General features: G+C 39.4%; 3 protein-coding genes across 5 annotated transcripts; 2 read left to right on the top strand and 1 right to left on the bottom strand.

Moving 5' to 3' along the window:
• Nucleotides 1-34,430: 34,430 nt before the first annotated feature.
• LOC111916025 (ATP-dependent zinc metalloprotease FTSH 6, chloroplastic) lies at nucleotides 34,431-37,039 on the bottom strand. The gene is made up of 5 exons (XM_023911669.3): nucleotides 36,380-37,039; nucleotides 35,769-36,309; nucleotides 35,345-35,658; nucleotides 35,025-35,265; nucleotides 34,431-34,933 (listed from the first exon to the last, which is right to left on the bottom strand). The coding sequence occupies exons 1-5, from the start codon at nucleotides 36,955-36,957 to the stop codon at nucleotides 34,595-34,597; spliced, it is 2,013 nt and encodes a 670-aa protein (XP_023767437.1). The 5' UTR covers nucleotides 36,958-37,039; the 3' UTR covers nucleotides 34,431-34,594.
• Nucleotides 37,040-52,690: 15,651 nt separating this feature from the next.
• LOC111916026 (uncharacterized) lies at nucleotides 52,691-54,566 on the top strand. The gene is made up of 6 exons (XM_023911670.3): nucleotides 52,691-53,118; nucleotides 53,456-53,573; nucleotides 53,680-53,891; nucleotides 54,018-54,045; nucleotides 54,123-54,231; nucleotides 54,314-54,566. The coding sequence occupies exons 1-6, from the start codon at nucleotides 52,834-52,836 to the stop codon at nucleotides 54,393-54,395; spliced, it is 834 nt and encodes a 277-aa protein (XP_023767438.1). The 5' UTR covers nucleotides 52,691-52,833; the 3' UTR covers nucleotides 54,396-54,566.
• A 1,532-nt stretch (nucleotides 54,567-56,098) lies between these two features.
• On the top strand, nucleotides 56,099-61,315 carry LOC111916027 (uncharacterized ATP-dependent helicase C29A10.10c). Of its 3 annotated transcripts, XR_006188239.1 has the most exons (9): nucleotides 56,099-56,424; nucleotides 56,548-57,063; nucleotides 57,390-58,556; nucleotides 59,056-59,380; nucleotides 59,454-59,528; nucleotides 59,613-59,721; nucleotides 59,858-60,001; nucleotides 60,435-60,562; nucleotides 60,651-61,315. XR_006188239.1 is itself a non-coding variant. In XM_042899235.2 (7 exons), exons 1-7 carry the CDS (start codon nucleotides 56,311-56,313, stop codon nucleotides 60,472-60,474), a joined length of 2,574 nt encoding a protein of 857 aa, XP_042755169.1. In that variant the 5' UTR covers nucleotides 56,102-56,310; the 3' UTR covers nucleotides 60,475-60,638. The 3 variants fall into 3 exon arrangements, 1 of the variants encoding a protein (XP_042755169.1); XR_006188238.1 differs by having other exon boundaries at nucleotides 56,102-56,424; nucleotides 59,454-59,721; nucleotides 60,651-61,313; XM_042899235.2 differs by lacking the exon at nucleotides 60,651-61,315 and having other exon boundaries at nucleotides 56,102-56,424; nucleotides 59,454-59,721; nucleotides 60,435-60,638.
• The last annotated feature ends 10,774 nt before the right edge of the window (nucleotides 61,316-72,089 follow it).

The raw sequence follows: 72,089 nt of genomic DNA, 5'->3' as shown, positions 1-72,089 counted from the left end.
TTTTATCTTCGCAACTGGTGAGAAGGTCTCATCATAGTCAACTCCGGGAGTTTGAGTAAAGCCCTTTGCGACCAATCGTGCTTTATATGTGTGTACGTTTCCATCCACGTTGGTCTTCTTCTTGAAGATCCATTTGCACCCAACGGTCTTATGTCCGGGCACATTATCAACTAAATTCCAAACTTGGTTATCATACATGGATTGGATCTCGCTATCCATTGTCTCTTTCCATTTCGCAGACTACGGGCCTGCCATGGCTTCCTTATAGCTATTAGGTTCATCAAGGTTTATTAGTGTACCATCACTAATATACGTGTACCCTTCAATAGTAATATGAAAACCATAAAACTGGGGTTGAACTCTAACTCTTTCGGAACGTCTAAGAGGTAAGGACTCGTCAATCTGTTCAACCGGAGTTTCCTCCTCGGGTTGAGTGCCAGCGGTAGAGGTTCCTTCATTTATCGACTCTTGAATCTCTTCAAGCTCGATTTGCCTCCCACTGTCTCCTTGGCCTATGAGTTCTCGCTCTCGGAAAACTCCTCTCCTCGCAACGAAGACAACATTGTCCTTCGGTCTATATAAGAGATATCCAAAGGATTTCTGCGGGTAGCCGATGAAAATACATCGCTCACTACGAGGTTCGAGCTTGTCGTGAGTATCTCGTCTTACGAAAGCCTCGCAACCCCAAACCTTGATATGTGCTAACGAGGGAGCTTTCCCTGTCCACATCTCGTGAGGTGTTTTGGCGACCTTCTTAGTAGGGACTCGGTTAAGGATATGGGCGGCAGTCTCTAAGGCATACCCCCAAAAAGAGATTGATAGTGAAGCACGACTCATCATAGAGCGAACCATATCCAATAAGGTTCGATTACGCCTTTCTGCCACACCATTCAACTGCGGTGTCCTAGGAGGCGTCAATTGTGAAACTATTCCACATTCCTTGAGATAATCGTGGAATTCAAGACTTAGGTACTCTCCTCCTCGATCGGATCGAAGCATCTTGATTTTCCTGCCCAATTGATTCTCCACTTCATTCTTGAACTCTTTGAACTTTTCAAAAGTTTATGACTTTTGCTTGATTAAATAGATATACCCATATCTACTATAGTCATCGGTAAAAGTCATGTAGAAGCGGTTCCCATCCTTCGTGGTTGATCTAAACGGTCCACATACATCGGTATGTATTAGGTCCAATAGACCCTCACCCCTTTCGCAAGAACCAGCGAAGGGTGACTTAGTCATCTTTCCAATCAAACAAGACTCGCATGTGTCATCTTCCCTAAGGTCGAATGACTCCAACACTCCATCCTTTTGGAGTTGGGCTATGCGTTTCTTGTTGACATGTCCAAGACGACAATGCCACAAGGATTCTTTATCCATACTATTGGAATAATCTATGTTCAAAACATCATTTCCTCAGTTATCAACAATCATAACAGTTTCATTAATTCCATTACACGGTATTGCTTCAAAATAAAAGACACCATTTAAATAAGCCAAAATAGAACCATTCTCATTATTAAAAGAAAATCTAAAACCTTGTCTAAACAAACCATGAAATGAAATGATGTTTCTAGCCATTTCTGGCGAATATCAACAATTGTTCAAATCCAAACTTAAACCATTCCTAAGCACTAAAGAATACACTCCAATCTTGGTCACAGGCGACGATCTTCTGTTCCCCATGATTAGATTAATCCTTCCATGCTCCACATCCCTATTTCTTCTTAGTCCCTGCACATTAGAACAAATGTGGTAACCACAACCGGTATCAAGAACCCAAGAAATAGCATGAGATGAATCGTTAGGTTTAATTGTGTATATACCTGCGAAAGACGGCTTGATCTTTCCTTCCTTGATGGCTTGCAGGTACTCTGGGCAGCTTCTCTTCCAATGTCCTATCTTGTGGCAGTGGTGGCACTCTGCCTCCTTTGGGTTAGGGCAGGGCTTAGCAGGATCAACTTTGGTCCCACTAGAAGAGGCACCATCTCGGGCTTTAACCTTGCGATAGTTCTTAGACGAAGCCTTCCTCTTCTTTCCCTTTCCTTGTCCAATAGCCAAAACAGGAGCAGCGGGTGGATTGGGAGTTGGTGCAACAGACTTGTCCTTGAAGTTGCTCTCAGCGACCCTCAAGAGACCTTGGAGTTTGCTTAGGGTGACCTCCTCTTTGTTCATGTGGTACGTCATCCTAAACCGATTGTAGCTTGGAGGCAAAGAGTGAAGCACCATGTCGATCGCCAAGTCTTCCCCAAAGTCAACGGTCAACTTGCGAAGGCGGTCGACATACCTTTGCATCTTTTGCAGGTGCACGGTAAGAGACTCTCCATGACCCATCTTAGCGGAAATCATGTTAGTGAAAATCTCATAATGCTCTTGTCTCGCGTTCTGGTGGTATCTCTCCAATAAGTCTTGGTGCATCTCGTACGGGTACATGTCCTCATAGGACTTTTGGAATTCGGAGTTCATAGTGTCTATCATGATGCAATGTACCTTCGTTGCATCTTGCTCGTGAGTTTCAAAAGCGGTCATTTCAGCCGGAGTAGCGATTTCAGGGTTGATTTTCTCGAGCTTCTCATCGAGGACATACTCTTTATCCTCATAGCGAGCAATAGTGCGAATGTATCTTATCCATTCGCTAAAGTTCATCCCATCGAAGGTGACCTTTTGAAAAAGGCTCATCAATGTGAATGAACTAGCAGCAGCGTTGTTTGCGTTCGACATCTACAAATAGAAAGGACAAAGATAGATTAGAATATGAATCCCTAATTATCACCCAAGAAGAAAAAATTAGGGCTAGGATCCAACAACAATATTTACATATTAGAAAAGGGATGTCGTAATCCAACATGCAAATAATATGAAGGTAAGTGAATGACGATTCACTAATTCTCCACCATGAAAACCTAACTTTAAGTTGTAAATGAATTTGAGAATTCCTAGGTTTAGATGAGATTCATTGAAACATTTCAATGGCATGTTTAAATCTCGATATGCCCCTCTTGTTTGTGACTGGGATACCGAGGATCACAAAGAGGGTGTGAATTACCATGCAAATTCACATGGCGCCTTCATTGTAACGATCACCTATTCGATGTGCCGGTAAACCACACACGCTCCATCAAACTATGATAAACAATGAATCACCCTTTGTCACCTTTGCTTAGAACCAATTAGTGTGCCGGTAAACCACACACGCTCTACTAACTTCTTAGCAAGGGTGTAAAGTGTAATTTCATGGGATTGCATCAATTCACTTTTCCTAAAGTAACTAAGATTGGGAAACATGTAGTTACTTTGTATTTCATATTATACTTTTAATGAGAGGATGAGGTTGCCCTATCCTACCCGTTCGGCTAACGACCCTCCACCGATCAAGCAAGCGGTGGGTGTGAGTGTACACCCATTAAGCGCCATTTTATAGGCCGCAACCTTATACCCACCTTATAGATCGGCTTCATGAATGAGGCCTACTAACGGTAAGACTAGCATTTTAGTTATATATATATATATATATATATATATATATATATATATATATATATATATATATATATATTAATCTTGTAATATTATATTAGTATAAGGTTGTATTTTAAACTTGTAAAATTCTAGGGTTTGAAATTTAAATTTTTCTAAATTAAAACTTTTAATCACAAAACATAGATTTCAAAACTAGAGGACAAGTTTTAAACATTTAAAACATGGAGGATCAAATAACAAATAATCTTAATTAACAATTAATTCCATAATTATCCATATTTGATTTATTTAAAGATTACTTGCAAAATAGTTTACCAATTTAATCAAAATAATTAATTAATTATCACATAAGGAAATTAAATATTTTATTAATTGATAAATATCTTTAATTAGATCAAGATTATAGTCATATATATCAAAAAATCGGATTAGGGTTGATCTAATATGATAAAGGCAAGTTTCCATAAGATAAATATCAAAAAATCCTGAATCTGGCCCTTCCTGACGCTCGGACTCGCCGAGTGCACCATGGGACTCGCCGAGTCAGGCCAACTCGCCGGGTCCATGACTCAGAAACACAAATTTCGAATTTTGCAAGTAAGATTCAAAAAAACAAGCAACAATTTAATAGAAACCAATCTAGGCTCTGATACCACTGATGGGTTTTGGCCATATGAACATTCCTATGTGCACATGCAAACCCTAATGCTTGGATCTAGGTTTCTCTAATTAAACATGCTTTGAATCCAAGACTTCTAATGACTAATTAGGTATAAGAACAATACAAAATCAGATCTAGAAGTTTACCTTTGAATCTCTTGTTTGATATTGTTGTCTTGGAGCTCTAGAGTCACAATTGTCACTCCTCTAATGGCTTACAAACACCAACTTGCAAGGAGGATGATTTGAGAGAGAGGAGAGGGAAGATTCGGCCAGGGTTTCTTTTCTTTAGAAGAGATACCGATTTCCCTTGCCCTGGGGGTCTATTTATACTTGTAAGGCTCCTAGGGTTTCACCCTTAAACCCTAGTTGGATAATCTTTCCTTAAAGCAATCCAAATCCTTTCCAAGATAATGCCTTGGACGATTTGTGGCTTATCCCAAGCCCTAGAAATCGTCCAACCCTTATCCCTTAAGGATTTACAGCCCAAAGTCCAACTATCAAACAATTGATAGTTTATACCCTCTTATTTAATTAATCTCTTTAAGTCACCAAATTAATACTAATTAATCTTTGACTTATATTAATCAAATAACAATATTGTTATTCCTTATATTATTCTCATAATATATTAATAATATCTATTCTCTCATAATAAATCATCTTATCAAGTTGCTATGGTGAAGGCAACCCAAAAGGACCATGCACAATCGGGTCAAATACTTACCTAATATAGTTGCATCCTTAGACACTATTCCAACAAGAATATCTATCACATTTACCATAATCACATAATGGGCCGGCCTTGGTGCCTTAGACCCATAGGTATGGTGAGAAGACTCACCTGATACGAATGCTAAACTGACACTTTTCAACTGAATGTACCCCACGAGCTGCTCCAACTCAACTGCCTAAAAAGTGACATATAATAACCAATCATTACCCTCAAAGTCTGTCCTGGTCCACTTTAGTTAAGATCAAGTCAACAGTCCATGTTGACCCTAGCTCGCTGAGTGCAACTAGCGACTCGCCGAGTTTCGAGGAAAATAGTCAACACGTCGAGTCACCTAGGTGACTTGTCAAGGTCACGAGGTTCGATTGGTAATCTAGGGCTACACGTCGAGTTGTTCTTTCAACTCGTCGAGTCTACGGCAATCTTTATCTGAATCGTCGGGTTGTTCATCCAACTCGTCGATTTTATGGCAGAATTCATCGGGCTCGCCGAGTTGTTCATCCCACTCGTTGAGTCCATGCCTATCTTCATATGACTCGCTGAGTCTCCCTATCCGACTCGCCGAATCCCTACAGATCTGAGACCATATAGACTCATTTGAGCCATGCAAAGCTTCCAAATTACAGATCCAAGCTTCTAAGGTATGCTTCTCACTTAAAGTTGCAAACTTTACGTGCATGCAAGGCTTTTAGGCTCTCAAATAGCAATCTAAACTTAGAATGGAGTCCTACACTTGAGGGGGAGGCTCATGCTAGGCACAACTGATAACTTTATGCATCTAAAGTCCAAAGGGAATCTAGATTTGAAGTTACAACTTCAGATCTTGGCTCAAACATAAAAGCCCTTTCTTAGACTCCATGCAAAGGAGGGTTTTAGGTTGAAATGATCCAAGGAATAGCCTAATACCTTCAGGGAGTGCTTTACAGCTGAAGATCTTGAATTCCCACGAGTTCTTTGCTTCCTTTAGCTTGCTTTCCTCAAGGGGTCCCTTCACTAAGTCCTTCCTTCAAGCTTAAGTTCACCAAAGATCACACACACACAAATCAGGGTTTTGGGAGATAAAGAGTTGTAAAAGGGGAGGCTGGGGGAGGCTAATGGCCCCCTTAAATAGGGTGCATGGCCCTGAACTTAGGGTTTCAGCTGCCAGCATCTACTCGTCGAGTACCTTCCTGGACTCGGCGAGTAGGTCATTAAACTTCGCGGGCTAACCCGCTACTACTCGACGAGTAGGGAAAGCCAACTCGTCGAGTAGGGCCTTCACAACTTGAACAAAGCAATACAATTATTAGTACCTGAGGATCAGGGTGTTACAACTAGGGGTGTTCGTTTGGATGGATCGGTTTGATCCGATCCAATCAAGTGAATCCAAATTGATTTTGGTTTGCAAAACATAGATCCGAATAGTCCAAACTAAATTTAAATCCAATCCGATCCGATCCAATTACAATTCGGTTGGATCGGTTTTTATAATTCGGTTTTAAAAAACCGAAACATTTTAAAACGACAAATAGTTATAATATTATTAGACTTTACACAAAAAGCAAAAACAAATTACTTAGTTGTGATTTGAAATTTATAAACAACTAATAAGAATATATATTATAGTTAAATATTTTATAGATAGAAAACATTTAAGTGAAAATACATATTAATGTTTTTTTTTATCGGGTGAAACATTCTTATTTGAAAAAATAAATTACAAAATTAATAAAAAACTATAGGTATATATTATAAATAGATAAATAATAAATGTTTATTCGTTTTTTTTGGACTATTCGGTTCTTATTTTATAAACCAAAACCAATTCAAAATAATAATTCGGTTTTGTTGAAAACCAATCCAAAAATCCGAACCGAATTGTCCAATCCAAATTGTCCAATTGGATAATTCGGTTTTATCCGAATAGTGAACAGTCCTAGTTACAACTCCCCCCCTTGAATTAGGCTTCGTCCTCGAAGCCCGCTGGTCCAAATAACTCCGGGTAGAAACCTCGCATTTCATCTTCCGATTCCCAAGTCCATTCGGAACCCCTTCGGTGCTGCCATTGCACCTTAACCAACTTCACTTCTTTATTCTGGAGCTTCTTCGTCTTCCTGTCCAAAATCACAACTGGTCTTTCGACATAATTCAGGCTCCCATCCAACTGAATGTCGTCCAAGGGTATGACTGAGGACTCACCGGCAACACACTTCCGTAACTGGGATACATGGAAGGTGTTGTGAATCCGGCTAAGCTCCTCTGGAAGCTCTAATCGATATGCAACCTTGCCCACCCGGGCTATGATCCTGAACGGACCTATGAACTGGGGCCCCAATTTGCCCCTCTTGTGGAACCGAATAATCCCTTTCCAGGGCAACACCTTTAGTAAGACAAACTCCCCTTCCTGAAATTCGAGGTATGATCGCCGTCGATCTGCATAACTCTTATGACGGCTCTGCGCGACCCGCAATCGGTCGTGTACCTGCTAAATCAATCTGGTGGTCTCGAGTACCACCTCTGTGCTCCCCAAAACCCGATACCCAACCTCGTCCCAACATACTGGGGTCCTGCACCTCCGCCCATATAACATCTCAAATGGTGCTCGGTCAATACTGGCATGATAGCTATTATTATACAAAAACTCTGCCAGTGGGAGATACACATCCCAACTTCCTCCGAAATCCAGCATGCATGCCCGCAGCATGTCCTCCAGTGTCTGGACTGTTCTCTCACTCTGGCCGTCGGTCTGGGGGTGATACACCGTACTAAAATGTAGTTGGGTACCCAGTTCCTCATGGAACTTCTTCCAAAACCTGGATGTAAACCGAACATCCCTGTCTGAAACCACTAATACCGACACTTCGTGCCTAGCCACCAACTCTCGAACATAAATGTCCGCCAACTTTTCTACAGATATACTCTCGGAGATCGGGATGAAGTGGGCACTCTTCGTCAGTCTATCCACGATTACCCATATGACATCTACTCCCCTTGCCGTCCGTGGTAGCTTCGTGACGAAATCCATAGTGATCTCTTCCCACTTCCACATGGGAATGGGTAATGGCTGAACCTTGCCATGAGGTCACTGGTGCTCGGCCTTGACCTTCCTGCAGGTCAAACACCGCTCCACATACCCGGCGATCTCTCGCTTCATGCAGGGCCACCAATAGCCCAGCCTCAAATCCCTATACATTTTTGTTGCACCTGGGTGTATAGAAAATCTGGACTTATGCGCCTCCTCCAACAGTCTTTGCCTCACTCCCCCTGACATCGGCACCCACACTCGGCCACATTGTGTCAACAAGTTGCGACTATCCTTAACAAACTAAGGATACTGCCCCCTAATTCTTTCCATTTTCCAGTTCTCTTTCCTCACCCCCTCAACATGAGCCCCTCGAATCATGTCAATCAAGGGGGGGATTACCGTCACCCTCATACAAATACCTCTGATTGGCGACCCCATCGCCTTGCGACTCAACGCATCGGCCACCACATTGGCCTTCCCTGGATGATATAGTATCTCGCAGTCATAGTCCTTGAGCACGTCCAACCATCTCCTATGACGCATATTCAGGTTCTGTTGGTCCATCAAATACTTTAAACTCTTGTGATCGGTATACACAATGAATTTCACCCCATACAAGTAATGCCTCCAAAAATCTTGAGGGCAAACACCACTGCCCCCAATTCCAGATCATGCGTGGGGTAATTAGCCTCGTGAGGCTTCAACTGTCTCAAGGCATAAGCGATCGCGTGCCCCCTCTGCATCAGTACTGCACCTAACCCTGAAATAGATGCATCACAATACACTACCAAATCATCCCATCCCTCGGGTAGAACTAGAATCGGAGCCTCACATAACCTCCACCTCAGGGTCTTGAAATCCCTCTGCTGGTCCTCACCCCATCGAAAAGTCACATTCTTCTTGGTCAAACGGGTCAATGGCACAGCAGTCTTGGAGAAATCCTGGATGAATCTTCGATAATAACCCGCTAAGCCCAAGAAGCTACGAATCTCAAAGGCATTCCTCGGTACCTACCATCGCATCACCACCTCCACCTTTGCTGGATCAACCGAGATACCCTCTTGATTGATGACATGAACCAGAAACTGCACTTCCCGCAACCAAAATTCACATTTAGAGAACTTCGCATACAGCTTCTCCATCCTCAAGGTCTCCAGTACCTCTCTCAAATGTAGCTCATGCTATTCCCTGGTCTTAGAGTAGACCAGGATGTTGTCAATAAAAACAATCACCGACTGATCTAGCATCGGCCTGCACACTCAGTTCATGAGATCCATGAATGCGGCCGGAGCATTAGTGAGCCCAAATGGCATCACCACGAACTCGTAATGCCCATAACGAGTCTTGAAGGCTGTCTTCGGTACATCCTCATCCTGAATCCTAATAATCGATGCACATCCTGTGTAACCCGTCCTTCTTCTTCACAAAAAGGATCGGAGCTCCCCACGGAGAACTACTCGGACGGATGAACCCTCGGTCTAGTAGCTCTTGGAGCTGTGCAGACAATTCCTGCATCTCGGGTGGCACCAACCGATATGGTGCCTTTGCTATCGGGGTGGCACCTGGTACCAAATCGATACGAAACTCCACCTGTCTTTCCGGAGGAACTCCGGGTAACTCTTCGGGGAAAACGTCCCGAAAGTCCCTCACCACTGGCACGCTATCGATATCTGACACTGCCTCCACCCGCGTATCTGAAACATAGGCTAAAAATCCCATGCAGCCCTGCTGCAAAGACCTCCTTGCCCTCGCTGCTGAACAGAGGGTCGGACCCTGTGAGGCCCTATCGTCGTGGATAACCAGTTCTCCCCCCTTGGGTTCGAACTCGGACTATCTGACACTCGCAATCAATCATGGCCCCATTGGTCCCCAGCCAGTCCATCCCAATAATCACGTTCAGTCCCCGCAATGGTATGGGGACCAAATCAACACGGAACCTCTCGCCATGTACATTCAGAACACAGTCCTGATACACATTCGCAACACTCACAGTGTGGTCATCTGCAATCTCCACCTCGAGCGGGGTATCCAGGGTCCCCAGTGCATCTCGGAACTTCTTGCTAAGCACAAGAGACACAAAAGATCGGGTAGCCCCCGAATCGAACAAAACATGGGCCGACATACCATTAACCAAGAAGGTCCCTATCCAAGCATAAAAACATACATGTAAACATTTAACATAAATTTAATAGAGAATAATGGACACATACCAGCCATGACGTCTGGTGCTACCCGAGCCTCCTCGGTAGTCAGCTGGAAAGCATGGCTCTTCACTGCTGGAGCTTCCGCCTTGGGGTGGCCATCCGTCATCCTTATAGTGGCGGGCGTGGGCGCCGCCGCAGATCCTCCTCCTTCACCCTGCAACCTCAACCAATCGGCCTTTTTGTGACCTGTCTGGTTGTAGTGAAAACATATCAAGCCCTTCTTGGGACAATCCTTACTCAAGTGGCCCTGTTGGCCACAAGAGTAGCATCCTGACATCCCGGCTGTCCGACAAGCCCCACTATGAAATCTTCCACACTTGGCACACCGGCCCCGGTCCTGTTGGCCCTTACTTGAAGAATGTGAGGTCTTAGGCTTCTTAGCTTGAGTCCCCGCTGCCTGTACCTGCTCAGTCTTCCGCTTCGTGCGGGACTCAAACTCCATCTCCCTTTCACGGGCCTTCTCAACCATCTCATTCAGGTTTTTGCACCCTGTAAAACTCACAAACTCTCAAATGTCCTCCCTCAGCATAGAGTGATATCGGGTCCTCCTCATGTCCTCATCTGTCGAATACTAAGGGATCAGCAAAGCTCGTTCTCGAAATTTGGCGGTGATCTCCGCCACAGTCTCAGTAGTTTGCTGTAGATCATGAAACTCTCTCACCATCCGTTGCACCTCGATAGGTGGTGCAAACTCCTGATCGAAACGTCGAACAAACTCAGCCCACGTCATGTCAGCCACATCGGCTGCTCCCATCTGACAAGTAACCTCGCCGCACCAATCTCGGGCCCTGTCCCTTAGCATACAGGAAGCAAATCCGACCTTTGCCTCCTCCGAGCAAGAACTCGTACACTGAGCATTCTCAATGTCTGCCACCGAGCGTCTACTCACAATGGGATCCCTGACCCCCGAAAACTCCGGAGCTCCATACGCCTTGAACTCCCTAAACGAAGGAGTTCGAGCTCCACCCTGGCCCGCAGAAATATCGGTCCTGAATGCTCTAAGTCTCTCCTCCATGATCTCCATCATGGCCTCCTTGATTGTCCCAAAGACGACTGGGGTAGCATCAAGGATGCCCCTCGTAACCTCGGCCGCAATCAACTCACGCAGCCTCTCATCAATACCATCAGTAGGGCCGCCTAACCCAACCCCGGATCCCGATCCCGATCCTGATCCCCCAGCTCCAAATCGCGTAACCACCATGCTGAACTGTCATAACACAAACATAAAGATCAGGATACCCATATTGAGATTACATCCATACTGCGCTCCTTGGAATTCCCAGGTAGAACATGGGTTTGGGTACGGGTCCTTTGCTTCCAATAGTATGGGCCCAGTACTACCTTCCACACCTACCCGTACCTTTCCCCCCTGCTTTACCCAGTACTTCCAAATCTATCATATCCGTAAAACTATGACTCACAGCTCTCGCATGAATCAATCCCTAGACACCCTATGATTGTCCTACTCACAACAATCATACCAATCACTGCAGGTTGCTATAAGGCATGCAAATTATACACAGAAAGGATCAAATAGAATTTTGAATAAGAGATTCTACCCTAAGACCACATCCAAACAAGGAAAAGGAAATAAGGCTAAATCACCCATTCTGAGGCTGTCAACTCCTAACCGTATATAATTTTTTGAACATACACTTAGCAATTTCACATATTCAAAAAATCTCATTATCAGTATAACATGGTTATCCAAATTGGGAAACTACTTACTTGGCTCGGTTGATCACGCGCGTTGTACTCTCCTCTTTTGGGCTTAAAATCCCTTTTAAGTTACTTTTGAAAACATTTTACCACTTCCTCAAATTGAGTCCTGACACATCCGAGGATGTGTTCGAATCTCTCAAACCAAGGCACTGATACCAACTTGTAACAACCCAAATTTTACAAAGGAAATTTTTTTTGTCTTAATTAATCAAACCGATTACACATTCCATAGGTTTTCAAAACATTTGTTTCCAATTCACATTTATTACATCATTGTTGTCTTTTCTGAAAACATCAGAGAGTCCCAAAACATCCAAAAGGGAGGTATAGTACACTCCACGTCATCATGCCTTGCCTTTGCTCATAGGCTCCGAAGTACCTGCAACAATCAACAACCTGTAAGCGAAATGCTTAGTGAGTTTCCTAGAGCATACCACACACAATCCACACATCACATATCCTGATAGCCATAAAAGCTACACACATAACACATAAGCCATGCATACGTAAAATCTATAATAGTGCCATGGGCTACCCCACATGGTCTTTACCTAGGACTGCCATGGGCTACCCCACATGGTCTTACATCCAATGCCATGGGCTACCCCACATGGTCTTCACCTAGGACTGCCATGGGCTACCCCACATGGTCTTACATCCAATACCGTGGGCTCCCCCCGGGGTCTTTATACAACATGCAATCACACATCATAGCAAAAACAGAATATCTATCACATTTACCATAATCGCATAATGGGCCAGCCTTGGTGCCTTAGACCCATAGGTATGGTGAGAAGACTCACCTGATACGAATGTTGAACTGACACTTTTCGACTGAATGTACCCCACGAGCTGCTCCAACTCAACTGCCTAAAAAGTGACATATAATAACCAATCATTACCCTCAAAGTCTGCCCTGCTCCACTTTAGTTAAGATCAAGTCAACAGTCCATGTTGACCCTAACTCGCCGAGTGCAACTAGCGACTCGCCGAGTTTCAGGGAAAATAGTCAGCACGTCGAGTCACCTAGGTGACTCGTCGAGTTCACGGGGTTCGATTGGTAATCTAGGGCTACACGTCGAGTTTCCCCTCTTGCAACTCGACACGCCCACAAACATTCCACGGATGGGGGAAAAATCTCAATCGACTTGTCAAGTTGTTCCTTCAACTCGTCGAGTTTATGGCAGAATTCATCGGGCTCACCGAGTTGTTCATCCAACTCGTAGAGTCCATGCCTATCTTCATATGACTCGCCGAGTCTCCCTATCCGACTCGCCGAGTCCCTACAGATCTGAGACCATACAGACTCATTTGAGCCATGCAAAGCTTCCAAATTACAGATCCAAGCTTCTAAGGTATGCTTGTCATGTAAAGTTGCAAACTTTACGTGCATGCAAGGCTTTTAGGTTCTCAAATAGCAATCTAAACTTAGAATGGAGTCCTACACTTGAGGGGGAGGCTCATGCTATGCACAACTGATAACTTTATGCATCTAAAGTCCAAAGGGAGTCCAGATCTAACGTTACAGCTTCAGATGTTGGCTCAAACATAAAAGCCCTTTCTTAGATTCCATGCAAAGGAGGGTTTTAGGTGGAAATGAGCCAAGGAATAGCCTAATACCTTCAGGGATTGCTTTACAGCTGAAGATCTTGAATTCCCGTGAGTTCTTTGCTTCCTTTAGCTTCTTTCCTCAAGGGCTCCCTTCACCAAGTCCTTCCTTCAAGCTTAAGTTCACCAAAGATCACACACACACACAAATTAGGGTTTTGGGAGATAAAGAGTTGTAAAAAAGGAGGCTGGGGGAGGCTAATGGCCCCCTTAAATAGGGTGCATGGCCTCGAACTTAGGGTTTCAGCTGCCAGCATCTACTCGTCGAGTACCTTCCTGGACTCGACGAGTAGATCATTAAACTTCGCGGGCTAACCCGCTACTACTCGACGAGTAGGGAAAGCCAACTCGTCGAATAGGTCCTTCACAACTTGAACAAAGCACTACAATTATTAGTACCTGAGGATCAGGGTGTTACAACTCTCCCCCACTTGAAAGACTCCCCTTCGTGCTATGAAGACCACGTTTTCACTAGGTCTGTAGAACAAGTATCCAAAGGACTTTTGTGGATAACTGATGAAAATACAACGCTCACTTCTAGGTTCAAGCTTGTCGTGAGTCTCCTGTCTAACGAAAGCTTCACAAACCCAAACCTTGATATGTGCCAACGAGGGAATCTTCCTTGTCCACATCTCGTGAGGTGTTTTGGCAACCTTCTTTGTCGGGACTAGATTAAGAATATGGGCAGCGGTCTCCAAGGCATACCCCCAGAATGATATTAGTAGAGAAGCTCGACTCATCATGGAACGAACCATGTCCAACAAGTTTTGATTACGCCTCTCAGCCACACCATTAAGTTGTGGTGTCGTAAGAGGTGTCAATTGAGAAACAATTCCACATTCCTTAAGGTAGTCGTGGAACTCGATACTAAGATACTCACCACCCCTATCGGATATGAGCATCTTGATCTTCCTGCCCAATTGATTTTCAACTACATGTTAAAACACTTTGAACTTTCCAAAAGTTTCTGAATTATGCTTGATTAAGTAGATATATCCATATCTGCTATAATCATCAGTAAAAGTCACATACAAATGATTTGTATCACTAGTGGTGGATCTGAAGGGCCCACACACATCGGTGTGTATGAGATCCAACAATCCCTCACCTCTTTCACACGAACCTGTAAAAGCTGATTTAGTCATCTTTCCAAGCAAACAAGACTCACATGTATCATCTGACCTTAGGTCAAATGATTCCAATACTCTATCCTTTTGGATTTGGGAAATCCGATTCTTGTTGACATGTCCAAGACGACAATTCCACAAACATGCCTCGTCTAAACCATTAGACGCATCAATTTGTAACACACTATTTTAAAAATTATCTACTACCATCATAGTTTCATATACACCATCACAAGGTAATGCTTCAAAATAAAATACATGATTATAATAAGCATTAATAGAACCATAATCATTATTAAAAGAATATTTAAAACCTTGTCTGTACAAACCATGAAAATAAATAATACTCCTTGTAATTTCTGACGAGTAGCAACAGTTATTCAAATCTAAACTTAACCCACTACTAAGCACTAAAGAGTAAATCCCAATCTTGGTAACAGGCGACGATCTCCAATTTCCCATAATTAAGTTTATCTTCCCATGCTCCACATCCTCACTTCTTCTTATTCCCTGCAAGTTAGAGCAAATGTGAAAACCACACCCTGTGTCAAGGACCCAATAATTAGAATGCAATGAGTTTTTACATTGAATGTAAATACCTACCGAGGTTGGATTGATCTTTCCATCCTTTATATCTTATAGGCACTTGGGGCAACTTCTCTTCTAATGCCCCTTGTCATGACAGTAGAAGTAGGTAGCTTCTTTGGGATTAGTGGCAAGGGGAGCTTCAGAACTAGACTTGCCTTTAAGGCCATTGTTGGACAACCTGACATGGGACTTTCCCTTCCAGTTCTGTTTTGAGGAGGCTTTTTCTCTTTTTCCCATCCCTTGCCCAATGTCTAAGACGGGAGCAACAATAGGAGGAGTGGATGTAATACTATTTCCCTTTTTTTCCATGCTCAGCGGTTCTTAGCAAGCTCTGAAGTTGACTTAGTGTGACTTCCTCCTTGTTCAAATGATAAGTCATGATGAACTGATCATCACAAGAAGGTAATGAGTGCAAGACTATATCAATAGCCAACTCTTCATCAAAGTTCACATTAAGCTTTAGGAGATGATCCACATAGCGCTGCATGCGTTGCAAGTGGGTCGTGACGGACTCTTCGTCCTTTATCTTGGTGGTTATGAATTACTTGACTATCTCATACTTTTCTTGACGTGCTCTTTGATGGTATTTTTCCATCAAGTCCTTACACATCTCATAAGGCCAATAGTCTTCATAAAAACGCTATAGCTCAGGAGTCAAAGTGGCCACCATGATAAAGGACACCTTGATTGTGTCTTTGTAGTGGACCCTATACTCAGCTATTTCTTCAGGAGTAGCTTTTGATTCATCTATCTCGTTTAGCTCTTTTTCGAGGACACATTCCTTGTCTTCGAATCGCAAGGCCATCCTGATGTTGTGCATCCAATCATTAAAGTTGGAGCCATCGAATGTGACCTTGGCACAAATGCTCAAGAGCGAGAAGGTGTTCGCATAGTTATTGTTGGAGGAATCGGAAGCGTTGACGGAAGTTAACATCTACAAAAGAAAAAGGAAAAGTTTTTGATTAGATAGGGAAATCCTTAATATAACACCCAAATGAAATATTAAGGCTAGGACCCAACACAATAATTCACAATTCAGAAAAGGGATGTCGTAATCCAATTGTAAATTATTTGAAGGTAGGAAAATGACGATTTACCAATTCCACCATGGAAAACGAAATTTTAAACGAATTAGGTTTTAAGTGAAATTCCTAGATCTTTTAAGATTCATTGAACTATTCAATGGCATGTTCAATCTCGATTATGCCCTTTCCATTTGTGACTAGGATACTGAGAATCACAAACAAGGTGTGAATAACCATGCAAATTAGCTTGGTAATCTCAATGTCATTTACCACCTAATCAATGTGTTGGTTAACCACACACGCTTCATTGATCTATGATAATTTATGAGCTACCCATTGATGCTCTTTATTAGTCCATATTAGTGTGCTGGTTAACCACACACGCTCCATTAACGACTTTTATAAATTGCAACGTGCAATTTCATGGATTAGCATCAAATTCACTTTTTCCTAAAGTAACTAAGATTGGGAATTTTATGAAAATATTTAGTTACTTTATTTACTTCATTATACTTATTAATGAGAGTTTAATATCCTATCAAACCCGTTCAGCTAACGACCCTTCACTAGTCAAGGGTGCGGTGGGTAAGAAATGATACCCAAAGGCAGTCATTTTATAAGCCGCTTCTTTAAACACCCCTTATAGACCAGCTTCGAGAATGAGGCCTACTAACGGTAAGATTGAATTTTCTTATATATATATATATATATATATATATATATATATATATATATATATATATATATATATATATATATATAAGACTTTTAATTTTATATATAGTATAAGGGTGTATTTTAAACTTTTATAATACTCGGGTTCTAGTATATAATTCACTTGTTGAACATGTTAACTTGAATACCAAAGCAAAACCCTAGAAACTAGTATATAATTTGAAATTTACACCAAAATAAGGTTTAGATGTTTACCTTACTTGTTATGTAGTAACAAGAAGAACATCTTGAAGATCTTTGACTCTTGAAAGCAAGTGCCTTAAATGTGACACCTCTAATGGCTTACAAACACTCTATGCAAGAGGATGAGTGGAGAAAAGAGGGAACCCACCAGAATTTCGGCCAGGGTTCTTGTGTATGTGTGTAGGCCGAAAATCATAAGGGTTTGATTGCTTATATAGTAGTTGGTTGCTTAGTCCCAAAGCCAGGGTTTGCTGGAAGAAACCCTAATCCCCAGCTTAAGGCCTAAGCAGCCCATGGAGCCTCATTAAGGAGTCTTGGATGAAAATTTATAGGGCCACCCTATAATTTTCGTCTACTCCTTTCCATGGAGTCCCTTAGCCCAGTTTCACAACTATCAATGATTTACAAAACAACCCCTACATTATTAATCAGTTCCTTTAATACCAAAATCAATTCCAAATTAATTTCTGATTAAATACTAATTAATAATATGATTTCCAATTAACATATTATTCTTATAATATATTAATAAATCATTTTAAGCATCAATTTATTATTCCAAATAATAAATTCAACTCTCTCTCCAATAGTCATCTTGTTAAGTTGCATGAGTGAAGGCAACCCAAAAGGACTTGTGCTACTATCAATTCAAGTATATACCAATTATAGTTATGGGCTTAGACACCTAATCCAACACCTTTGACTTTCCTCAACTGCACAAAGTTGTGGAGGAAAAGATACCTCAGCTATTCAAACTTGGAGAAACTTCCCGGACGTAGTGCCTTGAATCATTTGCTAGCATTTCCTGATAGCGTGAACGGGAAGTAGATATAGGTAAATCTCTTATCCATCCGAAGGGATGTCATTGTCTACTCGTAGGTGTCTATGTGTTCGTCAGAATTTGTCGTGTCGTCATACTTTAGGATGTTTGGGATCATGGCGGAATGTGGTATTTCATACTGTAATAGCTCTTGGCAGAATGGCGATCTAATACTTGTTATAGGGTTGTTCATGTGTGGGTAGTTGGGTGCTTCGCTGACCATCGCATGCTATACCTGGTATGGGTTGTTGTACGCTTGGCCATACTCTTAATGGTACCCATGGTTGTACATGGTCATTTGAGGCATATACGGTGCTTGTGTGGAGTATGCGTGCATTAACTGATCTGATTGCGAACTTGACTCCGTTGGCCCCGTAGTGTGTGAGTTCATCCCCTGCATTGGTGTGCTTTGGATTTTGTGGTTTTGTGGTTGTGTTGGAGGGTAAATTCCTTGTTAGTGGTATGAATATAGGTTGAATGGTCGTGGTTGTGAATATAGCGGGATATGCAACATGGCGACCATCAGGGAAGACTGATGTCCTGCAGGAATTGGTGTTGCAGTTGATAGAATGATGCCATGGAACCAGGCTTTGGTTCCCATCTGTCATGTCAATGGTTATGGTCGATTTTCTGTTTACTGTGATTGGGTGGTCGACACTCTTTGAGGCGTTGTGGTGGTAGTCGTGGAAGGATGTTCTGTTGCAACGGGCGACGAGCGTCATAGACTAGCGATGTACTTCGCCGCAAGGCCGACCGGCAGCGTCGTCGATGTCCGTGTGAGTAGTTGCCCTTCCAGTGTCGACAGACTACTTTCATCAAGGGACTGCATCGGTCTAACCGGGCTAGTCTTGTCACCTTCCTGCCGTATCTGTCCTTTGTCCGTCATTTCCGACGTTTGATGTTGTGAAGTGGGTTGTGTTGTACTGGGTGCATGTACGGATGACGTCAACTGTTCTGATATGTCTCCGGCTTAGCTCCATATCTTTGAGGGACAGAAATGAAGCGTCTGAGAATCACAACAAAGAAAACAAGATCGCCAGTCGTCGTCCGGGAGGCAATCCCGGAACGAAGCTCTGACGATCAAGTCAGTTCATTTTTATAGAGAAGGTGAAAAGTGTTAGGTAAGTGTGTAAGGTTTTTTTTCTCTTGATCCCTTCTCTTGGAGGAGAATGGACCTTTTTATATATGTGGTCACGGGAACAGATCCCCGACAGTACCTTCTACATTTTCAGGTTTGGCAGGGATAGATGCCCTTCGATTGGTAGATCGTGCTCCGCGAGTGGTTATTTGCTATTGGTGCAGGTTTGCCAGGAGCAGCATCCTAAACGCTACACATGTCGCTCTGAGAGGTGATTGGTACTATCTTGTCTTGATGTTGGCCTTGGCACTTGAGCGCCAAGGACGAATATGAGATTACGAGGGCGAGGATAAGGATGCGACGTTAGGCATACGCCGTCCTTTGTTCAAATCGTCTATTAGACCGACGATTCCATTATGTTTGACGTATTCCTGGTGTGATACGTTAACAGTTTTAAACCATAAAAACTTGAGATTATTAATAATTTGGAGGCTCGGGAGCATGAGTTCGAGCTTGGCTCGTTAATGCTCATTTGTCTGTGAAACTGGTTAAAGATAAGGAACAATTGGTTAATTTTCATATTTTATTAACATATAAGTAACTAGTTGTGAGACTCATGTATTACATGGGTTAATTTAAAAATAAAGCTAAATATAAATGTCAAAAAATTTAAGAACTTTAAATTTATAAGAAAATAGGAAAAATAATGAATTATTATAATGAAAATGTTTTTTATCTTTTAAATTTAAACAAATAATTTAAATAATAAAAGAAACTAATGAACTTTAATTTTGAGAATTTTTAAATTAAAAGGTAAGTTCATTAATGAAATTGATATCTATTTATTACATTTATTGCAATTATTATATTAGAATATTATGTGGAATTTAATAAAATAGAAAAAACTCATAAAATGATATGTGAAAAAAAAAATCAAAATAACCACAAAATGACATTTGACAAACTGAATGAGAGTTTGACAAGTAGCAAAAAAAAATCATTTAATAGAGAGGATAAATAATAATTAATAAATAAAATAAAAAGTATATTATACAAAAGATCGTTTAAGCTTGCGAGCATAAACGAACTCTCGCCTACAGGCTCGAGATTATGCTCGTTTATTAAATGAGTTTTATTCTAGGCTCGTGCTCGTTAAAGCTCGACTCATTTTGAGTTTTTAACGAAAGGAGCTCAAGTAGCTCAGTAGGTTTACATCCCTATTTCTACGATATAGAATATTATAACTTCTTTTCATACATTCATTTTAGATATGTTAGACGGAGTTATCTCATATGTTGCTATGGGTAGTTTCGATAAGGATTGAAAAGACTCGCATAAATAAAATAGTTTAATTATTTGAATAAAACAAACACAAAATAGAGATGGAAAGCTACGAGTTAGAGGGAAAGTTATCCATACAAATTATTACTGTTAAAGGTTAATAGCATGTGTGGGCTATTAAAATTCTCTCTTAATGATATTTTTGGACCGTTTAAGATGGGTTTAGTGGTCACAATTTAAAAGTTAAAACATCCTTTTTCTCAAATTTATATCCATTTCACATTTTGTGAAAAATATATCGCTTTCCACATTCTGTCTAATTACAGTATGGGGTTTGGATTGACTGCATAATAATAAATTGATGTAGCATGTGGGCTTATACTTTGAACAGTGCCCCTTTCTCCTTTTCACTATATTTTTCTTCATTCCACGGTTAGAATGCACCTTACAACTCCTCATCAAATTGAGCAAACTCGTAATTTATTCGAAATTGACTAAAAAAATACTTGAAATCGACTTAGTTTGATAACATAGCAATGAAAAGCCACCCTCTCCCATATCTAAACAGCTCATGCCTTTAACATTTCACGAAAAATCCCATTATTTATGGAATATGGTCTTTTGTTATGGCTTCTAAATGCAACTGTTTGAAAGGCACACCAACAAACTGTATAAATAGTATCCATCAATCTTAATATATTATTCTTACGTTCTTCATCTGTAAATTTCTTAAACACGTGTCGTATATCTTGTGTGTCTTTTGTGCAACTTTGTGAAAAGATGTTCAATCAGTCTCCATATGATGCAAAAAATCACATTTTTGCCTCCAACTTTCTTCAATTTTTTAAATATGTCTGTAGTAAATGTTCATTGTTCCTAGTATCCCATTCTAGAAGATTTGTAAAGGAATAGATTTTAAAGTGGATAAAACCGAGGGTGACCGCGAACATAGTAAAACGCTAAAAACACACTCTAGGGGTTTGTTTGAGGTCATACAATGACTTTTGCAAGCGACAACCCTGCCAGGGCCAAGTCGTATCGATGAATCCTAGAGATTGATACAATTACATTGTTTCGTTAAGCTGGCAGTGTAAAATGCCTTTTTCGCATCAAGTTGGTAGATTTGGCACTAACAAGATACCGCAAGACTGAGAATGGTATGAATTATGTTAGTTTTAACAATTAGGCTAAGCACATCATTGCAAACAATTTCTGGTTGTTAACTATGACTATTCGCTACAAAGGTGGGTTTGTATCAGCTTAGAGAACCATCGATGTTATGTTTATGTTTAAATCGTTAAATGCAATAAAAATATTCACACTTGTAGGTGTAAGAATAAGTAGCTAATTAAGTATATTGTACTCATTACCTTAAAGCTTGTTGTCGATTGGGATCTTGTAGGGATTTAAGTTGAGATCGTGGCATGGGAGAGGTAGAGGTGGTATGTAGGCTTAACTTGTAGATAGGCTTGGTAATCCCAAGTTTAGATTTAGTGCTCATTGGATGTAATTGATATGTTGGTTGTGATGGGTTTTGAGCATCCTAACATCCTTAAGGTGCACATACAACCCTAGAAGCTTTGGAACTATGTTTTCTCTATTATACATGCAAAATGATTTCCAAAGCTTTAACATATCTAGCATGCAATCCTAGGTACATGAATAACAAAATTTTGGATAGAATTACATACCTTTTCTTTGTAGTGAGTAGCTTGGAGTTTATGAGCTTAGCACCAATAGTGTGGATGCCTCAAGTGGTGTCACAAATCACCAAAACAAGTTGGAATCTCTTGAGAGAATAAGAACACTATAGAAATCAGGTCACCCTAATGCTCACACACACAAGACCCAATTCTTGAACCAAAGACTCCTTTATATAGTATGGAGGATTAGGGTTAAACCCTAATACCCATGACTCTTCATTTACCTAGGATTTATGGGTTAAAAGCTCCATGGACTATCCATGGAGCTCATATACTCTTAGCCCATCCTAAATAAATCTTAGTCCAATCCATATATATAAATAAGAGTCCATATTTAATTAGCTCCATTTTGATCACTAAATTAATTCTTGATCAATACTATTAAATAATTATGATTTCATATTAATATATTATAACTAATAATATATTAATATATCATAAACATCTTATTCTCAAAAGTATATCCATACAAGTTTTTAGGTGAAGTTCAACCCAAATGGACCACGTCGGGTCGGGTCAAGTTGATACCAAATATAGTTACAGAATTATACACCTTATCCAACAGTCTCCCACTTGGATAAGTCTGATAACTATAGTTGCAAGTATAACTTCAGGAACCAAACAACAATCGTAGCTCTTTAAAACTCTGTTGAACTATGAAGCGCCATTTTAGATAAGTGATCATATACTCCTCTGTTCTCAAGATATCAGTCGGACAAACACATGGAACATGGTCTTACTTATTGTCTAGCATTTGTTTCTCGATCTCTGATTTGTTTGACATACAACTAAATTGAACATATCAATTAGGTTCTGACCGGGCCCGACACATAAGTCAAAACCAAATCATCGAGGGGCCTAGATATCGCTTCTATTGCTAGAAGTACAGATAAACTTCAACTCATATGCTTGTACTAACTACTTGTTGAATTATGCATAAAAGCACATTTTATGACATCAAGTTACTGATGCGTTTTCGTACAATCAATGGATAACCAAATCATAGTCAACAACTCATATCTCTAGGTTTGAAGATATATATGATATTACCGCCTCGCGATCACTCGAGATAAATTCCATGAAGTGACACAAGCGAGCGTGGGTTTAATCCAATACTCAGACCTTATGAGCACTCATGAATGTTGTAGCAACCATTGCTATGTCTAATGTACCTTAGACAAATCTTACAAGCCAAATTCATGACAGTCTTGATTCATATATACTTCTGACATATGACCGACTGTGGAGAGTTTGAATAAAATAATTATTCTGGAAGTCAAAACATGCAAAATTGAAACAATAGTAAACGATCAACATAGGATAGTAACACTTTACTCATAAATAAATAACAACTTTTATTTAATCATCAAATGTCAATTACATTTTACAAGTTTTAGAAATCTAATTATTAAAACTAATATCGTCCCTCAGCCCGATGCTTCTTGCATGCTGCAAATGCCTAACCCTAGTCAGTCCCTTCGTGAGGGGATCTGCAGGGTTCTCTTCTGATGATACCCTATTTGCCACGAGGAATCCTTCTTCTATCTTGTGTCTTATGAAGTGGTATTTTCTGTCAATGTGTCTGGATCTACCGTGATCTCTTGGCTCCTTGGCTAAGGCAACCGCACTATTGTTGTCATAGAAAATCTCCATAGACTCTTGTATAGCTGGCACAACTTCAAGATCTCCAATGAAGTTCTTCAGCCATATCACCTCTTTCGCCGCTTCACTCACTGCTATGTACTCTGATTCACAAGTAGAATCAGCTACTGTCTCCTGCTTGGAACTTTTCCAAGTATTTGCTCCTCCATTTAGGGTAAAGACCCAGCCTGACTGAGAGCGGAAATTGTCCATGTCAGTCTGAATGCTAGCATCACTATACCCAATCACTCTCAAGTCATCACTCCCACCAAGGGTAAGGACCTAGTCCTTAGTCCTCCGTAGGTACTTGAGAATATTCTTTACCACAGTCCAGTGTGCCATGCCAGGATTTCCCTGAAATCTGCTAACCATGCTCAAAGCAAAGGCCACATTAGGGCGAGTACAAGTCATAGCATACATGATCGAGCCAACAGCGGAAGCATATGGAAATCGACTCATCTCAGCTATCTCAGCCTCTGTACTTGGACTCTGAGTCTTACTCAGTTTGGTATTGTGCTGGATCGGTAAGTCCCCTTTTTGGAATTCTACATGTTGAATCTTTTCAACACCTTATCCAAGTAGATACTCTGACTAAGTCCAATTAGTCTCTTACTCCTGTCTCTCAATATCCTTATCACTAGGATATAGGCAGCTTCACCAAGGTCCTTCATAGCGAAACACTTCCCAAGCAACCTCCTGCAAAGTTGGGATGTCATTTCCTATGAGTAGTATGTCATCCAAATACAACACCAGAAAGCTAACTATACTCCCACTAGCCCTAACATACACACATGACTCATCTTCGCTCCTCGAAAAGCCAAACTCTTAGACTTTCTCGTGGAAGCAAAGATTCCATCTGCGAGATGCTTGTTTCAATCCATAAATGGATTTCTCAAGCTTACACACCCTATTAGGGTACTTTGCATCGACAAAACCCTCTGGCTGAGCCATGTAAACATCCTCAGCAAACTTCCTATTAAGGAAAGTGGTTTTGGCATCCATTTACCATATTTCATAATCATGAAATGCAGCTATGGCCAACAAAACTCTAATAGACTTAATCTTTGCTACTGGTGAGATGGTCTCATCATAGTCAACTCCCGGAGTTTGAGTAAAGCCCTTTGCCACCAGTCTTGCTTTGTAGGTATGTACCTTCCCATACATGTCGATCTTATTTTTGAAGATCCATTTGCACCCAACTGTCTTACGACCTGGTACATTGGCAACCAAGTTCCAAACTTGATTGTTATACATGGACTGAATCTCGTTGTCCATAGCCTTCTTCCATTTAGTAGACTCAGGGCCTGCCATGGCTTCCCTATAATTATTAGGTTCATACAAATCTATTAGTGTACTATCACTAATAAATGTATCACCTTCAATGGTGATGTTATAACCATAATAAAAATCAGGTGTGTTCCTAAATCTAGTGGAACGCCTCGGAGGTACGGACTCATCCATCGGCTCAACAGGGGTTTCCTCCTCAGGTTGGTTGATAGTGTTTGAGGTTCCTTCACCACTTGACTCTTGAAGATCTTCAAGGTCAATTTGCCTCCCACTGTTTCCTTGGCTTATGAATTCTCTCTCACGAAAGACTCCCCTTCTTGCTACAAAGACCACATTTTTACTAGGCCTGTAGAAGAGGTAACCAAAGGATCTTTGTGGATAGCCGATGAAAATACACCTCTCACTTTGAGGTTCAAGCTTGTCATGAGACTCGCGCCTCACGAAAGCCTCGCAACCCCAAATCTTGATGTGGTCCAGATTGGGAACTTTCCCAGTCCACATTTCGTGAGGTGTTTTGGCAACCCTCTTAGTAAGGACTAGATTAAGTATATGGGCGGCAGTCTCTAAGGCATACCCCCAGAATGAGATTGGTAACGAAGCTCGACTCATCATGAAACAAACCATGTCCAACAAGGTCTAATTGCGCCTCTCGGCAACACCATTCAACTGTGGTGTCTAGGAGGTGTCAATTGAGAGACTATCCCACATTACTTAAGATAGTCAAGGAACTCAATACTAAGATACTCTCCTCCCCGATCGGATCAGAGCATCTTGATATTCCTGCCCAACTGATTCTCGACTTCCTGCTTAAACTCTTTGAAATTTACAAAGGTTTCTGACTTATGCTTGATTAAGTAGATATATCCATATCTGCTATAATCATCAGTAAAAGTCACATAATACCGATTAACATCCCTTGTGGCTGATTTGAAGGGTCCACACACATCTGTGTGTATGAGATCCAACAAACCCTCACCCCTCTCACAAGTACCAGTGAAGGGTGACTTTGTCATTTTTCCAAGTAAACACGACTTGCAACTATCATCCGACTTTAGGTCAAATGATTCCAAAACTCCAGCCTTCTGGAGTTGGCCTATGCGCTTCTTGTTAACATGTCCAAGACGACAATGCCACAAGGATGCTTTATTTAAGCTCATCGAAGAATCGATATGACATACATTATTTCCTAAGTTGTCTACAATCGACACAGTTTCATATACACCATCACAAGGTAATGCTTTAAAATAAAACAAATCATTATAAAAAGCATCAATAGCACCAATTTTATTATCAAATGAAAATGTGAAACATTGTTTATACAAACTATGAAGGGAAATAACATTTCTCGCCATTTCTGAAGAGTAACAACATTTATTCAAATCTAAAGTTAACCCATTATTAAGCAATAAAGAATAAACTCCAATCTTGGTCACAGGTGATGCTTTCCTATTGCCCATGATTAGGTTTATCTTCCCGTGCTCCACTTCTTCAATACTTCTTAGGCTCTAAAAATAAGTACAAATGTGAATACCACAACCTGTATCATGCACCCAAGAGTTAGTATGCAATGAGTTACCAGAGAATATAGTATAAATAATTGCATGGGTGGGTTTAACTTTCCCATCCTTTACATCCTGCAAGTATTTGGGGGCATGCAACTTCGCTTCCAGTGCCCCTTTTTGTGGCAGTAGAAGAACTGTGCTTCCTTTGAGTTTGAAGAAGGAGGAATGAGACCTTTCTTGGTCCCACTTGAAAAGGAGACATCAAGGGACTGTCTATTGGTACCCTTCGAAGAGGTCTTCCTCTTCTTCCATTTTCCCTACCCAATTTCCAGAACAGGGGCTGTAGTAGGAGTAGTAGTAGAGGTAACAACTGACTTGCCTTTAAGGCCATTTTCAGCAGTCCTTAAAAGCCCTTGAAGTTTACTAAGTGTGATTTCCTCCTTGTTCATATGATAAGTCATACGAAACTGATCATAAATTAGAGGTAAGGAATGGAGAATGATATCAATCGCCATGTCCTCAGGAAAGTCCACATTTAGCTTTAGCAACCGGTCCACGAACCTTTGCATCTTCTGCAAGTGACCGGTGATGGGTTCACCATCCTTCATCCTGGTTGTTATCATAGAGGAGATGATTTCATACATCTCCTGACGCGCACTCTGATGGTACCTATCCATCAGATCCAAATACATCTCATAGGGGTAGAAATCTTCATAGGATTTTTGGAGTTCGGGAGTCATGGTAGCCAACATGATGCAGGACACTTTGGTAGCATCGCTCTCATGTATAGTGTACTTCGCAACCTCCTCAGGAGTAGCAGTGGACTCATTGATGACCTTAAGCTCCTTATCAAGGACATATTCCTTGTCCTCATAGTGTGTAATCATCCTGATGTTTCTAATCCATTCATTGAAGTTAGACCCATCAAAAGTGACTTTCCCACAAAAGTTCATGAGGGAAAAAGGAGCCTGTAGGGTTTGAGCCAATAGCAGTGTTGTTTGTGTAACACCCGAGATCAAAAAGGTCAAGAAAAGAAAGGAAAACCCCTAAGTTGAAGAGGGTTGACTCGTTGAGTCCAGGGAGGAACTCGGCGAGTCGAAGCGGGATCCGGGTGTAAAGCAATTGACCGACTCGGCGAGTCGGCAAGTGGACTCGGCTAGTCAGGTCTGGGTTTGGAAACCCTAATTTCGGGACTTGGTACCCTATTTAAGCATCTTATTCTCTTTCCTAGGTCTCAGTTGCGGCCCTATAGTCCAGAACACCAAACCCTAGCCACCATATCCGTTTTTGAGCTAGATCTTGCCTTGAAGAGTGCACTAAAGCTTGGAGAAGGAAGAAAGGCCTTGGAGGTGCAAGAAGGGACTGTAGATTCAGGATTGAGAAGACATTTCAGACCAATTGGAGGTAATAAGCTGTTGCTTGGACTCCCTTTGCGCCTAGATCTATTCTTATGTGTGAGTTTTGGACATTTTTGGCATGATAAGTAACCATTTCGAGTTAGAGGTCCAGATCTGAGGTTGCTACCTCAGATCCATGCTTGTTTTGGTCTAGAATCCCCTAAAGTATCAGCCCTTGGTATGTTGAAGAAGTATGTTGCCATAAACCCTAGTTTGAATGTGTTTTGAGCCTAGATCTCTTGATCTACACGTAAAGTTTGCCACTTTACGTGGGGGATAGGCCTTAGAAGTATGGATCTATGAGTTGGAAGCCCTTTTTGGCTCGAAAAGCCACTGCATGGGTTAAGGACTGGATAGACTCGGCGAGTCCTTCCAGTGGACTCGGCGAGTAGCTTGAAGATGAGGAGGAACTCGACGAGTGGGATGAACAGCTCGTCGAGTCGGATGAAGTTAGGCATGAACTCGGCGAGTTGGATGAAAAACTCGACGAGTTGGTTGAAGATTGTCTTGGACTCGGTGAGTCTATTAGTGGACTCGGCGAGTCAGGTCGCGAAACCCCAAACCCTTCGAGTTGAGACTCGAATCAGTGAGTCGGGTGGTGACTCAGCGAGTTGGTCAGAACAGGACTTGGAACTGGTTGGACTCGGCGAGTCATAGACTGACTCGGCGAGTCGAGTCGCGAATAGAAAGACCCTGAGCATATGAACTCGGCGAGTCATTATGAGGACTCGGCGAGTAGGGTTGACCTGGAAGGTTGACTTTGACCAGGATTTTGACCTTGACCAGAGTTGACCTAGTTGACCTTTGGAGGTCAGTTGGACTAAGTGTTATATGGATATTGACAGCTCGGAGAGCTAGAGGAACAGCGGTTCAGGAGATTGTCGAGTAGCAGCCAGAGGTTTATCAGCAGAGCTCAGCAGTTCAGGTGAGTTTCCTTCCAGTAGGAATGGGTCTAAGGCCACAATGCCGGCCCGTTCAGTTAGCAGTAGTTTCTGGACCTCGGTCCGATGCAGTAGTTAGCATGTTTGATGCCTTCGTGGTTCAGACAGGATTTATGTGTTATGTGAGCCGGGCTACGGCCCGATGTAGTATATATGTGTTCATGCTAGTGGATATGTTATGCTATATCTAGTCAGCTTCGGACTTCGGTCCGATGTAGGGGACAAGGTCCCAGTCAGCTTCGGACTCGGTCCGATGTAGGGGACAAGGTCCCAGTCAGCTTCGGACTTCGGTCTGATGTAGAGGACAAGGTCCCAGTCAGCTTCGGACTTCGGTCCGATGTAGGGGGCAAGGCCCCAGTTAGTCCGGACTTCGGTCCGATGCAGTGGGCAAGGCCCAATATGTGCTTTATACGTTATTGTGTGGTGTGTGGTAGATTGGGGGAGCTCACTAAACAATTAACATAATCATATTAACACTAATCTTGAAAGTATGACAACTACCTTGTAACTGGATTAGGATATCCATTACCATATCATAAAAAAACAGTTTAAATGACTCGAAATAGTTATAGGTAATGATCCTAGCCCAATTTCTGGCCAAAAACTCGAACAACATGCATTCTGCTCATCAAAATTGTCGAGTTCCTTGAAGAACTCGTCGAGTTCATGCCAAAAGTCATGAACTCGTCAAGTTTTGCAGTTTGGACAGATTTCAGCTTTGCAAAATCACATAAACAACAATATAATAGAAAACAAGCCTAGGCTCTGATACCACTGATGGGTTTTGAGCATCCTAACATCCTTAAGGTGTACATACAACCCTAGAAGCTTTGGAACTATGTTTTCTCTATTATACATGCAAAATGACTTCCAAATCTTTAACATATCAAGCACGCAATCCTAGGTACATGAATAACAAAATTCTAGATAAAATTACATACCTTTTCTTTGTAGTGAGTAGCTTGGAGTTTATGAGCCTAGCACCAATAGTGTGGATGCCTCAAGTGGTGTCACAAATCACCAAAACAAGTTGGAAGCTCTTGAGAGAATAAGAACACTATAGAAATCAGCTCACCCTTATGCTCACACACACTAGTCCTAATTCTTGAACCAAAGACTCCTTTATATAGTATGGAGGATTAAGGTTAAGCCCTAATACCCATGACTCTTCATTTACCTAGGATCCATCGGTTAAAAGCTCCATGGACTATCCATGGACCTCATATACTCTTAGCCCATCCTAAATAAATCTTAGCCCAATCCATATATATAAATAAGAGTCCATATTTAATTAGCTCCATTTTGATCACTAAATTAATTCGTAATTAATTCTGGATCAATACTAATTAAATAATTATGATTTAATATTAATATATTATAACTAATAATATATTAATATATCATAAACATCTTATTCTCAAAAGTATATCCATACAAGTTGTTAGGTGAAGTGCAACCCAAATGGACCATGTCGGGTCGGGTCAAGTTGATACCAAATATAGTTACGGACTTAGACACTTTATCCAACAGGTTGGTGGGTTTTCAAAAAGCTGGAAACAGGGTAATGAGGTGGTGAAGGGGCTGTTGAAAGGATATTCAATGATGAGGAGATGTGGCATAGTGGTGGCCAAAGCTAGGGTGAGAGTTGGCATAGACTTAGTGATAAGTGGGGTGAATGTGTGGATATGGTGGATTGAGAGTGACCTAAAATATGAGTGAGGGTCAGCTGGTGGGAGGTGTTGGATGATAAGAGAAGTCATTTAGATATGGAAATTAGGTTTAGTATTAGACTCAAGGAAAGTGTAAGAGGTTATATAGTAGGTGCTACTAAGGCGAATGGAAATATGGATTCTTCAAATATTAAATGGTGAGATATAATGATTCTATTGGAAGAAAGATCTAGGTGTCTCAGGTGATGGGACAGATAGCCGAGGAAAATGGACAGGGTGAATCTGGGTTCGAGGTTATGGTTGTTGTATTTCTGTGGGTAGTATAGGTAACAAAAAATGTAGAAATGGGAGTACAAAAGTTGCTTGTTGCATAATTTTGCGAAAGGTATGTCATTGTTTATGGATTTGGATTGAAGAAGGTTCAGTAGGTGTTGATTGTTGCATAACTTAGTGATCGTACCTAATAGGTTCGGGGAAGATGTTCTTGAAAAGATGAGAGTTCGGATAAAGTTGTTAGTTATAGATCATCCATTCGAATTTTCCATTTTATTGGGATTTTTTCAGCATGAGAAATGAATGTGCAATATGTGTGAGTCAAGAAGAGTATGGATAACTAAGTTGTCAAACTTGCCACCATTCTCACATTTGAAAATTTTTGATTTCTTTCTGAAATTGTATGTTGACAAAGGTTCAAAAGTGTATAAATTTGAAAAATGCATCACCTTTGCAATGTAAAGAGTATACCTACAAATAATTAGAATAATGATCTAAAATGATAATGTAATATTTCAAGCCACTATTACTTGAAATTGCAGAAGTCCACAAGTAAGTCATACCCAAGGTGGGAGTTGGCTTAGACCATAGGGTATATCCATCTTTTACCTTTCCATTTGTAAATGTTATGTCAGTTTTTCCTTCACCAAAAGGCAAGATATGATCATATTTCACCACCTTTCACTTTTATTACTTTTTAAATAAAAATAATTGATTTTTAAGATTTATAATTCAAATATATATATATATATATATATATATATATATATATATATATATATATATATATAGTTTTTTAAAATGATTAATAAACACTAAAATTAATTAAAATAAAAATACTTCATTACTTAAAATAAAAATTACATAAAAACAAACCAAGATTAAAAATAAAATAAAATAAATAAATAAATAAAAACTAGAAAATAACCAAGATTTAAGAAAACACAATCTAGATGAAAAACGAAACAATCTACGGGAAATATTTTTTCACGATCATGTTTTTCTTCTTCAAAACTAGCTTGAGGCCAAGTCCCGAAAGATGATCGGAGTTTTCCATCAAGAACTTCATATCCTTCATTTCTTGCCTTTCCACGCACTCCTTTTTTCTGGCTTCTTTTTCTTTGTCGAATGTCAAACGTTCAATGAAATTCAGATTGTATTAATCAAACGTTGCCCTCATTTTCCACATTTTCATCTGCGTCCATGCTGAAATCCAATGCACTAGAAGAAGTCCCCTTCTCCTTCCCCTTCCGTTTTGCTTTGTCCCTACCCATCGGCCGAACAATTTCTTCTAGCTCGAGTTCGTCCTCCTCATGTAAATCATGCCCGACACGAGCATCGGAAGAAGTTGTGTATCTACTATCTAGTGGAGCCCGTTTTTGTTCTTTTTGATTGTCCTAGTATAACGTCTTGTTCGTATTTTCTACACCTTAGACTAAGAATTAACAATTTCCATGGATCGTTATTCTTGAATGTCTTTATTGTATCCTCGCGAAAAAATTGTAAAGCCTCTTGAAGAATTTCTTCATCGCCTTGCCCGCTTTTCCTTCGGGTTTTAGGTTTTATACAACCCGTTCATTTTTCAAACGGATTTCAATATTTCTCGAAACTTTGAATTAAATTGTTGTTTGGTACAGTACTCTTCATCTTTATCGAACTCCTTGTGAAACCTTTCAAGAATGTGAATCCAAAAATGATCTCATGGTTATGCATTTGTGTGCGTGGTATCCTCTAAAATGCCAACCCAAGCTTTTGTCAACACTGGCTCTTCTGTCAGCCTCTACTTTGTAATCTCTTGCACCAGTTGTTTTCCTTTACGACATTGTGAGAATGGGGTGGGTTGAGTTTCCCGTACAATTTCGTCCTCTGACTCATCAAGGCTTTCGTATTGTGGTTAAGAATGAAAGGGTGGTATTTGGCTTTTGGGTTGAGATTGATAGATTGGGGTTTAGCTTTGGGGTTGATTTGGTGAAAGTCGATCGGGAAAAACGACAAAGTTGGTGAACATATTTGAAGTAACATTTGGCGCTTGCACATAGTAGTATTGCCTAACATTTTGCTATTGAAATTGTGGAGGAGATTGAATGGGGGATCAAGTTAGGGATGATAAACCCCGTGGGGTGAATCGATGGCGAAAATGTTTTGAGTTGGGGTACTTGAATTCGAAACATTGACTTTTTTTCTTGTATCGGAGTTTGGGGTTGGATTGTCAAGAATCTTTTTTTTTAAGAAAATAGAGAGAAATTGATAGAATTTATGAATTTAAAGGTGAAAGTAGTGAGGCATTTATAAATGTGTAGAGTGATGAATATATATATATATATATATATATATATATATATATATATATATTCAAAATCTAGCTGTTATTAAGGAAAAAAAATAAATTTTTTGAAAAATAACCGTTGGAATTTGTATTAGAAAAAACACGGACGAATCAAATGAAGAGAGGGGAGGAGGGGAAGCCTCCCCTCACTTGAAAATCGCATGACACAAATCACACCTTTGGTATTGTGTTCCGGGGTGGGGTTCCACTACTCGCACCCTCTTCCCGCTCCATTCTGTCGAGCCTTAGTGCTCATTAAGGCATCAACCACACTGAAGAGAAGATGACGGGTCATGAAAGGACATAATATTAAATACATGGGGTAGTAAATGTTAATATCTTATATATTTGTGTTATTACTACCATAAGTTCAATCGGGGGCTTCACTAATAAAATCCTAACTTAAAAAATTAGTACGAAGTGAAACAACTACAATAAATTTATTTTTTTTAATATCATATCTAAATTTTACGAAAATTTGAAACTACTTAGAAAATCCAACCATATAACAATAACATATATTGAGTACAATAACATATATGAAGATAAAAGAGGAAGCAAGTAAAATTAAATGCTAATAATAAAGATTGCACAATCAAAATGATTAAACTTTATCCAAAAGTTAGAACCATAGATCTATCCTAATAAATGAAGGTTTTTTTGCCACTTGTCAAACTCTCAAATTGCCACATGTAATTTTATGGTAATTTTAAATTAATTTTTATTCAACTTGTTATTTTATGGTTTTTCTATTTTATTAAATGTCAAATATTATTTAAATCTAATAATAAATGCATATCAATTTCATTAATGGACTTTCATTCTAATTTCAAAATTACTAAATTAAAGTTTCATTAATTTCCTTTATTTATTTATTTAAATTATTTGTTTAAATTTAAAAGAGAAAAAAAAACACTTTAATTTTTATAATTCAATATTTTTCTCACTTTTCTTATAAATTCAAACTTCTCAAATATTTTAAATTTTATATTAATTTTTTTAAATAAACTCATGTGATACATGGGTCTCACACCTAATAATCTTTTAATTGAAAATGGAGACTAAAATACTAAAATAAAGAGCCATAGAATTTTTTAGGGAATCCTTCATAGAAAACCATTGATTTATATTTGTTGGGTCATAGCATTTGACAACATTCCACTATCGCTTATGGTTACATGGACGATTTGATTTCCATTTGCATTTTGATTTCCGCATTTTGGTGTTGTTTCCATTTTTTTTTTGATTTTAGACTTCCGATGATTTTTTTTTCGTTCATAACATAGTTGAACATGTAGTTGGTGAATTTGGGGATTGGAAAATTAAAAAAAAAAAATGTTTTCTATATTGTTGCTACTACATTAGGCCGAAAATTTTGGGGAAGATGGGCTTTGGACAGTTGACCTCGCTTTGTATGTGGATTGGCTACCGTTTTTACACTTTCACTACCATTTTTTACATAAACTTTTTATTCAAGTATTGCAACAATAAACCATTATTCATTACATAGACAATGAACAGGTTCTGGAGCTACCTAAACTCAGGATCCATCTACTGTGCTATTATAAATCCAAGATTTACAAACTCTGTAAACAATGGAGACTATCTACACCTTGATTAATTCATTAGCGCTCTCCTCTTTCTTCGCAGAAAACATATCAGAAAACTCAGCTAAAATTGCTCTGAACTCATCTCCACTAAGTGTTTCCTTCTCCAGTAACACATCTACTAATATATCCATCGCACCTCTGTTCTTCCTCACATGTGATTTTGCTATCTCATACGCTTTCTCAATTATACATTTCACTTCCATATCTATCTCTTCCGCAAGTTTCTCTGACATCGAGTTTCTTGCTAACATCCTTAATACCACATCACTACTTTGAACTGATGGATCAATCAACAACCATGGCCCAATTTCCGACATTCCAAATCTAGTAACCATCTATATCCACAAATAAACACAAACAACTCATTACTTTCTCTTCCATTTTCTTCTACAATCCAAAACTTACATGATTTTAATTCTTACATACCTGTCTTGCTATTTGATTAATCTGTTGCAAATCACCAGCTGCACCTGTAGTGATTTCTTGTTCACCAAAAACGACTTCTTCTGCTGCTCTACCTCCTAAACCACTTACTATTCTAGCAAAAAGTTGTTTCTTAGAAGTTAAAGAAGGATCTTCATTAGGTGTAAACCATGTTAATCCACGAGCTTGTCCTCTTGGAATCAATGTCACTTTTTGAACTGGATCATGCCCTTCAGTCAAAGTCCTACAAACACCAAAAGATCCCAAAACTCAGGCCAAATTTTGAAATTCAAGTTTATATGGTTGAGTGGTTGATTACTTACGCACAAATTGCATGACCAATTTCGTGATAGGCGACTAAAATCTTGTTCTTTCCATCTGTCATTTGAGTTCCTTCCATTCCTGCAACGATTCTATCAATGGAGTCGTCAATCTCTTTCATGGTAATCTTATTGTTCCCTCTTCTTCCAGCAAGAATCGCTGATTCATTCAAAAGATTCGCCAGATCAGCACCACTGAACCCAGGAGTTCGCATGGCAATTACAGAAAGTGACACGTCTTTGTCTACTTTCTTGTTCTTGCTATGAACTTTAAGTATTTCTTCCCTTCCTCTCACATCAGGTAGTCCGACACTTACCTGTATAAAATCAATCCAAGATCGATCCTTTTTAGGTTAAGGTTTCTGGGTATTAAATCTTTTTTCATGGGTATGTTTTTTTTTTCTTTGTTGTTTACTAAGTTACTAACCTGTCTGTCGAACCTTCCTGGCCTAAGTAAAGCAGAATCAAGAATCTCAGGTCGATTAGTAGCAGCAATAACGATGACTCCATTGTCACCACTGAATCCATCCATTTCTGTAAGAAGCTGATTCAATGTTTGCTCTCTCTCATCATTCCCTCCACCAATTCCAGTTCCTCTCTGTCTTCCAACAGCATCTATTTCATCGATAAAAACCAAACAAGGCGAATTCATCTTTGCCTTATTGAACAAATCCCTCACACGAGAAGCCCCAACACCCACAAACACTTCAATGAATTCCGATCCTGAAAGTGAAAAGAAAGGTACTTGTGCTTCTCCTGCTATGGCTTTTGCTAGTAGCGTCTTTCCAGTTCCCGGTGGGCCCACCAGAAGAACGCCTTTCGGAATCTTAGCACCAACTGCAGAAAACTTTTGTGGGGTTTTGAGAAACTCAACGATCTCTTCGAAATCTTGTTTTGCTTCATCAATTCCTGCCACATCATCGAATGTTATCCCTGTATTGGGTTCCATTTGGAACTTGGCTTTGCTCCTGTGAATCAAAAAACTTTTATAATCATCGATAATCTCAGTGTAAGTTACTTGATCGATTAATATAATACCTTCCGAGTCCAAATGGCAAATTAGGCCCTCCAGGTGTGTTTGGAGACGAAGATCTGAACAATAAAGCACCAAGAAGTATCAATGGAAAAGCAAAGTTCGATATTAAGTCAAGAACAGCATCCGCCATGTTCGTTTCCATTGGATGAGCTGCAAAATCGACATCTTTTTCTCTCAGTTTCCTGATCAACTCTCTCTGTAGTCCAGGCAACTGAACCTTAACCCTCTGGATCTTATTAAGAACAGGATTTGATATCTCAGCAATTGCTAATGTCCCGTTTTCGAAAAAGTCCACCTTCCTGATAGCACCTTCGTTAAGGTACTCCAAGAATCTTGAATAAGATAAAGTATTTGAAGTGGCTTCAACTGGACTCTCGGGTACTGCTTTTGCTGCAGGGTGTACAAGTATACCAGTGCCTGATGTTTCTCCTATGAGGGTCAGGCCAAGGGTTGTTAAGAGGTTTCTTCTATTGAATTTGGTGTCTAAAGTTGATTTTGGAGATGGGTTCGTGTTTCTTGAAAGATGTTGTGATTTGCATAGCGGAAGGGAAGGGGCAAAAAGGGAAATTGCAGTTGACATGTTCGTTTGCTATGAATATTGCGAGTTAGTTTGGTTTTTTTGGAGGGAATATTGTGGGCAATTTAAATAGGGAAAATAGGAATAGAAGGAGGGATGTTTCTAGCAGAGTGCCACCTTTCGATTGTTGTTGTCACTTGGTAGTTTATAGAAGTAACCCATGTGTTCAAGAATGATCTAGGCGTAACCTATGTGGTTATAATCTGTAATCTAGAAACGAATCTGATAAGCACTTTTTACTGATAATTAACGATATATATTTTTTGAAAATAATGAAAAAACTGATAAATCAAAATTAATATATAAGTATAGTTTTAAATCTTTTATAAATAATATTTTCATTTTAGTTTACAGATTATTTTAATAATTTTAGCAAGTTTGTTAAAATCCCGATTTTGATCTTAAGATATAAATAAAAAATGATCTCGATCACACAACGATCACAATCTCGCTTTATTAGTTTTATTATCTAGTTGAGTCTCACAAATTCGTTTATTCAAGTTAAAATCGAACATTGCAAGTCGCAAAAAGTGTTGTAAAGCATCATTATTTCATCAATACATATCTAATGAGACAAAACGCACTCATAATAATCTCTTTGTGATCTTATGTCAATTATCAAATTGATTTTTTTTTTTAATTAAGATGTTTTCTTCATAATTTTTAAGGTTTATAGAAAAAAAAAATTATGATTCATGCTTAAAAAGTAATAGTTAATTCCCTTTTCAACCTCATGGGATGCAAATTTAAATATTAGTTCATTTACGATGAGTCAATCACGATATTTTAAAATGCAAAATGATCTTAAGTAAAATCTCAATCTTGACAATCTTGAGTTTTACTTACTGATAATATTTTGATTTTACATAGTTTTTGTTCCAATAAAACGAATCTTAATTTTCAAATAAAATTTCAATCATTTTTTTTTTTGAAAAACAAGTATAATTTGGTAACTTTTTTTTTTATTGTACTAGCTTATTGTTTTGGTTTATTTGTGTTTCTCTTGTCTTCTTTCTAATTTATAAATATTAAAAGAAATGATAATTGTTCTATTGATGTTGATTAAAATTTAGATAAAAAGGAGACAAAACTGTAAAAATGGTTTCCGTGATATGTATTTTATCTGAGTTTTCGTCCAAATCCCGATTTTTTTGGATTGGTGGTCCTTTTGACCATGTTTGTTTGTGAATTTGGTCCCTCGAAAAATTGAAAATACTAAAATGTCCTTCTGATCATGGTCGTCAAAATCGCGATCCTGATCGTAGCTAGGATCGTACGATCCTACGATTCTAGGTATGAAAAACGATCTGGATCATAAACGGATCGTATTTAGGGTAGGATCGCAGGTAGGATCGTAGGATCGAGATCCGATCCGATCATACATTCCCTAGATTTTTTTTTTTAAAATGAATTTTTTTACTACTTTATATCTTTTACTCTTTACCAATTTACCATTTATCATTTTGTGTTGTGACTTATGACTAATATTTTGAAGTTTTTATAACTTTTGAACAAAAAATTGAATGTTTGAAATATTTTTCATGATTAAAAATTATAAATTAAAATTATAATTTATTTTGTGGGATCTTAGGATCTCGATCTCGATCTTGCAAACCCAAAAACGATACTACGTAGGATCCCAATCTTGACAATCTTGCTTCTGATACACTTTTTATATTTTTTTCTATTTAATTTAAAGTTTCATTAATTAGAAAAATTAAGGGTCCACTTCTTTCTCTCTCTCTCTCTCTCTCTCTCTATCTCTCTCTCCGGGTTTGTGTTTGATAAACAACCAAGAACATATTCATAGATGTGACATCCTCATTTACACGGCCAGAAAAGTTTAATTAATTCTGCTTATTTCATTTCAGAGTATCATTTTTAAAGAACTATAATGCGAAATTTGTTCTCAATAATGTGATAATATTATTACCAAACATTTTCGAAGAAATGTGTTTCATTAATAACTTCGGTATGTCCTCGTCGATGCAGAAACATAAGCATAATGAAAATATTACAGGCCTTACAATAGTTTATTACACTATGGCCTATAATTTATCCATAAATCACTCAACATATCCTTGAACCTTCATGCCGCTACCTGTGATACAAAGAAACTGAGTGGGTTAGGCTTGGAAATTTGGTGAACACATAAGGTTTTCAACCCACAATAATCAAGTTCTTTAATTATATAGTTCACATCAAATAATTTTCCCGATTACCCATTCTCGTTATCCTTACATATTGATCCTAATATACTGATCTCAATGGACATATCATAAGAATCATCATCAACAACGAGTAGACAATACCACTTGGGGGATTCCCTTAGCAATATATGTCCATAAGGCAACCTTAGGACCATATAGTTCACTAACACCTACAAGTTCGAGCCTGCCAGCGTTCCACTGGACTGTCTAGAATATGTGGTCGTCATCTATATACTTTGCAAGATGACTGGTTCATCAAAAAGTCAAGACCTCTCATCATCATCTTATAATTTTCATCACCCATCACTACCCAATATATTTATGTAAATATATGAAAATACGTATATGATTAAATCACGTAAGATCATATAATTCATTTAACATAGATATCAAGTAATACAGATAATAGGCACACGTAGCATTTAATCATCTAGATACTTTATATCTATATGTATGTTGAAAGTAACCATGCACTCACTTGATAAAGTGGGTGACTGGAAATGTAACATCCCAAAATTCATGACCAAAAATTTCATTTTCAATATAACTAAAACACATTTGTAACTTGGTTCACACATTGAAAATCATTTCAAATAAAACATTTATCAAAGATCATTCCCAGAAATCACATATTGAGGAAAACATAGGTGTATGCGTTGTGATCGTCCCGAGCTCCTTTATTTGAAAACGGGAGGTACCTGAAACCAAAACTGAAAACCATAAGCATGAAGCTTAGTGAGTTCCCCAAATACCACATACCATACATATCAACATACTGCCTAGCATATCTGGGTGCTGGCCTACTCCTTTGGTCTCTTACAACCGGATATTGTCTAGCATATAAGCACATAAATCACATACTATCATACATAACCATGAGCCATACATATCATTCATATATCATAATTAATAAGGATGCTATGTGCCGATACATAGTCTTGCTATTATGTCACGGGCCGCCACGTGGTCTTTCTTGCCAAGTCGGGGGTCACCCCCTGGGTCTTACAGACAAGTGCCAAGAGCCACCTCCTGGTCTTTCATGCAAGCATCACAAAGACAACTAACATACATACTATTCTACTTAGCTAATTAACATACAATGTGCTAGGAGCCACCTCCTGGTCTTTCACACATAATGTCTACGGCTAACCCTCGGGTCTTCCTACCATACATAATAGCATATAGTGTGCCAGGAGCCGCCTCCTGGTCTTTCAAACATAATGCCTACGACTAACCCCCAGGTCTTCCTATATTACATAAACTAAAATGGGTCGACATTGGTGTGACGCCCATGTTTCTTGGCTAGACATTAATGATGATGTAATATTCTTAGTTAACCTTTGTAAACCGTTTTGAAATAATAAAAATGTATTATTTGAGTATTATGTGTTTTATGCTTAATTGTGTGACTTAAATGAATTAAGAATAAATATGAGCGTTAAAATAAAATACTAGATAAACCCAATATCTTTACATAAAGAGGTAGTGGTCGTGACAAGGGTTCCGGATATACAAAGAATGTCGAAATCCAAGTTATAATGAAGAAGTTATGACCTGTCGAAGTTTCGCGACAGAACTGGTACGACACTGCGTGACGTAAAAAGTGAATTTACGATAGAGCGATTTTTAGCCTTAGCGATCTAAATGAAAGTCATAGAATACGTTAAACCGAGAGCGTGAATGAAAAGAACGTCGAAATCTGACTTCGTATGAGGAAGTTATGATTTTTCTAAGTTTCGACTTAGCAGTATGCAACCCAAAGTTCGAATATGAGATCGAGTGATTTTTAGCCGAAATAATCTAAACGAGAATCGACGATCCCGCTAATAATAGTTCAATGGTAAAAAGACAGATGAAGACGGACGTCGGATGAAGAAGTTATGAATTTTTAACAAACTTTTCCTGTCCCGGCCTGTTAAAAATATAATAATAAAAATAAAGTAAAAATTAGCCGATGAAGTTTAAACGAGAGTTGTAGAGCATAATCTCACCTACGCGTGGATATACAGAACATCGAAAGCGTAGCTCGTATGCGAAAATTATGAATTTTTGAAGTATGAGGCACGCATACCGAAGCTTATCCAAAGGGAACGCCCCGCGTTCAGAAGGGGAACGCCGCACATTCGTTTTGCTCGGCCTCGGATGAGCCACGTTGTAGCTGACACGAGCTATCATTGGGCAGAGGACCTCGCCCCACCGGAACGCACTGCGTTCCTCCAAGGAACGTGTTGCGTTCGGCCGGGCCAGACTCCTCCTATAATTAGAAAGCGAGACCTCCGGGTTTTGTTGCTAATTTTCATTTCCTTCACCCCTTATACTTTCTCATTGTAACAACGTAAATTTTCAAAACAATTTTTCATTTCTTTAAAACATAATTTCATTCGAAACAAACCATAAAATCCAATGTAACATGGTCAAAATACAAAACATATCAATCCCAAGATCAATCATATCCAAATCCACCTGTGTGTGTACGAGTCATGTCGGCGCCTTCCCACGGTTCTCACTAGTACCTGAAACACATTACACATAAACACTGTAAGCAAGAAGCTTAGTGAGTTCCCCAATATACCACTTACACACATACGCCTTTCCAGGCCATACTCCACACGACCTTCCGGTCCATGTGTCTCAGGGGACTTCCGTCCCAACCCGGTAAACCTTCCGGTCCTACCCGTGTCGACCTTCCGGTCCATAACTCCCTGACCTTCCGGTCCACATCATAATGCCTTCCGGCCCATATCATAATGCCTTCCGGCCCATATCAAGCATAGCATACATATCACATACATAGCGTATACGAAATAGGCAACTCATAGCATACAATGCATATATCTCATAGCATACCAGACCTTCCGGTCACACATAGATACCCTTCCAGGTACAGTGTAGTGAGAAGACTCACCTTGTATGATGTCTAGTATCTCACGTGCTCGATATCTCTGAATCTCGAAACAACGACCTAGCCTCGCCTAATCACAACAAATAATCATTCCAAATCATTAACGGCTCTCAAGGCTATACTACACCCCTTTCTACAATCCCACAGAAGGGTAAAAGACCATTTTACCCCTCCCTGACTCAAAAGTCCACATGTTGACCAAAACCCTAAAAGTCAACAAAAGTCAACAGCAAGCAGTACGCGGGGCGTACCCTTGCACTCTAGAATCGGGGCGCGTACTGGGATTACGCCCAACGTAAATCCCAGTTTCTTACTTTCTTCATTTTAGTGTCTTAAACAGTTAAGACATAATCTCACATTCCAGATCTGGCCATTCTAATACCTCTTAATCCATAAAGTCGAAACCTTTAAGCCTTTGCGTGGCTATAAAGGTTCCCACACCTTCTAACACCTTTCCTTTCTCCTCCAAAAGTCTAGATCTCATGCATGGCTCAACATTCACGTCCAAAATTGCATTTTTATGAACATAGAACTCATATAGACCTAAAATATGATTGATCTAGGCCAATGGAGACTATTTGCTCATAAAGTCTCCATCTTGGGACCAAAAACCCTAGAATTTGGTCCATGAAGCACACAACACAAATAGCAAGGCAAGTTCTGAACTTTATACCTCAGGAAGAAGCTCCAACCTTTATAGACCTCAGATCTACTCTTTTCCACCAACTTCTAGCTCCTACAATGGCCTCCTCTTCTCTTTCACCACTTTGAAATGGCACTTTGAAGCTTAGAACACTCACACACAAGCTAAGGACGAAGGGAATACTCTCTTAGGGTTTCTTTCTGTGAGATGGTGGCTGAGAGACAAGACCATCTCATTCCTTTTATAGCCCTCAAGTCATATTAAAGTTTTGCATCTGGGCCGGTTACGCCCGGCGTAACCTTAGGTACGCCCAGCGTACCCGGATGAATCCACGTACAAAATAAGCGCGCGAGTAGGCGCAGCGTACTCCTTAGTACGCCCAGCGTACTCACAAGCTTAGCATTTACACAAAGGGACCTAACATGACAACTTGGAAAAGAAGAAGGGTTAAATGGTTGAACCTGAATTTTGGGATGTTACAATTCTCCCCCACTAGAACCAGACTTCGCCCTCGAAGTCTTATACCGAAAACAACTCCGAATGCTGCTCCCGCATCTCTAACTGTAACTCCCACGTCAGCTCGGACCCCTTCCGATGCTGCCACTAAACCTGCACCAACGGTACCTCCTTGTTCCTCAGAACCTTGATCTTCCAATCCTGAATCGCAATTGGTCTCTCGGCATAATTCAGGCCCGCATCCACCTGAATATCCTCCAGTGACACTACCGCCGAGTCGTCGGCTATACACTTCCTCAACCGAGACACGTGGAAGGTATCATGAATCTGGCTCAACTCCGCAGGTAGCTCTAATCGATATGCTACTCTGCCTACCCTCGAAATCACTCTAAACAACCCAATATACCGGGGCCCCAGCTTGCCCCTCCTCCTGAATCGAATCACTCCTTTCCAAGGAGACACCTTCAAGAGTACAAAATCCCCAATCTGAAACTCGAACTCGGATCGTCGCCTAGCTGCATAACTTTTCTAGCGACTCTGAGCGATCAACAACCTCTGTCTGACCTGATGTATCTGCTCTGTCGTCCGAAGCACTATCTCCGTACTACCCATCACACGTTGCCCAACTTCACCCCAACAAATGGGGGTCTGACACTTCCTCCCATACAACAACTCAAAGGGTGGCATACCAATGCACGAGTGATGGCTGTTGTTATAGGAAAACTCAGCCAAGGGCAAATATGTGTCCCAACTCCCTCCGAAATCCAATACGCATGCCGAAGCATGTCCTCGAGTGTCTGAATCGTCCGCTCACTCTGTCCGTCCGTCCTGTGGGTGGTATGCGGTACTAAAATGCAGCCTCGTACCCAACTCCTCGTGAAACTTCTTCCAAAATCTGGAAGTAAAACACACATCTCGGTCTGAAACAATCGAGATCGGAACTCCATGCCGCGATACCACCTCCCTCACGTACAACTCTGCCAGCCTCTCAGCAGAAGAGCTCTTACTGATAGCAAGAAAGTGAGCGCTCTTTGTCAACCTGTCCACAGTCACCCAAATCGCATCGACACCTCTTGCAGTCCTTGGCAATTTGGTGATAAAATCCATGGTAATATGTTCCCACTTCCACTCAGTAATCTCCAATGGCTGCAACTTACCATGTGGACGCTGGTGCTCGGCCTTAACCTTGCGACAGGTCAAGCACCTCTCCACGAACCATGCGACATCTCTCTTCATACAGGGCCACCAATATTCCCTTTTCAGGTCCAAAAACATCTTAGCGGCCCCAGGATGGATCGAGAACCTCGATCTATGGGCCTCCTCCATCAAGATGGTACGCGTTCCGCCCACAAACGGTACCCAAATCCGACCCTGAAAAGTCATAAGTCCTCGACTATCGGTAACGAACTCCGATACCTGCCCGACCACCTGCTCCCTTTTGCGGTTCTCCGGTCTCACAGCCTCCGCCTGGGCCCCTCGAATGGTATCCAACACCGGAGTCATCACTATCAACCTCATACAAACATCTCGTCTCAGGGCGCTCTCTGCCCTACGGCTCAAGGCATCGGCTACAACATTAGCCTTGCCCGGGTGGTACAGGATCTCACAATCATAATCCTTTACCACATCCAACCATCTCCTCTGGCGCATATTCAGGTTGGGCTGATCCATCAAGTACTTCAAACTCTTGTGGTCCATGTATATGGTACATCAAACCCCATACAGATAGTGATGCCAGATCTTGAGGGTTCCGGATATATAAAGAATGCCGAAATCCGAGTTATAACGAAGAAGTTATGACCTGTCGAAGTTTCGCGACAGAACCGGTACAACACTGTGTGACGTAAATAGTGAATTTATGATAAAGCGATTTTTAGCCTTAGCGATCTAAAAGAAAGTCGTATAATACGTTAAACCGAGAGTGTGCATGAAAAAAATGTACAAATCTAACTTTATATGAGGAAATTATGATTTTTCTAAGTTTCGACTTAGCAGTATGTAGCCCAAAGTTCGAATATGAGATCGAGTGATTTTTAGCCGAAACAATCTAAATGAGAATCGAAGATCTCGTTAATAGTAGTTCAACGGTAAAAAGACAGACGAAAACGGATGTCGGATGAAGAGCTTATGAATTTTTAACACACTTTTCCTGTCCCAGCCTGTTAAAAATATAATAATAAAAATAAAGTCAAAATTAGTCGACGGAGTCTAAACGAGAGTTGTAGAGCATAATCTCACCTACGCGTGGATATAAAGAACGTCGAAAGCGGAGCTCGTATGCAAAAGTTATGTATTTTTGAAGTATGAGGCATGCATATCGAAGCTTGTCCGAAGGGAACGCCCCGCGTTCGTTTTGCTCGGCCTCAGATGAGCCATGTCGTAGCTGACACGAGCTGTCATTGGGCAGAGGACCTCGCCCCGCCGGAACGCGCTGCGTTCGGCCTGGCTAGGCTTCTCCTATAAATAGAAAGGGAGACCTCCGGGTTTTGTTGCTAATTTTCATTTCCTTCACCCCTTATACTTTCTCCTATATTGCAAGAAATATCTTCGAAGTCCCGGTATCATCCCGACACCTGAAGCAAGTCCCGAAGCCCCGAAGATCCCGAGAAAAAGAGTTTTCAAGCCGAAACTCTGGTCACGTGAAGCCCGATTTTTTAGAAAACATCTCGGTTTCATCGAAGAATATTACTTTAAAGAGTCGTAGTGTTGTCCGATCACCGTCTTATAAAGTGAGTGTATATTCATTTTCTTCTAACACATAGATTCGAAGTATTCTCTATAAAATATGTGTTATGTGTTTATATATCATTTGCTTATTTGAGATAAGTGTTGAATGAATGTTTTATACACGTTTTACGTTGTATATGTATTTTTATCTACAATTATTTTGGGTGAAACATGGGTAGATAGTTAATGTGTGATTAAATAAAATGATGAGAGGCCTCGATGTTGTTGCTGATTCAGTCATCTAACGGAGTTTAGATGACGACCACAGACTCTTCTAGACAATCCAGTGGAACGCTGCCAGGCTCGCCACCTGTAAGTGATATTGAACTTGGGTGTTCAATTGTTGTACTCCATCCCCCACATGGTTGCCTTATTTGACATAAATTGATAGGAAACCCCCAAAGCAGTGTTGTCGCCCCGATGAAAATCCTTAGGCTAGGTCCCTTGTGATAGTTGTTTTAGGGACGTAAAGTGAGGATAACAGGAATGGGTAATTGGGTTATTGTTGGTTGATGAAATTAATATAATTATTTATTGTGGGTTGAAAAACCTATATGCTCACCAGGCTCCCAAGCCCGACCGACTCAGTTTTCTTTGTATTACAGGTAATGGCACTAGAGCATAAGTTGGATGACTTATCAAGATATTTTGGATTATAGACCAGTAGTTGTAAATAACTTTTGTAAGGTCTATTTTGTACTGTTTATGCTTTTGGTCTGTATCGGAGTATGACATCCTGAGATTTTGTTAAATGAAAATACATTTCTTTAAGAAATGATTTGATAAGTTTTTATCATATTTTGTTTTGGGAACAAATTTCGCAACTCTTTTAATCAAAGGATTACTCTGAATTATTTTAAAAGCATAAATTACATCGGTATTTTTTGGCCGTGAATTTGGGGATGTCACAATTGGTGCCTTCGACCCATACAAACAGTGAGGAGACTCACCTCGAATGCAAAAGCTCCCCAAAAAAAATCGTTAGCTGCTTCCCCGCCGACTTTCTGAGCTATCTATACCAGAACCAGATAAAATCTTAGTTAATAGAACAAAACCCTCAAGTTTGCCCCAAGGTCAAACTTGGTCAAAAGTCAACGTTTAACAAAAGTCAAAGTCAACAAATCAAACTTCAGGTTGAGTACACCCAGCGTACTCAGCTCATACGCATGGCGTACTTACCAACCAAAATCAGGACCCCATACGAGTACGTGCAGCGTACTCGAAGGTACGCCCGACGTACCCGGCCAAATGGCACTTTTCTACTAAGTGCTTAATCTCTTAATTCCTTTCATCCAACACTCAGATCTAGTCCCACAACATCATTCTAAGTCACAAAGTTTCCACCTTTATGACTTTCTATGTCTAGAAAAGGTCTAAAAGCTACAACCTTAACTTATTAATCCATTAAGACATCATGATACTCTCATGGAAGGTATAGAAGGATCAAGATTACATTTTTATGGATCCTAAAAGCAGTATAATGGATAAAGTTTCCAACTTTATTCATTATAATGGTCCAAACCACCAAGATCTAGCCTTTAAGCATCAAACGGGATCAAAAGTGCATCTTTTTCAACTTAATCCATTAAGTCCAAGTCTCCAACCTTCAGATCTGAGTCACATCGATGTTTAGATGGATAAAGTTTCCAAATTTATCCATAACAAGGTCACAAACTTTCAAGATCTAAACTTTATGCACTAAAATGATCAAAAGCTCATAACATCCAAAAACTAGCTAGATCTAACAAATGCATCATCAAGATTCAAATTTTATACCTCTAGAAGAGAGATCAAGGTGAATAAACTCCAGATCTACAAGCTCCAATGCAACCAACACTTCTACAAGAAGTTCCTTCTTCTCCAAGGTGCACCATGCATACTCCAAAGCACTCAAAATCACCTTCTTTTAGCTCACAAGGCTCATCTAAGGTTAGGGTTTCATGAAAGGGATGTTAGAGGGGTGGAGGCTGAGAATGGAGTGGGTTTGGGGGAGTTAAGAAGCTTAAATAGGGATTAAACCATGAAAATAGGGTTTAGGCATTGATTACGTACGCCCAACGTACACCTTTTTGTACGCCCATCGTACTCAGCTTGGCCCAAAACCACCCAAACTTCAAACGGTCATAACTTCTTCGTTCTAACTCCATTTTCGACGTTCTTTATATCCACATAAAGGTATTTAGGAGCTTTAAAACTATATCTAATTACTTTTTACTTAAAACACATCGAACTAAAATCTATAATTCATAAAATAAGTCTGAAACACTACATTCCCATTTTACCATTTGACTCCAAAGTGCAAACCGAACTATTGGATCACATATCTACATTACCCACATCCAAATAGGCCTAAATCTTAACTTTTCAAAGGCCCTAATCCTTATGATGACCGCTCTTCGGGCCACAACCTTGAATTAGGAATTGATTCAGAACAGGTGTTACAACTCTCCCCCACTTAAATTAGATTTCGTTCTCGAAATCATTCACTGCCATCCCCGGCATACCAGGAAACCTGAGCAACAAAACCACAATCCTGTGAATACCATAGACTTCCCAAGGCAACCGAAACCAACCCTAACAGAACTCTCCAAACCCAAATAAAACGAATCCTTAACCCCTTACATAGGAACACATCTACCCTTCAGAGTCTTGAAATTTGCATTGGTCTGACTCCACTACAGACCGCCCCTGCTGAACCATTACCGTGCTAATTCCTTATTGAATAACTGGTCGAACAACCACTTCCGGTCCTGATTATCTCGGTGCTACCAACCGAATGAATTCACTTACCATATCCAGATGTTGAACGCTCATCTTAACAGATAGTCCAATTAGTCCTTCGAGTAGAGTATCCATCTCTGTAACGGTTAGAATCAGACGAGAGTTGCGCAACAGAGTCAAATCGATTACTATGAGATTATTTAATCCCACTGCAAGTGGATTAGCATCTCCCGATCAACGACTACTCCACATAAGGATCCCAAATCACTACCGCTACTCGGGAATACCATACCGTCGTCTAGCTGTTTTCCATATCAACCATGACTTCCCTGGATCCCAATCTTTCCTGCTACTATCCAAAATATCGGATTCCTGCTTGGTTGCTGAGCCAGTAATTAACCTTGAATTCACCCCACGCAACCTCCGAAGGATTCCTTGTCTAACAATAACTGCCCTATCTATACCGCCACTCATGGCTCCTTTAATCCTATTGATCTATCTGATCATGATAGGCTGACAACCTGTCGCCACTGAATCTGACGTAAAAAGGTGAATGCTACCAGAATAATTGTAGTCTTACATAATGTCCGGTCTCCTTCGACCTACTGTTTCCTGAATCCGATCATACTGTAGCCTACTCACATTCGTGCGGCTGACCCGCCTTGGCCTAAATCATCTGAAAGAATCCGTGAGTGAATCACAAATCTGTCACAACATTCTCACTGTCTAATATGGACCAGTGAATGCTACGGGCCACCATGCAGTCTTACAACACTCCCATACTAATTGACTACGAGCCACCCCCGCAGCCTTACTATACCACTATACTAGCAGCTAACTAACGAATGCTACGGGCTACCCCTGCAGTCTTACAACATTTCTACTCTATCTGCCAACTAGTGAATGCTACGGACCACCCTGCAGTCTTACAACACCTCTATTCTATCTGCCAACTAGTGAATGCTACGGGCCACACTACAGTCTTACAACACTTTTACACTACCTGCTAACTAGTGAATGCTACGGGCCACCCCACAGTCTTACAACACTCCTACACTGTCTGCTGACTAATACTACATGCTACCCCGTAGTCTTACCAAATTCCCCATGCTAGTTGGCCGCTGGTGAATGCTATTGCTATCCCGCAGTCTTACAACACCTTCCATGCTATCTGGCTGCTGATGAATGCTACGGCTATCCCGCAGTCTTACAACACTTCCCATGCTAACTCAACTGCTGACCATGGTCTTACCGTTGATTACCAATCCGAACACATCCAAAGTCGAGCACACACACAATATAACTGTTGGATTACTGTCTAAGTCCATAACTACTTTTGGTATGTACTTGAACCGGTTGTAGCATGGTCATTAAGAATAATTATTCGGGGTATAAATATGATTTTTTAATATATTATATGGATTATATATTAATTTGGAATCATATTATTAATTATTATTTAATTAGAAATTAATTAGGAATTAATTTTGGGATTAAAAGAATTAAATAAAAGTGTAGGGGTTGTTTTGTAATTATTTGATAGTTGAGAATTTGGGCCATTGGATCACCTTTATCAAGGCTTGGCTGAAAATCCTAGAAGGATCTAGGAGTTTTCGTCCAAGAGTTTAAGGAAAGGAGTTCATGGGTTTGCTTAGACCCTAAGCTAAAGGATTAGGGTTTCCACCTTGAAACCCTAATTGACTTCAACTATAAATAGCACCCTAAGGCACTCCAAATCGGAACCCCTTGGAGAAACCCTAGTAGAGCCGATTTTGTGAGCTTGTTACCCTCCATCCTCTCTCTCTCTCATATTCATCCTCTCACTCAAGTGTGTTTGTGAGCCATTAGAGGTACTACACTTGTGGTACTTGCTTTCAAAAGCTAAGGAGATTCAAGAAACAAGTTGTTAACTACATAACAACCAAAGGTATGTATTCTATTCTTTTATGTGAATTTAGAAAATTATAGAAGCATGCTAGGTTTCCTTTTGTGTTCATAAAGTTGTATGTCTAATAGTGAAAACATAGATCCAATTAGGGTTACATGCATACATATGATTGTTTGTATAAAACCCATCAATAACATCCCTCACTGAATTCATTTCCTGACTGGGATCCTCAACCTGGTTCCCCCATAGTCTGCTACAGATGAATCAGGTGTGGTCCCAAAGTCGGGAAGTTTCCCGAACTTCCAATTCACATTATCGTCCATTTAGGCAACCACTTGGTCTACCTTTCCTTTCCTAATGGGGATACGAGCTTATCCCAATTTCACGCTTGCTTCTGTCCTGGGTACCTAAACGGTTCTCCCCCACTTCGATCCGACTAAGTCTCCACATCAGATGAGAAATGGAAGGATTCCCGATCCTTCCTACCTTTTAATGATCGATCTGCTGACAAGCAACGCTTGCTAATGCTAGCGATTCATTACTAGCCGAACTTACAAGACCATACTACCTCTGAAGACTAGATGAACACTTTCTGAATCCCAGCAATACTGATAACTCCAGATGCCTTGAAATGATACCGTACTCAGATCTTGAAGTCTAATTAACTGATGCTCAGAGAAAAACTTCGGTAGTAGACCACTTCCCTTGGCGACCCCATGAGTCAATTTGAGCACAATGACCGAACCCTTCGAATCCTGACGAGGGTAATAACCATCCTACCGAACCCTGACTGCAGACCTTCCACATAATGCCCTTGAATAAATCTCGATTACAAGTCGAGATAACGTTGAACACCCCAAACCAGCAAAAGGGAAACGACCTTACACTAACCACTAATGATTCATGGTATGCAATTAGCATATGCATTTCTTGAAAATATAATCCAAACACAAGCAAATAAATAAACCGAATATATGCTTACCTAAACTGATGCAATATTCTAACAACCATAAACACGAATATAAATAACCTGAAAGAAGGCAAAAGATACATACCTGCAAAACTCAACTCCTCTCTGCTAGGGCTCCTATGCTACCTTCTTGTCCATCAGTGATCCTCAAAGATGCCGGAGCAGGCGTGCTCATTGCTCATCCCCTCAATGTCGGACAGTCGGCCTTCTTGTGGTCCACCCGGTGGCAGTGAAAGCATAACAGACTTACTCCTTGAGGACAATCCTTGCTGACGTGGCCAACCCGGCCACACTTGTAGCAGCCTAATCCCCTAGAACGCCAAGCCCCATCAATCAATTATTATCTTTATTGATGATATCTTGGTGTATTCTAAGACTAAAGAGCAACACGAGGAGCACCTTCGAGAGCTTTTGGGAGTGTTGAGGCGAGAATGGTTGTATGCCAAGTTCTCGAAGTGTGAGTTTTGGTTACGAAAGGTCCAGTTCCTGGGACATCTCATTAACCAAAACAATATTTTGTTCGATGCAACCAAGATTGATTTCGTAATGCAGTGGGAGGTTCCAAAATCTCCCTTAGAGATCAAAAGTTTCTTGGGTTTGGCGGGATATTATCGGAGATTCATCCAGGATTTCTCCAAGATTGTTGTACCCCTCACTCGTCTTACGAGGAAGGGAGTGGATTTCTGATGAAGCCCTGAGCAGCAGACGACATTTGAGACACTGCGACAGAGGTTATGTGAGACCCCGGTGTTGACTCTTCTGGAGGGTGTCGAGGATTTCATTGTATTTTGTGATGTATCCATCATTGGTTTGGGGGCGGTTCTTATGTAGAGAGCGCGATTGATCGCATATGTTTCATGGCGGTTGAAGCCTCATGAGTCATGATATCCTACTCATGACCTGGAGTTGAGGGCAGTGGTATTTGCCTTCAAGATTTGGAGACATTATCTATATGAGGTCCGTTGTACCGTTTACACGAATCACAAAAGTTTGCGATATCTTATGGATTAGCCGAACCTGAACATGAGGTAGCATAGTTGGCTGAACGTGATCAAGGATTATGACTGCGAGATCCTTTACCATCCTGGTTGCTAATTGATTCATTTGAGTGAACAAATATTTGTCCGGCCTATGTCATTCAACAAAGATGAGGGGCTGATCCTGCAAAAATGTAAATCGCTTCCAAGGTTCGTAAGAGGGATGCCTTGTAACTTATTAACCCTGGGAAGCGTCAACCGATTGGATTATCCAAACTCCCCCAAATCGTCATCACTTTCCATTGCCCTAAAACATCCCTTTTCTGCAGAATCAACCTAATTAGGGCTGAGAATAAACGCTTGAAAGTATTCAAATTCATACCTCATGGGTCGTATCTCGATCGAGTCCGCGAAGACGGTGCTGGAGGTGGCAGAAGTTGCTTTTAAAGCGGTCGAGTTCTCCCACCACCATCCCCTCCACCTCAAGACTGAACATCAAGAAAAATCCGGCAACAAGAACGAAAATAAGCAACCTTTGGAAGTAAAAGAAAAGGAATTGGAGGCTTTGAGATCGGAGAATCAACGTCTTAGGGATTTACTCGAACAGAATCTCAAACTCCTTCAGAACATATCCGAATCGCCTTGCTTACTGGAAGATTGTCCTCCTGATGTATGTGATTTATTACCGTATACGCTATTTAGATCATGCATATCACACGCACACATACATAGATGCAAATTGATTGTTTTTTCTTCAATCGGAGCCACAAATAGTGTTAGATTATTGGTGATTTTTTCTTAAACTATGATTAGTTGTGATCTCAAAGTGCTTACTAAGATCACTGGATTTTTTCCCCCAAATTAATCCCTTCAATACCTTTTGAGATCAAACCGAGCTAGTTTAAACTTCAAAATTGATATTTATTTTCAAAGTTTTATAGAAATTGTACTAACCACATTAACATTTACATGATCATTGCACAAACTTATAACTCATTCAACTGCAGCTACATTCTCGTATTATAAATACTGTGGAATCTCCAAAGTTCTTGAGTCAACTAAACACCCTCCATAACAACACAGTCGATGGGATACCCTGCAAGTTTTCTCTCGAAGACACCACAGGTTATTTCCCCCTTCCCCCTTCATGTTTCAACAATCCATTCATCCTCTTATGCCATTTCACTATTCCTTTCAACCTGATTACATTTTGTGGGTTATCTTTTGACAGAATTGGGTCTTCAACTAGATGAGATTCTAATAAACGTTGGCTCTGAAGAACCAAGTTTATGGATTTGGGTCACTGAAGAAATGGTACATGGTAAACTTGAAGAGAAAAGTGGAATCGATAATGAGAATTATGTAGTTATTAGCCATGAACAGGTGGTGGATGGAATTGCCAACTTTATGGCTAAATGTATTCTTTTAAACCCAAAAGCCAAGGTATAAAACTATAAAACTATAAATTATTAAACATCCAAACACTTTTTTCTTGTTTACAATTTTCTTACATAAAAGTTTCAATACATAACCAATTTCACACCTTCTCAATCTTTTCTTGAAATGCAGAGTTTGACACCTGAGGAGATGCAAAAGAGTAAGTTTTCATTTTATTTTTTATTTAAAAAAAATTGAAATGTTTAATAAATATGTTTTAATTTATAAAACTTGCAGAGTTGAGCAAGGCATTAGGTGGCATGAGCAAGTTTGAGAAGGTAATGGAAATATGGCATGCTGGTCAGCTGTTTTATTTGATGGCAACTTGGGGACTTGCTCTTGCAGGGTGGGTAATTTGGTAATTTCATAAATACTTTTTATAAGCAAATTTTTGTTTATTTATTTATTTTGTTTAATGTTGTTAACAGGTTGTATCAGAGTAGAGCAGTGTTAAGAATTGCTGCAAGGGGAGTTCATGCAACAAGCAAAGTTGCTATGAGGGCTCTTTAAGTTGTGAATTTGTGGATTTCTCTTTCACATGAAAAGTGTAAATAATGTAAAAAAAAAAAATTACTGTTTTTATGCAATTTAAAGAATTGTTCATCAGTTTGTTTTTTTATTGTAAGGCGTGATTGCTTAACTTCAAGAATGGCATTGTAAATATATGATTGGGTTGTGTTTTGTGCCTCTTTCACTTTTTGGTTTTTGAATATTTTTCACACGTATGTCCATAATCATTTAAGTATGTCTTAATGGATTGAGATAAAAATCGAAGCATTATGGATTCGGATGCATTTCTTTACCTTTCCTCTCTCTATTGTGTATTTATTCCAAACACATTTTATTAAACACCTAATCTACTTCAAATTGGGAAAAATGCATTCTAGTGAAAAAAGAAAAATAAATAATACTCTGCTCAAGTATTGACCATTTATTTAGCCCATAATCATATACATATTTATATAAAAAAAACTTTAATTGAGCAACCAAAAATAGTTTTTAGACGAACTTAGTGGGCTTTTTAAAATTCTACCAATTACCCTTTATTAATTATAAAAAAAATAATATTTTGTATGTCGTTTTATACATTTCAATTAGCTTATCAATTAATTTTACAAAATGTTTTTTTTATAGGTTGGCAACTAGGTTTTTCAGAGTTTTCAGCTAACAGCTTTTCTACTTTCAATATTTTCAACATACCCTGCTAAAGGTCAAAAGATTACCATAAAATATTCTTAATGTTCACAAGGTAAAGTTCTCTAACTATAAATCACATCAAGACTCTTGAGACAAATCAATTGCCAATAAGAAGCAATGTTTTCATTTGTTTTCTTCTCTCTGGTTCTATATACACCAATGTTTTAAAAACCGGTTTGAACCGGTCGGTCGAACCGGTTGGACCGGGAATCGGAAGAATGAGCGGTTCAACTATCACCGGTTTTATATTGATTTCTGAACCGGATTGAACCGGCTGGTTTTTAAAAAAACCCGGTTGAACCGGTCAAAATAAACCGGGTAAACCGAATAAAAACACATGAAACAGAATAAATTACATAATAAACTTTGGTGATTTTTTTCAAATCTATTTAGTTTTCTCTAAATAAAAACATATGATAAATATTATAAAGTTTTTTGATGTGTTTGTATTCATCTAAACCTATATTTCGTTTCGGTATTATACTTTATTTTCTTTTTGACATATATGGATTGATATAAACACTAAAACTTATGGTTATGTGTTATTTTAATGTATTTGAATTAATCTACAACATATTTTTATGTGTATTTTTAATGTTTGAATTTATAAGTATCAAATTCATAATTTATATATGTATGTATATGTAGGAAATAAAAAAACATAAAAACTATAGAAACCGATTCATTCGGCGGTTGAACCGGTTAAACCGGTTGAACCGTGAACCGGTCACCATACCGGTTCAACTAAAAAACCGGTTTTTAAAACATTGATATACACCTACCATTTTTTATTCAAATGTTTTGGATGCAATGTACCTAAAAACAAATGACAGGTGAAGAAACCAAAGACATGTACGTGTAAATTATAGCTTGCTGATGAAGGAACTTACTTAGGGAAGGTTAGATTCCACAGCAAGAAATCTCCTTTCATTTGTGTACGTAGTATTTAAATCAAATGAGAATGTTAGTTTGGAACAAAGTGTTGTTTTTTTTCGAAAGTAGATTATTTTATATTTCTCTCATTGACTAGAGGTCAACTTGGTATCTTCTTTACTTAATAGCAACATTCTACTTTTGATTTCTTTATGCATTTATGTCGTACGATATGATCTTTTTCTGATTTATATATATCTTTAGCGCTTTTGAAACTTGAAGGCTTAATCTGGTGCCATTTCTAGTAAACAAGAAATTAAGTGAGTTTTAATTTCTCCATTGATCGAAAAGTGATATGGCAACTTCTAGTAGCTTTAATAAGCCCAAAACAAAGGGAAAGGAGTTGATTGATGAGGTGTTTTCTTGGTCATTTGATGCTGTTCTCAATGAAGATCATTACAAGGGAAAGGTAAGTAATGGAGTCATGTGTGATATGCATCATCAAAAACAGCTTTATAGATTATGATCAAATTACAATTTTTCTTTCACTAAGCCAAAAAAGTAATTGTAATAGTGTAAAATTTATTAATAGGTAAACACAATCGAAGAAAGATTTTCATCAACAAGTGATTACACCAATTCGTTCATCAAGCCACTACTTGAGGAAACACGTCATGCTTTGATGTCCAAAATGAGAACAATCTCTAGTGCCTCTACTCGTGGGATCATCAACATGTCAAGATTCCCTAACATATATTTGGAAAGTAAGGGCAAAAGTGGAAAAGGGTGTTATGAGCCCGAGGTGGGAGATCTCATAGCTGTGACAAATGGAAAACCTAGATGTATTGGTGATATCAATCAACCAAATGGAATTCCCTATGTCATTGCTTTGGTTCAAAGGGTCTTCAAGGATGATGTGATCCAAGTAAGATCCAAAAAACAAATTGTTTTTAATGGGAAAGAATCTAACAATAGAGGGAAACCCATGTTGTTTGTGGTTCATCTTGTGAATTTGACACCTAATATCCACATATGGCAAGCTTTGCACTCTAAATTGGATGGAGAGAACATGAAAATCATCAATAAAGTACTCCAAAGTGACTCAAAGGTGATAAACTTCTTTTTACACAATTTGACAACATATAATACATGATTCAAACGATATGAAATATGCTTAAATGCTATTTATTTATTAATATATCTTATTTGATTGAAGTACTTTTGTATATTCATCGATCTAGTTTCATTTAGTTTTTTACTATATTCGTACATATATAACAATCAACATGTTTGTTCATTTCATACTTTCAAACCAACCAAACATGATAATAGAATATAATGATCTATTACATTACCTTTCTCATTCCATTACATTGTTATGATTACATTCCATCATACCAAACAAACCCTAAGATCATGGAGTGATTATTTCAGGGTAACAAAGAATGTTCACTATGCTCCATTCAAGATTCAAAGAAATCTGCTTCACTAAACTTACAACACACCATGAACACTTTCAGTCTGAATCAATCTCAAAAAAAGGCAATATGGAGTTGCATTGTTGCAAGAGAATGCCATCATCAAGAAACCGTGAAACTAATATGGGGTCCACCAGGAACAGGTAAAACAAAAACAGTTGGTTGTCTTCTATTCGCTCTATTCAAAATGAAATGTCGCACATTGACATGCGCACCTACCAATAACGCGGTGTTAGAGGTCGCATCACGTTTTATGAGTCTTGTAAAAGGTTCATTAGAGTATGAAACCTATGGATTTGGAGACATAGTTTTATTCGGGAAAGGTGAGAGAATGAAAATCGATGGTTTTCCAGAACTCTATCAAGTGTTTCTTGATAATCGAATATCTGTTCTTGCTTGTTGTTTGTCTCCCACTTTTGGCTGGAGAAGCAAGGCAAATTCGATTGTACAATTACTGAAATACCCTCAAGATGAATACAAATTGTACTTGTGTGATAAAAGAAATGTGGATGATGAAGCTAGCGATGATGATGAGTGGGAGATTTGCGAGAATGAGGGTTTAAAAGACGTACATGGGAAGGTGATAGTTTATGAAAAAGTGCTTAAAATCAAGGAAAAGTTATCTTTTGAGGATTATATCAAAGAAAAATTCAACATTCTTGAAGAAAAACTGACAACTATGTTTAAAAGCATGTACACACATATGCCAACTTCTTGTCTAACATTACAACTAGCAAAGAAAATGATGAGAGTTATCACCTTGTTAAGCAATACCCTCCAAGGGGTTGAAATTTCTGAAGAAAACATGGTACCTATGAATGAGTTGGTAGTGATGAAAAAGGAGCTCTTTCAAGTTCTTGATCAAGTCCTTCGTGAAACCGTTTCTTTCCCTAATGATCAAGAAATCGGAAACTTTTGTTTGGAAAATGCATGTTTGATCTTTTGCACGGCCTCGAGCTCAATTAGATTGCATGCTCTTGAGACAAATGTGGAATTATTGGTAGTTGATGAAGCTGCTCAACTTAAAGAATGTGAATCTTTTATCCCTTTGCAACTTTCGGGTCTTCGTGATGTTATACTCATTGGGGATGAGATGCAACTACCTGCAATGGTTGGGAGTCCGGTATTCATTCTTTCCATCTTTTTTTTTTGTAGGGTTATATGCAAGAAATAACAAATTAATGAAAGTACATTGTTAGCATTTAACTCTTTTCATTTGGGCTAAATGCAACAAATAGCAACATATTTAATTATTTATTGTAGTGTCTAACTTTCATTTGTGTTTGTTATAGCTTATAGCCTTGTATTTTCAATCTTTTTCACTTATGAAGACATTATACTTTGAAATATCTATGCAATTATAGTATTAAACATTAAAATATCTATTCAACTATAGCAATATTGTAAAGTGATTTGTATTTGGATAACATCGTTATAATTGAATAGGCAGTTCAAATTACCATGTTGTAACATAAAGAAATGAAAGTAGGACGTAGTAAGAAACAAATGAATGAATACACCTTGCTATTTCTTGCATTTAAGTTTAATCCCTTTTATTTTGCTATCGAGTTTTGCACCATTTGATTAACTGAAACTCTACTTGTGTGGATTAATTGTTGTAGATATGTAGGGAAAAGAAGTTTGGAAGGAGCTTATTTGAAAGATTGGTGTCACTAAAACATCTGACACTCCTACTTAATGTCCAATACAGAATGCATCCTGAAATAAGCCTGTTTCCTAACCAAGAATTCTATGGGAACAAGATTAAAAATGGCCCAAACGTATATATACCAAATTACAAAAAGCAGTTTCTTAAAGGAGACATGTTTGGACCATACTCCTTCATTCATTTAACCCAAGGGAAAGTTGAATTTGATAAAACTAAAAGTGGGAAAAACATGGAGGAAGTAGCTGTGGTTGTTGAGTTGATTACAAAGCTTCATGAAGGTAACATCTTCTTACTTCTATTTCCTTTAAACTACTTCAAGTCTTGATCATTTTTATCGACTTATATTCACAGAAAGTGTCGCGAAAAACAGAAAGATTAGCGTGGGTTGCATAACACCATACACGGCTCAAGTTTCTGCAATACAAAGTAAACTTTCAGACATTTATCAAGTCATAAAAGCGGGAAAACATGAGTTTTCTTTGAATGTTAAAACTGTTGATGGGTTTCAAGGGTGTGAAGAGGATGTGATAATCATTTCAACTGTAACTGGAATTGCGAGTGGATCTATTGGTTTTCTAGCTAGACCTCAAAGAGCAAATGTGGCTCTAACACGAGCAAGGTTTATATACAATAAACTTAAAAAAAAAGTTCAAATATATATATATATATATATATATATATATATATATATATATATATATATATATATATATATATATATATGAAGAAATGACTTAATCTGTTAATTTGTTAAGGCATTGTTTGTGGATATTGGGAAATGGAGATACGTTGAGGAATAGCAGCAACACATGGAGGCGATTAGTCAACAACGCCAAGGCTCGGGGTTTTTTTTATGTTGGTAATGAAGATGAGAGTTTGGCTGATGTGATCAACCAAAGGTACGTGTTTTTTCCATTTTTGGTCCCTGAGTATTGCTAATATTTTCAGTTTTAGTTCGAAAATGTTTTCTCTTGCAGTTTCGGTCTTCATTTGAGGTTCTTGTAATGTTTTGTTTTCTTGTTTCAAATAAAAAGACTATTTTTGTGAACAAAAGGCTTTCTTTATGCGATAGACGATTTTTGCAAATTTTGTCGAAAAGTATAATCGTTTTCTTGGAACATGGACGAAAAATGTTATATAAACATCAAATAGGATCAAATTTGTAATTGAAAATTTTTTGGGATAAATATTCAAAAAAATTAGCTTTATCTGGGACCAAAAATGTCATTTACTTTATACTTTTTGTTGGGTGTAAGGTAGAAGTCTTAAAGTTAGAATTTTATTTATTTATTTATTTATTTTTATTTTTTTGTTTTTTTATAATTTTGAAAGGAATTTAGAGGTTTCAAAGATGTGGTCAAAGGGTGATTGAAAATGGATTCTTATCAAACGGAATTTCTGCAATGAGTTTGAGAAAAGAAGCAAGCTCATCATCATCACCGTCATCTGGATTATGTTTGGTAAGTATTTAATTTTTTGATGTTCGAGGGGAACTGGCATTTTGGAGAATTAACTCGGTGATCGGTTTTCATTTTTTTTTTTATCCAGGAGGGACATAAGGCTTAATAACGGTCATATTTTCAACATCTCTGCAACGTGTATTAGACTAATTCAGAGTCAAATTGTATTCCATATATTTAGGAGTTTTCAGTTGTATTTCTGTATATAAATACCTGGTGTATATTGTTGTATTTGACAATCAATAGAGTGAGATTATCCTCTTTACTTCTTGACTCTTTTATGGTATCAGAGCAGTCTTGATTTTTTTTCATGGCTCACAACAACCAACATATTTTAGGGTTCGCTACTGGCTCCTCTTTTCAAATCCCTTCCATGAGCATCAAACTTGAGACCTCCAACTTCTGTCTTTGGCGTACAAACATTATATCTACTCTGGAAACCTTTGATCTTGAATCATTCATTCTTGACCCTCAGCCACCACCAGAAACCATCACCACTGAACGTGAAGGTGCTCCTCCTACTGTTGCTCCCAATCCAGAGTATACCTTGTGGAAGCAACGTGATCGCTATGTTCTTCTCTGGTTGAAATCCACACTTGCTGAAAGAGCCCTTGCCATTGTTGCGCGCTGTACCTCTTCTCGCCTTGCCTGGAAGTCACTCGAAAAAACATTCCAGGCCCAAACAAGAGCTACCCGTATGGCCATGAAAACCCAACTTCAAACCTTATCCAAAGGCTCTCTATCTATGGTTGAATATATCGAGAAGAAATGTACAATTGCTGATTCCTTAGCCGAGAATCAAACTCTGATTTCCACAGAAGATCAAATTGTCTACATCCTTCAGGGTCTCGACTCCTCTTATGGTCCATTCACCTCTGCCATCAGGATAAAGGATGATCCAATCTCCGTTGATGATCTTGTAGGGCTTCTCCTCCAAGAAGAAGCTCGTCTAGAATATGAACATCTTCGTCAATCAACCGCGGTTGCTGATTCCTCTCCTACCCCTCCGGTGGCGTTAACTGTCAATCAACAATCCCGATTTCAATCTCATTCTTCTGGCTCATCTACATCTCACTCCTCTGGAACTCGCCCTTCTGATAATCGACGCAGACGACCCCAATGTCAATTGTGCCAAAAACCAGGGCACGAGGCTATTAATTGCTGGCAAAGAACCAATCTTATTGATTATCCTACTCGCAAGCCCAATCCACGTGATACACAAGCCCGCCAGGCCCACCTGTCTCAATACCACAACCCATCGGCCATGACTGATCCATCTTGGTATGTCGATTCCGGTGCAACTGATCATATTGCACCCGATCTTCAACGCATGAACGTCGCAGAAGAATATCAAGGCAACGACAAGCTCCAAGTTGGTAATGGTATGAATCTCCAAATTTCTCACATTGCTTCTACATCTCTTTACAATCTAAAATTGCCTTCTGTTTTAATTGTTCCTCACATCACTAAACGCTTGATCAGTGCTTCCAACCTAAGCAAAGACAACAATGTCTACTTGGAATTATGGCCTAATCGGTGTTTTGTTAAGTCATTGCAGGGCCGAACCCTCCTCAACGGGGACGTTCATAACGGGTTGTACCGTCTACCTCTCTCCTCAAATAAATTGAGCCCCTCTTCTTCTCCTGCAGTAGCTCTTGTTGGCACTCGCACCTCCCTTCATGGTTGGCATAATCGCCTGGCTCATCCACATGCTCAACTATTAATACGTTTAGTTTCTTCTTTCAACCTTCCTTTGTCATCAAATAACGTTCCCACTATTTGTAATGCTTGTCAGCTTGGGAAAAGTCATAGACTTCCCCTTCCTGTTTCTCATGTAACTTCAAAGCAACCATTTGATTTAATATATTCAGATGTTTGGGGTCCAACACCTTTTCTTTCGATGAATGGAAATCGTTATTTCTTATTATTTATTGATGATTGCACAAAATTTGTTTGGATATATTTCTTATCTCAAAAATCTCAAGCTTTCTCTACATTTGTTCAATTTCATAACATGGTCAAAACTCAATTCTCCACTAATATTAAACAGATACAATCTGATTGGGGTGGTGAATACCGTCCATTCTCCCCCTATCTTCGCGCTCATGGCATCGGTCATCGGGTCTCATGCCCGTATACCCAAGAACAAAACGGTGCTGTGGAACGCCGAAATCGCATCATTGTTGAAAAAGGTCTCAGCCTCCTTGCTCACTCTTCCCTCCCAAATCCTTTCTGGGAACACACGTTCAAAACCGCTACATATGTCCACAATCGCACCATTACACCAATCCTTAATTATCACTCCCCATATCAGCAACTTTACAAACAGATTCCCGATTATGGTTTTCTAAAAACATTCAGTTGTCTCTGTTTTCCATTCCTTCGTCCCTATAATACTCATAAGATGGATTTCCGTTCCAAACCTTGTGTGTTTATTGGCTACAGTGCCTCCCACAAAGGATACCTCTGTTATCACCAGCCCACATCTCGCATTTACATTGCCCGACATGTGGTCTTCAATGAAGAGGAGTTTCCCTACTCGACATCAATATCCTCCACCACCGCTGCACCTACTTCAATTCCCTACACTCCTTCCCCTACAAGTCTGTTACAACATGCCTCAAAATCTACATTAACCCTTGCCCCATCACCTACACCACCCACTACTCCATCCATACCAGCTACACGCACACCCTCTTCCTCTTCCTCTTCATCTTTTCCAACCAATTCCAGCCAACGTTACCAACAATCTACCATCAGCTCCCGTGCACATCAACACCCACCCCACTATCGTCCTGCACAACATAATCAACATCACATGGTCACTCGTGCTCTCACTAACTCTCTCAAACCAAAAGCTTTTACCTCCACCTTAACTACCAATGACTTAACTGAACCTTCTTCTTTCCAAGAAGCCAACAGCTCACCTTGTTGGCAAAAGGCAATGACTTGTGAATATGATGCTTTGATGAGAAATAATACTTGGAAATTGGTACCATGTCCTACTAATGTAAATGTTGTAGGGTGCAAGTGGATCTATAAGATCAAGCACAAATCGGATGGATCCATAGATAGATACAAAGCACGACTTGTAGCATAGGGATACAGTCAAGCTTATGGTGTTGACTACTTTGACACGTTCAGCCCTGTAATTAAGCCAACAACAATCCGACTTGTTCTTTCCCTTGCTATTTCAAACAAATGGAGCATTCGCCAACTTGATATTAACAATGCCTTCCTCAATGGTGATCTGGTGGAGGATGTTTATATGCGTCAACCAAAGGGTTTTGAAGACAAAGAAAATCCCACGCATGTTTGTCACGTACAAAAGGCAATTTACGGCCTAAAACAGGCACCTCGTGCCTGGTTCACCAAGCTCAAATCCTACCTCATTCAACAACAGTTCAAAGCTTGCCACTCTGACACCTCACTGTTTGTGCATAAATCTAACAAAGCTACAATATACGTGTTAGTTTATGTTGATGATTTGATTATAACAGGTACGGATGCCACCCTAATACATAATTTCATTAAGCAATTACACAAGGTGTTTTATCTCAAAGACTTGGGTGATCTACATTATTTTCTTGGTATACAAATTCATCATCAAGCATCTGCTGTTACACTCAGTCAAACAAATTACATTAAAGAAATACTACATAAAACCAAGATGCAAGATACAGCTTCCGTTTCTACTCCCGCTGATTGTCAAACCAAACTAACTCTAGAGGGAGAAGCATTTTCTGAACCAAAACTGTATCGACAGGTTGTTGGATCTTTGCAATATGCCACGATTACACGTCCCGACATAGCTTATGCTGTAAATCGCGTTTGCCAATATATGCACAATCCCACTGTCAAGCATTGGCAAGCAGTGAAGCGAATTCTTAGGTATCTCAATGGTACACTTCATCACTGCCTTCACTTCTCCCCAACAAGATCCACTTCATTGCTAGCTTACTCTGATTCTGGTTGGATATCTGATTCGGATGATAGTCGAAGTCAATATGGTTTTGCAATTTATCATGGGTCAAACTTAATCAGTTGGACTTCACGTAAACAAAGAATGGTAGCTCGATCAAGCACTGAGGCGGAATATCAATCTCTTGCATATACAACTGCTGGACTTCTATGGATTAAACACTTGCTTTCTGATCTTGCAGTTTCCTTCACCAAGCCTCCTCTTCTTCTCTGTGACAATGTTGGTGCTGTATTCATGACCAAGAACCCTGTCATTCGCACCCGGTCAAAACATATTGCTTTGGATGTTCACTTCATACGTGAACAAGTAGAGTCTGGGGATCTTATAGTTCAGGGAATTTCATCAGTTGATCAAGTCGCATACATCTTCACAAAAGCTCTATCCAAAGATCGACTACTTACTCTCAGAAACAAGCTTCAAGTTCGACCCTCCTTTCAGCTTGCAGGGGGGTAATAACGGTCATATTTTCAACATCTTTGCAACTTGTATTAGACTAATTCAGAGTCCAATTGTATTCCATATATTTAGGAGTTTTCAGTTGTATTTCTGTATATAAATACCTGGTGTATATCGTTGTATTTGACAATCAATAGAGTGAGATTATCCTCTTTACTTCTTGACTCTTTTAAGGCTCAGCAACAACACACAAAATTTTAATTTTTTTTAATAATATCATATTTTTTTGTAAGTATTATATTAAATATATTAAGGCATCCACTATGCGCTGAGTTTAATAAAGGAAACTTCTATACGTATTCAAAATTGCTTTGTGTACCCGTAATTAATGAAATAGTATGTTTATCCCAATTATTTAACAATTTATATGAATGAAGAGGTAAATACAATAACACCCTTAATAAATTGTCATATTATTATTCTAAATTTTATACTACTTTATCATTTTTTTTACAATACATTTAACTATACAAAAGTTCGATAAACCATTTATTTTAAACATGAAAGAGTATTATTTTTCCCACGCTCTATATTCATTGAAAGACCGATATCACATCTCATTATGGTTGAGTTTATCCATTCAATGTCAACTAGACATTCTACATCATTCAACTATTTCATTAAGCTTTTTTATATATTCTAGTATTATCCCAAAAATAAAATTTGATATTATCAGGTGTTTATAAAAATGCGAAAAACTTCTATTTAAGCTATGTTTGACAGGTCACAATTAACTAATATGTTAGATTATTTTTTGATTTTTTTTGGGTTTTTGGCACTATAGCACACAACAAAGTTTGGCAAAATTACACATTTAGTCACTCAAGTATTTTTTGTACGCAATAGGTCATTAATATAAAGTTTTACCTGTCAATTACACCATTATGTGACCTGATAAGGGAATAGTCGGTTACTTTGGTGATGTGACATTTTAAATTAAATTTCTGTATATTTTTAAGGGCCACATAATATCCACTGAAAAAATCATTTGATTTATATGTAATTTGATCTTCTTCTCCCATCTCCTACCACACTCATCCACCTTCCACCTCCCACCAGCACGCCAACACCACCGGTAAATGTTGCTAAGATAATTCACGCTACCTCTACCACCACCCACCATTCTAACACCACCGACAACCACCCTACCATCTGTTGGAATAGTGTCTAAGGCTGTAACTATATTCGGTTGTGCATGGTCCTTTTGGGTTGCCTTCACCATAGCAACTTGATAGGATGATTTATTAAGAGAGAATAAATATTATTAATATATTATGGGAATAATATAATGAATAATATATATGTTATTTGATTAATATAAGTCATAGAATTAATTAGAATTAATTTGGTGACTTAAAGAGATTAATTAAATAAAGGGGTATAAACTGTCAATTGTTTGATAGTTAAGCTTTAAACTGTAAATCCATTTGGATATACTATGGACGAATTCTAAGAGGATTAGGATAGCTAAAATCGTCCATTAGAGTTATCTAGGAATGGATTTGGATAGCCTTAAGAGAAGATTATCTGATAGGGACTTATCTGTAATCATTAAGGAATCTACAAGTATAAATAGACCCCATGGCATAGGGAATTCGACACTTCTGATTAAGCAAGAGAACTCTGGTCGAAATTCCTCCCCTCTCCTCTCTCCCAAATCATCCTCCTTGCTTTGGTGTTTGTAAGCCATTAAAGGAGTGACATCTGTGACTCTAGAAGCTCCAAGACCTCAAGATCAACAAGGAACTCAAAGGTATGATTCTAGATCTGTTTTAATGTTCTTGTTTAACCTAATTAGTAATTAGAAGTCTTGGATTCAAAGCATGTTTATTAGAAAGCCTAGATCCAAGCATTAGGGTTTTGCATGCGCACATAGGAAAGTTCTTATGGCTAAAACCCATCAGTGGTATCAGAGCCTAGCTTGGTTTTCTGTAAATTGTTGCTTGATTAACTGAAACAAACCTGCAAAATTCGAATTTTTGGTTTCTGAGTCATGGACTCGGCGAGTCTCAAAGTGGACTCGGCGAGTAGGCCTGACTCGGCGAGTCCATTTGTGCACTCGGCGAGTCCAGGCGTCAGGAATGGCCAGATTCGGGATTTCTTTGTGTTTATCTTATCTTAACTTACCATAAACTAATTAGATCAACATTAATTCGTTTTTCTGATAAATATAACTATTATCTTGATCTAGTTAAAGGTAATTATCAACTAATTAAATATTTAATTTCCTTATATGATAATTAATTAATTATTTTAATTATTTTGGTAATTATCTTAAAAGAAATCTTGAATAAATCAAATATAGATAATTAGGATATTAATTGTTAATTGGAATTATTTGTTATTTGATCCTCCATGTTTTAAATGTTTAAAAACCTACCCTCATGTTTTGAAATTTACTTTTGTGATTAAAAGTTTTAATTTAGACAACTTAAATTTCAAACCCTAGATTTTAAAAGTTTTAAAATACAACCCTATACTAATATGATATTACTAGAATAATATATATATGTATAACTAAATGCTAGTCTTACCGTTAGTAGGCCTCATTCACGAAGCCGATCTATAAGGTGGGTATAAGGTTGCGGCCTATAAAATGGCGCTTAATGGGTGTACACTCACACCCACCGCTTGCTTGATTGGTGGAGGGTCGTTAGCCAAACGGGTAAGATAGGGCAACCTCATCCTCTCATTAAAAGTATAATAAGAAATACAAGTAACTACACATATTTCAAAAATTTCCCAATCCTAGTTACTTTAGGAAAAGTGAATTGATGCAATCCCATGAAATTACACTTTGCACCTTGCTAAGATGTTAGTGGAGCGTGTGTGGTTTACCGGCACACTAATTGGTTCTAAGCGAAGGTGGCAAAGGGTGATTCGTTGTTTATCATAGTTCGATGGAGCGTGTGTGGTTTACCGGCACATTGAATAGGTGATTGTTACAATGAAGGCGCCATGTGAATTTGCATGGTAATTCACACCCGCTTTGTGATCCTCGGCATCCCAGTCACAAACAAGAGGGGCATATCGAGATTTAAACATGCCATTGAATAGTTTCAATGAATCTCATCCGAACCTAGGAATTCTCAAAAAACACTTAGGACTAATAGTTTAAGTTTCGTGATGGAGAATTAGTGAATCGTCATTCACTTACCTTCAATTTATTTGCATGTTAGATTACGGCATCCCTTTTCTAGTATGTAAATGTTATTGTTGGATCCTAGCCCTAATTTTCTTATTGGGTGATAATTAGGGATTCTCATTCTAATCTATCTTTGTCCTTTTCTAATTATAGATGTCAAACGCAAACAACGCTGCTGCTAGTTCTTTCACATTGATGAGCCTTTGCCAAAAGGTCACCTTCGATGGAAAATCAACCATTGCTCGCTATGGATAAGATACATTCGCACCATTGCTCGCTATGAGGACAAAGAGTATGTCCTTGATGAGAAGCTCGAGAAAATCAACCCCGAAATTGCTACTCCCGCCGAAATCACCGCCTTTGAAACTCATGAGCGAGATGCAACGAAGGTACATTGCATCATGATCGCCACCATGAACTCCGAATTCCAAAAGTCCTACGAGGACATGTACCCGTACGAGATGCATCAAGACTTATTGGAGAGGTATCACCAAAACGCGAGACAAGAGAGGTACGAGATTTTCACTAACATGATTTCCGCGAAGATGGGTCATGGAGAATCTCTTACCGTGCACTTGCAAAAGATGCAAAGGTATGTTGACCGCCTCCGCAAGTTAAATGTTGACTTCGGTGAAGACTTGGCAATCGACATGGTGCTTCACTCTTTGCCTCCGATGTACAATCAATTTAGGATGACCTACCACATGAACAAAGAAGAGGTCACCCTAAGCAAGCTCCAAGGTCTCTTGAGGGTTGCTGAGAGCAATTTCAAAGACAAGTCTGTTGCACCTACTCCCAATCCGCCCGCTGCTCCTGTCTTGGCTATTGGACAAGGGAAGGGAAAGAAGAGGAAATCTTCATCGAAGAACTATCGCAAGGTGAAAGCCCGAGATGGTGCCTCTTCTAGTGGGACCAAAGTTGATCCCGCCAAGCCCTGCTCTAACCCGAAGGAGGCAGAGTGTCACCACTGCCACAAGATAGGACATTGGAAGAGAAGCTGCCCGGATTACCTGCAAGCAATCAAAGAAGGAAAGATCAAGCCATCTTTCGCAGGTATATATACAATCAAATCTAACGATTCTAATCATGCTATTTCTTGGGTTCTTGATACCGGTTGTGGTTATCACATTTGTTCTAATGTGCAGGGACTAAGAAGAAGTAGGGATGTGGAGCAAGGAAGGATCAATCTAATCATGGGGAACAGAAGATCGTCGCATGTAACCAAGATTGGAGTGTATTCCTTAGTGCTTAGGAATAGTTTAGTTTTAGATTTGAACAATTGTTGCTATTCGCCAGAAATGGCAAGAAACATCATTTCATTTCATGGTTTATTTAGACAAGGATTTAGATTTTCTTTTAATAATGAGAATGGTTCTATTTTGGCTTATCTAAATGGTGTCTTTTACTTTGAAGCTATACCATGTAATGGAATATATGAAACTGTTATGATTGTTGATGACTTTGGAAATGATGTTTTGAATATTGATTCTTCCACTAGTATGGATATAGCTTCCTTGTGGCATTGCCGTCTTGGACATGTCAACAAGAAACGCATAGCCCAACTCCAAAAGGATGGAGTGTTGGAGTCATTCGACCTTAGGGAAGATGACACATGTGAGTCTTGTTTGCTTGGAAAGATGACTAAGTCGCCCTTCACAAGTACTTGTGAAAGGGGCGAGGGTCTATTGGACCTAATACATACCGATGTATGTGGACCATTTAGATCAACCACGAAGGATGGAAACCGCTTCTATGTGACTTTTACCGATGACTATAGTAGATATGGGTATATCTACTTAATCAAGCAAAAGTCAGACACCTTTGAAAAGTTCAAAGAGTTCAAGAATGAAGTGGAGAATCAACTGGGCAGGAAAATCAAGATGCTTCGATCCGATCGAGGAGGAGAGTACCTAAGTCTTGAATTCCACGATTATCTCAAGGAGTGTGGAATAGTTTCGCAATTGACGCCTCCTAGGACACCGCAGTTGAATGGTGTGGCAGAAAGGCGTAATCGAACCTTATTGGATATGGTTCGCTCTATGATGAGTAGTGCTTCACTACCAATCTCTTTTTGGGGGTATGCCTTAGAGACTGCCGCCCATATCCTTAACCGAGTCCCTACTAAGAAGGTTGCCAAAACACCTCACGAGATGTGGACAGGGAAAGCTCCCTCGTTGGCACATATCAAGGTTTGGGGTTGCGAGGCTTTCGTAAGACGAGATACTCACGACAAGCTTGAACCTCGAAGTGAGCGATGTATTTTCATCGGCTACCCGCAGACATCCTTTGGATATCTCTTCTATAGACCGAAGGACAATGTTGTCTTCGTTGCGAGGAGAGGAGTTTTCCGAGAGCGAGAACTCATAAGCCAAGGAGACAGTGGGAGGCAAATCGAACTTGAAGAAATTCAAGAGTCGATGGATGAAGGAACCTCTACCGCTGGCACTCAACCCGAGGAGGAAACTCCGGTTGAACCAATTGACGAATCCTTACCTCTTAGACGTTCCGATAGAGTTAGAGTTCATCCCCAGTTCTATGGCTTTCATATTACTACCGAAGGGGACACGTATATTAGTGATGGTACACTAGTAAATCTTGATGAACCTAATAGCTACAAGGAAGCCATGGCAGGCCCGGAGTCTGTAAAGTGGAAAGAGGCAATGGATAGCGAGATCCAATCCATGTATGATAACCAAGTTTGGAATTTGGTTGATTACGTGCCCGGACGTAAGACCGTTGGGTGCAAATGGATCTTCAAGAAGAAGACCGACGTGGATGGGAACGTACACACATATAAAGCGCGATTGGTCGCGAAGGGCTTTACTCAAACTCCCGGAGTTGACTATGATGAGACCTTCTCACCAGTTGCGAAGATTAAATCTATTAGAGTGATGTTAGCAATTGCCGCATTTCATGATTATGAGATTTGGCAAATGGATGTCAAGACCGCTTTCCTTAACGGAAAGTTGGCTGAGGATGTTTACATGGCTCAGCCAGAAGGGTTTGTGGATCCGAAGCATCTGGATAGAGTGTGTAAGCTTGAGAAGTCCATTTATGGACTTAAGCAAGCATCTCGCAGATGGAATCTTTGTTTCGATGAGAAAGTCAAAGAGTTTGAATTTGTACGAAGCGAAGACGAGTCTTGTGTATATGTCAAAGCCAGTGGGAGTATAGTAAGCTTCCTCGTTCTATATGTCGATGACATATTACTCATAGGAAACGACATCCCGACTCTGCAGGAAGTCAAGTCCTGGCTCGGGAAGTGCTTCGCTATGAAGGACCTCGGAGAAGCCTCTTACATTTTGGGAATAAGGATAATAAGAGAAAGAAGTAAGAGACTAATTGGACTTAGTCAGAATACTTACTTAGAGAAGGTACTAAAACGTTTTAGTATGGAAAACTCAAAGAAGGGAGAACTACCGATACAAAGTAATGCCAAATTGAGTAAGACTCAAAGTCCGAGTACCGAAGCTGAGATAGCAGAAATGAGCCAAATACCATATGCTTCCGCAGTTGGCTCAATCATGTACGCTATGACTTGTACTCGCCCTGATGTAGCCTTCGCTTTGAGCATGGTTAGCAGATATCAAGGGAATCCTGGCAAAGCACATTGGATTGCGGTGAAGAATATCCTTAAGTATCTTCGGAGGACGAAGGAATGGTTCTTAGTCCTCGGAGGGAGTGATGACTTGAAGGTGCGAGGGTATAGTGACGCCAGTTTTCAGACCGACAGGGACAACTACCGTTCGCAGTCGGGCTGGGTCTTTACCCTAAATGGAGGAGCAGTGACATGGAAAAGTTCCAAGCAGGAAACCGTAGCTGATTCAACGTGCGAATCAGAGTACATTGCAGCGAGCGAAGCGTCGAAGGAGGCAATATGGCTAAAGAACTTCATCGGTGATCTTGGAGTCGTACCTGCCATAAAGGAGCCAATGGAGATTTTC

Source organism: Lactuca sativa, chromosome 2, assembly GCF_002870075.4.
Source record: "Lactuca sativa cultivar Salinas chromosome 2, Lsat_Salinas_v11, whole genome shotgun sequence".
Classification (NCBI taxonomy): domain Eukaryota; kingdom Viridiplantae; phylum Streptophyta; class Magnoliopsida; order Asterales; family Asteraceae; genus Lactuca; species Lactuca sativa.
This window is presented reverse-complemented; position numbering and strand designations above follow the sequence as displayed.

What these genes read in the sequence shown, in the direction of transcription:
- LOC111916025 (XM_023911669.3), bottom strand. Translation starts at nt 36,957, where the DNA reads ATGTCAACTGCAATTTCCCTTTTTGCCCCTTCCCTTCCGCTATGCAAA. An exon ending in TTGCCATTTGGACTCGGAAG is followed by an intron (nt 36,310 to 36,379) that starts GTATTATATTAA and finishes TTTGATTCACAG; the next exon opens with GAGCAAAGCCAAGTTCCAAA. An exon ending in TTAATCAAATAGCAAGACAG is followed by an intron (nt 34,934 to 35,024) that starts GTATGTAAGAAT and finishes TTGTGGATATAG; the next exon opens with ATGGTTACTAGATTTGGAAT.
- LOC111916026 (XM_023911670.3), top strand. Translation starts at nt 52,834, where the DNA reads ATGGGTCGTATCTCGATCGAGTCCGCGAAGACGGTGCTGGAGGTGGCA. An exon ending in TTCTCTCGAAGACACCACAG is followed by an intron (nt 53,574 to 53,679) that starts GTTATTTCCCCC and finishes ATCTTTTGACAG; the next exon opens with AATTGGGTCTTCAACTAGAT. An exon ending in TTTTAAACCCAAAAGCCAAG is followed by an intron (nt 53,892 to 54,017) that starts GTATAAAACTAT and finishes CTTGAAATGCAG; the next exon opens with AGTTTGACACCTGAGGAGAT.
- LOC111916027 (XM_042899235.2), top strand. Translation starts at nt 56,311, where the DNA reads ATGGCAACTTCTAGTAGCTTTAATAAGCCCAAAACAAAGGGAAAGGAG. An exon ending in CTGCAATGGTTGGGAGTCCG is followed by an intron (nt 58,557 to 59,055) that starts GTATTCATTCTT and finishes TAATTGTTGTAG; the next exon opens with ATATGTAGGGAAAAGAAGTT. An exon ending in GATTACAAAGCTTCATGAAG is followed by an intron (nt 59,381 to 59,453) that starts GTAACATCTTCT and finishes TTATATTCACAG; the next exon opens with AAAGTGTCGCGAAAAACAGA.